The sequence below is a fragment of the Mirounga angustirostris genome, unplaced genomic scaffold (assembly GCF_029215605.1).
Source record: "Mirounga angustirostris isolate CCGP_5_RB_7025 unplaced genomic scaffold, mMirAng1.0.hap1 SCAF_14, whole genome shotgun sequence".
Taxonomy (NCBI): Eukaryota; Metazoa; Chordata; class Mammalia; order Carnivora; family Phocidae; genus Mirounga; species Mirounga angustirostris.
Genome location: NW_026991722.1, coordinates 94,148,778 through 94,204,668, shown reverse-complemented (window position 1 = coordinate 94,204,668; position 55,891 = coordinate 94,148,778). Strand labels below are relative to the sequence as shown.

At 47.0% G+C, this 55,891-nt stretch overlaps 1 protein-coding gene and 1 pseudogene across 1 annotated transcript; both read left to right on the top strand.

Annotated features, from left to right (window-relative positions):
* Nucleotides 1–21,669: 21,669 nt before the first annotated feature.
* LOC135362479 (uncharacterized) lies at nucleotides 21,670–23,457 on the top strand. Its single transcript, XM_064577710.1, has one exon. The coding sequence runs from the start codon at nucleotides 21,670–21,672 to the stop codon at nucleotides 23,455–23,457; it is 1,788 nt and encodes a 595-aa protein (XP_064433780.1).
* A 15,964-nt stretch (nucleotides 23,458–39,421) lies between these two features.
* LOC135362478 (immunoglobulin lambda variable 3-9-like) lies at nucleotides 39,422–42,651 on the top strand (annotated as a pseudogene).
* The last annotated feature ends 13,240 nt before the right edge of the window (nucleotides 42,652–55,891 follow it).

Here is a 55,891-nt window from a genome sequence, read left to right as displayed (position 1 = left end):
TGTATTGTTGTCGATGTGTTTATTTGCTTTTGTTATTAATTGCCTTATATAATTGGCTGCTCCCATGTTAGGGGCATAGATATTTACAATTGTTAGATCTTCTTGTTGGTTAGACCCTTTAAATAGGATATAGTGTCCTTCCTCATCTCTTATTACTATCTTTGGTTTAAAATCTAATTTGTCTGATATAGGGATTACCACCCCAGCTTACTTTTGGTGTCCATTAGCATGGCAAATGGTTTTCCACCCCCTCGCTTTCAATCTGGGGGTGTCTTTGGGTCTAAAATGAGTCTCTTTCAGACACTATATCGATGGGTCTTGTTTTTTAATCCAATCTGATAGACTGTGTCTTTTGATTGGGCCATTTAGCCCATTTACATTCAGGGTAACTATTGGACGGTATGAATTTAGTGCCATTGTTATTGCCTGTAAGGTGACTGTTACTGTATATTGTCTGTGTTCCTTTCTGGTCTATGTTGCTTTTAGGCTCTCTCTTTGCTTAGAGGACCCCTTTCAAGATTTCTTGTAGGGCTGGTTTTGTGTTTGCAAATTCCTTTAGTTTTTTTGTTTCTCCTGGAAGCTTTTTATCTCTCCTTCTATTTACAGTTATTGCTTAGCGGGATATAGTGTTCTTGGCTGCATATTTTTCTCGTTTAGTGCTCTGAATATATCCTGCCAGTCCTTTCTGGCCTGCCAGGTCTTTGGGGATAGGTCTGTTGCCAATCTAATGTTTCTACCATTGTAGGTTACATATCTCTTCTCCCGAGCTGCTTTCAGGATTTTCTCTTTTTTTCTGAGACTCGTAAATTTTACTATTAGATGTCAGGGTGTTGACCTATTTTTATTGATTTTGAGAGGGGTTCTCTGTGACTCCTGGATTTTGATGTCTGTCTCCTTCCCCAAATTAGGGAAGTTCTCTGCTATAATTTGCTCCAGTATACCTTCAGCCCCTCTCTCTCTTTCTTCTTCTTCTGGGATCTCAATTATTCTAATGTTCTTTCGTCTTATTGTATCGCTTATCTCTCGAATTCTGCCCTCGTGACCCAGTACTTGTTTATCTCTCTTTTTCTCAGCTTCTTTATTTTCCATCATTTGGTCTTCTATATCACTGATTCTGTCTTCTGCCTCATTTATCATAGCAGTGAGCGCCCCCATTTTTTATTGCACCTCATCAATAGCCTTTTTGATTTTGACTTGGTTAGATTTTAGTTCTTTTACTGCTCCAGAAAGGATTTCTCTAATAACTTCCATGCTTTTTTCAAGCCCAGCTAGTATCCTTAAAGTCATGTTTCTAATCTCTCGATCCAACATCGTACTAATGTCCATATTGATTAGGTCCCTGGCAGTCGGTACTACCTCTTGTTCTTTTTGTTGAGGTGATTTTTTCCATCTTGTCATTTCATCAGAGACTAGGTGTCAGTAGAATTGGTGAATGAGAGAACAAAATGCCAACAGGGTAACAACGTCCCCAGAAAGTATACTCTAAACAAATCAGAAAAGCCCTAAGCTGGGGGAAAAGAAAGGGAAAAAAAGAAAGAAGAAAAAGAAAAAGATAAAAACAAACAAAAACAGAACAAAACAAAAAAAAAATAAAAACCAGAATATGATCAAATATGATCAGGCTGTGCATAGATCAATATCACACACTAGATTATGGGTGTATTTTGTTTTGTTAGAAGAAAGTGCTTCCCAAATTTTAAAGAAAGAAAAACTTATATATGCACAAAAATAAGGGTTGATATAATGAAGGGATGGAATATGACTGTAAAGATGAAAATTATAAAAATTTTATAAAAGGAATTGATAAGAAGTTGTTTGAAAAAAGAAAGAAGAGGATTAAAAAAAGAAAAGAAAAGGGAGAGAATGTGATCAAGCAGGAGACTAGAACAAAGCCATACACTAGAGATTTAGGGTATATTTTGATCTGTTAGAAAAAACGATCTCAAAAATTTAAAGAGAGAACAACTTATATATATATGCCAAAAATAAGGGTAACTACTATGAAGGGATAGAATATGACTCTAAATGAAAAATAAAAATGTTTTTTAAAAGAGGGATTGATAAGATGTTGGTTGAAAAAGGGAAAAAGAAAAATACAAAAAAAAAAAAAAAAGACAGTTAAAAAATTAACTTTGAAAGACTAAAGAATCATGGTAAAAAAGCCATGGATTCTATGTACATATTCCCCTAGCGCTGGAGTTCTGCCGTTCTCATTGTTCCGAAAACTTGGTCTTGGCTGGCTGTTCTTGCTGATCTTCTGGGGGAGGGGCCTGTTGCCGTGGTTCCCAAATGTCTTTGCCGGGGGCAGAATTGCCCCGCCCTTGCCCGGTCCGGGCTAAGTAATCTGCTTGGGTTTGCTCTCGGGAGCTTTTGTTCCCTGCAAGCCTTCCGTACAGCTTTGGAGGACGAGAGATAAAATGGTGGCCTCCCAATCTGCGCCACAGAGGAGCCAAGACCTTGGGGCACCTCTCCTCCGTGCGCCCCCAGAGAAAAGCAGTCAATCACTCCCATCTCCCTGGTCTCCTGCCACGCTCCATGCTCACCCAGCCTGTGACCGAGCATTTCTATCCCTGGCACCCGACCCCGTGTGGAGTCTCCAGACCCAGCAGATCCCTGTGGTGCGCTCCCACGCCACTCCTCCCAGGGAGGAAGGGGAGTCTCCCTGGATCTGCCGCTTGTTGGGTCCCTGTTGGAGGAGCAGTGTCCCGACTGTGCCACGGATCACGGTTTATGGCAACCCCGAGCTGAGAGCCCTCACCTCGGCTCCGTCTCTGCAGCCGGCTTCCCCACTCCTACACCTGGGAGCTCTGCCGCACTCAGGCACCCCCGGTCTTTCTGTGACCCTGAGGGTCCTGGGACCACACTGTCCTGCGAGGGTTCCACCCCCTGCTTAGCCACTGGAGCAACATCCCTCAGTGGAGCCGACTTCTAAAAGTTCCGATTTTGTGCTCCGGGGCTCTATCACTTGCCAGAAGCGGCCAATGGAGGCCCCCTCCCCCACTGTCTATCCTCCCGAATATCGCCTCGGATTCACTTCTCCACACGTCCTACTTTCCAGAAAGTGGTCGCTTCTCTGTTCAGAGAGTTGTTGCTATTCTTTTCTTTGATCTCCTGTTGAGTTTGTAGGTGTCTAGAATGGTTTGATCCCCATCCACCTGAATTCCTGAGACCAGACGAAATCCAGGTCTCCTACTCCTCTGCCATCTTGCTTTGCCCCCCCATAATAATAGTTGAATAGTAGGAGACCTCAACATTCCACTCAGCATTAGACTGTCTAAGCAGAAGATCAACAAAGGAACAAGAAATTTGAATGACACACTTGACCAGATGGACTTCAGGGATACATACAAACATTCCATCCTAAAACAATAGACTACTCCTTTTTCTCCAACACACATGAACTTTCCCAGAACAGACCACATACAGGGTCACAAATCAGGTCTCAAATGATACCAAGAGACTGAGAATTATTCCCTGCATATTGTCAGACCACAATGCTTTGAAAATGAAACTCAATCACAAGAAAAAAATGAGATGAAATTCAAACACATGGAAGCTAAAGACCACCCTGCTTAAGAATGTTTGGGTCAACCAGGAAATTAAAGAAGAACTTAAACAATTCATGAAAACCAAAGAGAAAGAAAACACATCAGTCCAAAACCTATGGGATACTACTAAGGTAATCCTAAGGGAAAATACTTTGCCACCCAAGCCTCACTCAAAAAAGCAGAAAAATCGTGAATGCACAAGCTAACCTTACACCTAAAGGAACTGGAGAAAGAACAGCAAATAAAATCTAAACCAAGCAGGAGAAGGGAAATCAAGATTAGAGCAGAGATCATTGAAATAGAAACCAGAAAAACAGTAGAGCACATCAGTGAAACTGCTTCCCAGGTTGTCTACATAGTCAAGAAATTGATATCAAAATCCCAGCTGCCTTTTTTTTTTTATTCCCAGAAATTCACATAATCATCCTAAAATGCACATGGACATTAATGGGGCCCAGAAGAGCAAAACAGTCTTGAAAAAGAAGAAAAAATGAGTACTAACAATTTCTCATTTGAAAGCTTACAACAAAGCCACAGTAATCAAGATAATGTTGTAGTGGCGTAAGGATTGACAGCTGGATCAACGAATCCATTCGAATTCAGAGTCCAGAAATAAACCTTATATTTATATGGTCGATTGCTTTAGAAAAGGCTGCCAAGACAACTCGGGGGAAACAATAGTCTTTTCAGGAAATGATGCTGAAACAAGTAAACAACCACATGGAAAGGAACAAAGTGGACCCCTTCCTCACATGATCTACAGGTATTAATTCAAAGGGATTTAAACCTAAGAGAATTACAACCACAACTAGAAGAAAACACAGAAGCAGATCTTCATGACCTTGGATTAGCCAAGGGGTCCGCCAAAAGCAAAAGCAAGAAAAAAAGAGATAAATCTGACTTCATCAAAATTAAAAACTATGGAGCTTTAAATGAAAACATCAAAGGGACAAGACAACCCAAAGACTGGGACAAAATGTTGGCAGATTTGTATCTGAGAAGGAACATAAAACCTTTTTACAACTCAATAATAATTGATTTTTAAGAAATAACGCAATTTGAAAAATGAGGGTAAAGGATCTGAGCAGATACTTCTCTGAAAAAGATATGCAAATGGCCAAAAAGCAGACAAAAAGATGCCTAACATCATAACCGTTAGGGAAATGGGAATCAGAAACTTCACAGGAAACCACACCCAACCCTCCAAGATGGCTGTGGGCACCAAGACAGAGGACACCCAGTGTTGGCAAAGACTGGGAGAAATCAGAACCTTCGTGCAGTGTTGGTAGAAGCGTGGGATGGATCAGCCACTTTGGAAAGCATTCTGGCAGTTCCTCAAAACGCTAGACACAGAGTTATCATCTAGCCTGGAAGTTCTGCTCCTGGGTTTCTACCCAACAGAAATGAAAACACAGAATTACCAGAAAAAGAAACTAGGAAGATGATCCCACCTGAAGTTGCATCAAAAAGAACAAAATAACCCAGGAAGAAACTTCACCAAGAGGTGAAACCCTATATACTGAAAACTACAAGACATTAAGGAAAGAAACTGAAGACAAGACACGTAAACGGAAAGACATTCCATGCTCAAAGATTAGTGTGAAAATGCCACACTTCCCCAAAACATCTACAGATTTGATGTAATTCCTATCAAAATTCCAATTTCATTTTTCACAAAAATAGAACAAAGGATCCAAAAATTTGTATGAAGCCACAAAAGACTCTGAATAGCCAGAGCACTCTAGGGAAAGAAGAACAATGATAAAGGCATCACACTCGCTGATTTCAGACTATTACAAAGCTAGAGTACTCAAAACAATCTAGTATTGGCATAAAAGCAGACACACAGAGCACCAGAACAGAAGAGAGAGCCCAGAAGATAACCCACACATCTGTGGCCCAGTAACTTCTGACTAAGGAGCCAAGAATATACAAGGGAGAAAGAACAGTTTCTTTAATAAACGGTGCTGGGAAAACTGGACAGCCACATGCAGAAGAATGAAACTGCACCACTATCTTACACCATACAAAAGAATTAACTCAAAAGAATATAAGACTTGAAACCATAAAACTCTTAGCAGAAAACACAGGGAAAGGCTACCTGACATAGGTCTTTGTAATTATTTATTTAACCTGATACCAAAAGTAAAAACCAAAAAAAAAAAAAAAAAAGTGGGACTACATCGAACTAAAAAGCTTCCAAACAGCAAAGGAAACTTCAACAAAATAAGGCAACCTACTGTATGGGAAAACATTTGCAAATCATATACGGGATAAGGGATTATTTATCCAAAATATAAAGAACTCGTGCAACTCAAAAGCAAAACAACAAAACAAAACCACAAAACAAAACAACAAAAAAACCCACAAACAATCTAATTTAAAAATGGGCACATCCAAATAGACATTTTTCTAAAGAAGACATACAGATAGGTCAACATGAACATGAAAAGTTGCTCAACATCATTAATCATCAGGGAAATGCAAATCAAAACCACAGTGAGATACCACTTCACACCTGTTAGAATGGCCATTATTAAACAGACAAGAATGAACAAGTTTTGGTGAAGATGTGAAGAAGACGAAAACTCTTGGGCATTGTTACTGGGAGTATAAATTGGTGCGGCCACTATGGAAAACAGTACAGAAGACAGTCAAAAAAATTAAAAATAGAACTACCATATGGTCCAGCAATTCCCCTTCTGAGTATTTATCCGAGGAAACTGAACACACTAACTGAAACAGGTATGTGCACCCGTGTTCACTGCAGGCTTATCAACAACAATGAAAATATAGAGACAACCTAAGTGCCCATGAGTGGATGAATGGATAAAGAAATTGTCGTAGGTAAACACAATGGAATACTACTCAGCCAGAATAAAGAATGAAATCTTTCCAGCTGCCAAATGGATGGACCTTTAAGGCATTCTGTGAAGTAAAACAGGCCAGAGAAAGACAAATACTATCCATCACTTACTTATGGAACTTCAAACAAAACAAAAACAAAAAACTGACCTCCTAGATAGAACAAATGGGTGAATGGCAGAGGTAGGGTGTTGGAGGTGGGAGAAATGGGTGAAGAGGTTAAAAGGAAAAAGAAAACAAGCCCAATTACAACATCTTTCTATTGTAAGTAAGCTGAACCCACAATGTGGTTTAAACTCATAACTGTGAGATCAAGAGTCTCATACTACACTGACCGAGCCAGCCAGGTAACCCAAATTATAGCATCATCCAAAGCGCAATGATTTGAGAAAGGCTAAAGTCATTTAATCTACAATATTTTGAGGGTTATGTATATATTTGGTAAACTTAAAAAAGAAAGAACACAGACTTCAGAGTCCCACACTCAGGTCTGTATCTGGTTCTAATATTTACTATGACATTGAGCAAGTCACTTAACTTCTTCTTTTTATTATTTTCTTTATTTATCTGTGAGAGAGACACATACAGAGAGCGAGCAAAAGCAGGGGGAGAGAGAGAGGGAGAAGCAGACTCCCCACCGAGCAGGGAACCCGACACCGGGCTCAATCTCAGGACCCTGGGATTATGACCTGACCCAAAAGCAGAAGCTTAACCAAATGAGCCACCCAGGTGCCCCTACTTAACCTCTCTTGTGCCTGTGTTTCCCCAGCTCTGAGGATAATATGAAAATTTACTTTTAGGATAGCTTTTGTTTTTAATTTTCTTTAAGAAAAAATTGTTTTTCGAATTAAATGAGATACAGGTCACATAGAATACTCCTACAACAGGAAGCCCTCAATAAATATTATTATTTTTTTAAAATCTTATTCTGGGGGTGCCTGGGTGGCACAGTCAGTTAAGCAACTGACTCTTGATTTTGGCTCAGGTCATGATCTCAAGGTCCTGGGACAAAGCCCCACATCGGACTCTGCACTCAGCAGAGAGTCGGCCTGAGGATTCACTCTCTCCCTCTGCCCCTGACCCTCCCCTCTCGAATACATGCCTGTGCATGCTCTCTCTCCCTAAAGTAAATACATGTGTCAAAAAAAAAATCTTATCCTGAACATTTGGCTGTGGTATAATCAAAAGCAGTATAACTTTTCATATTTGGGCGTTATCTATAGTTTACAAAGCACTTTTATACACATTCTCTTATTTGAGTCATGAGATGGTCCTCGGAGAAGAATTTCTTGTTTTTATTTTATAGAGGAAAAAAAAACAGACTAAGAGAAGGGGTATGTTTTGTTCAAGGCTGCAGATGTAACGCATGATCTTCTGATTCTCAGTCTAACCAAGGAGAAAAAAAATCCAAACATTGTAACAAGAGCCAAAGAAGGGAATTACATAATGATAAAGGAATCAATCCAAACAGAGGATGCAACATTTGTAAATATTTACCCACCCAACAGAGGAGCAACTAAATATGTAGAGCATATATGAACACACCTCAAAGGAGAAATCAGCAGCAATACCGTGGGGGACTGTCACACCTCACTTGTATCAATGGATAGACCATCCAGACAGAAGATCAATAAGGAAACATCAGCCTCAGACAACTAGGTAATTAGATGGAGTTAAGAGATATATACAGAAGCCTCCGTCCAAATGCAGCACATGGGATACACTCCTCTCAAGTGCACATAGAACATTCTCCAAGCTAGACCATATGTTAGGCCACACAAGTCCATAAATTCAAGAAGCCTAGAATTTTCCAAAATGATGACTGAAATCAAATCAAGCATCTTTTCCAACCACAGTGGTATGGAATGAGAAATCAATTACAAGAAGAAAACTGGAATTTCACAAACATGCAGATTAAACAACATGCTACTGAATAACCAGTGGGTCTGTGAGCAAACCACAAGAGAAACCAAGAAATACTTGGAGACAAATGAAGATGGAATACAACATAGCAAAATTTATGGAATGCAGCAAAATGGGTTCCAAGAATGCTGCACTTGGCTGGCCTAGACGGCGGAGCGTTGGGACTCTTGATCTTGTGGTTGCGAGTTTGAGTGCCACATTGGGCATGGAGTTCAATATATTTGTTTTTAAATGTTTCATTTACTACTGGACCACGAGGGCAGAATTCGAGATAAGCGATACCGTAAGACGAAACAACATTAGGATTATTGGGATCCCAGAAGAAGAAGAAAGAGAGAGAGGGGCAGAAGGTATACTGGACCAAATTACACCAGAGAACCTCCCTAATTTGAGGAAGGAAACAGGCATCAAAATCCAGGAGGCACAGAGAACCCCTCTCAAAATCAATAAAAATAGGTCTACACGCCAACATCTAATAGTAAAATTTACGAGTCTCAGAGACAAAGAGAAAATCCTGAAAGCAGCTCGGGGGAAGAGATATGTAAACTACAATGGCAGAAACGTTAGAATGGCAACAGACCTATCGACAGAGACCTGGCAGGCGAGAAAGGACTGGCAGGATATATACAGAGCACTAAATGAGAAAAATATGCAGTCAAGAATACTCTATCCAGCTGGGCTGTCATTGAAAATTGAAGGAGAGAGAAAAAGCTTCCAGGACAAACAAAAACTAAAGGAATTTGCAAACACAAAACCAGCCCTACAGGAAATCTTGAAAGGGGTCCTCTAAGCAAAGAGAGAGCCTAAAAGCAACATAGACCAGAAAGGAACACAGACAATATACAGTAACAGTCACCTTACAGGCAATAACAATGGCACTAAATTCCTATCTTTCAATAGTTACCCTGAATGGAAATGGGCTCAATGCCCCAATCAAAAGACACAGTCTATCAGATTGGATTAAAAAACAAGACCCATCGATATGGTGTCTGCAAGAGACTCATTTTAGACCCAAAGACACCCCCCAGATTGAAAGTGAGGGGGTGGAAAACCATTTACCATGCTAATGGACACCAAAAGAAAGCTGGGGTGGCAATCCTTATATCAGACAAATTAGATTTTAAACCAAAGACTGTAATAAGAGATAGGGAAGGACACTATATCCTACTTAAAGGGTCTATCCAATAAGAACATCTAACAATTGTAAATATCTATGCCCCTAACATGGGAGCAGCCAATTATATAAGGCAATTAATAACAAAAGCAAAGAAACACATCGACAACAATACAATAATAGTGGGGGACTTTAACACCCCCCTCACTAAAATGGACAGAATATCTAAGCAAAAGACAACAAGGAAATAAAGACTTTAAATGACACACTGGACAAAAGGGACTTCACAGACATATTCAGAATATTCCATGCCAAAGCAAAGGAATACACATTCTTCTCTAGTGTCCATGGAACATTCTCCAGAATAGATCCCATCCTAGGTCATAAATCAGGTCTCAACTGGTACCAAAAGATTGGGATCATTCCCTGCCTATTTACAGACCACAATGCTTTGAAACTAGAACTCAATCACAAGAGGAAAGTCGGAAAGAACTCAAATACATGGAGGCTAAAGAGCATCCTACTAAAGAATGAGTGGGTCAACCAGGAAAATAAAGAAGATTTTAAAAAATTCGTAGAAACCAATGAAAATGAAAACACAACTATTCAAAATCATTGGGATGCAGCAAAGGCAGCTCTAAGAGGAAAGTACATAGCAATACAAGCCTTTTTCAAGAAACAAGGAAGTGGCTCAGTTGGTTAAGTGACTGCCTTCAGCTCAGGTCATGATCCTGGAGTCCCAGGATCGAGTCCCGCATCGGGCTCCCTGCTCAGCAGGGAGCCTGCTCCTCCCTCTGACCCTCCCGCCGTCTCATGTGCTCTCTGTCTCTCTCATTCTCTCTGTCTCAAATAAATAAATAAAATCTTAAAAAAAAAAAGAAAGAAACAAGAATGGTCTCAAATACACAACCTAACACTACACCTGAAGGAGCTGGAGAAAGAATAGCAAATAAAGCCTAAGCCCAGTAGGAGAAGAGAAATAAAAAATATCAGAGCAGAAATCAATGAAATAGAAACTAAAAGAACAGTAGAAAAGATCAACGAAACTAGGAGCTGGTTCTTTGAAAGAATTAACAAAACTGATAATCCCCTGGCCAGACTTATCAAAAAGAAAAGAGAAATGACCCAAATAAATAAAATCATGAATGAAAGGGGGAGATCACAACCAACACCAAAGAAATACAAACAATTATAAGAACATATTATGAGCAACTCTATGCCAGCAAATTCGATAACCTGGAAGAAATGGATACATTCCTAGAGATGTATCAACTACCAAAACTGAACCAGGATGAAACAGAAAACCTGAACAGACCTATAAACACTAAGGAAATTGAAGCAGTCATCAAATTATCCCCACAAACAAAAGCCCAGGGCCAGATGGCTTCCCACGGGAATTCTACCAAACATTTCCAGAAGAATTAATACCTATTCTTCTGAAACTGTTCCAAAAAATAGAAATGGAAGGAAAACGTCCAAACTCATTGTATGAGGCCAGCATTACCTTGATCCCAAAACCAGGCAAAGACCCCATCAAAAAGGAGAATTACAGACCAATATCCCTGATGAACAAGGATGCAAAAATTCTCACCAAACTACTAGCCAATAGGATCCAACAGTACATTACAAGGATTATTCACCACAACCAAGTGGGATTTATCCCTGGGCTGCAAGGTTGGTTCAACATCCGCAAATCAATCAACGTGATACAATACATTAACAAAAGAAAGAACAAGAATCATATGATCTTCTCAATAGATGCACAAAAAGCATTTGACAAAGTACAGCATCCTTTCTTGATCAAAACTCTTAAGAGTATAGGGATAGAGGGTACATACTTCTGTATCATAAAAGCCATCTATGAAAAACCTATAGCGAATATCATTCTCAATGGGGAAAAACTGAGAGCTTTCTCCCTAAGGTCAGGAATGCGGCAGGGATGTCCACTACTATGATTGCTATTCAACATAGTATTCGAAGTCCTAGCCACAGCAATCAGACAACGAAAAGAAATCAAAGGCATCCAAATCGGCAAAGAAGAAGTCAAACTCTCACTCTTTGCAGATGATATGATACCTTATGTGGAAAACCCAAAAGACTCCACCCCGAAACTCCTAGAACTCATACAGGAATTCAGTTAAGTCGCAGGATATAAAATCAATGCACAGAAGTCAGTGGCATTCCTATACACCAACAAGACAGAAGAAAGAAATGAAGGAGTCAATCCCATTTACAATTGCGCCCAAAACCATAAGATACCTAGGAATCAATCTAACCAAAGAGACAAAGGATCTCTATTCAGAAAACTATAAAATACTCATGAAAGGAACTGAGGTAGACACAAAGAAATGGAAAAACGTTCCATGCTCATGGATTGGAAGAACAAATATTGTAAAGATGTCAATGCTACCTAGAGCAATCTACACATTCAATGCAATCCCCATCAAAATACCATCCACTTTTCTCAAAGAAATGGAACAAATAATCCTAAAACTTGTATGGAACTAGAAAAGACCCGAATAGCCAGAGGAAGGTTGAAAAAGAAAAGCAAAGCCGGCAGCATCACAATTCCAGACTTCCAGCTCTATTACAAAGCTGTCATCATCAAGACAGTATGGTACTGGCACAAAAACAGACACATCGATCAATGGAACAGAATAGAGAGCCCAGAAATAGACCCTCAACTCTATGGTCAACTCATCTTCGACAAAGCAGGAAAGAATGTCCAATGGCAAAAAGACAGTCTCTTCAACAAATGGTGTTGGGAAAATTGGACAGCCACATGCAGAAGAATGAAATTGGACCATTTCCTTACACCACACACAAAAATAGACTCCAAATGGTTGAAAGACCTCAATGTGAGACAGGAGTCCATCCAAATCCTAAAGGAGAACACAGGCAGCAACCTCTTCGACCTCAGCCTCAGCAACTTCTTCCTAGAAACATTGCCAAAGGCAAGGGAAGCAAGGGCAAAAATGAACTATTGGGTCTTCATCAAGATATAAAGCTTTTGAACAGCAAAAGAAACAGTCAACAAAACCAAAAGACAACCGACAGAGCGGGAGAAGATATTTGCAAATGACATATCAGATAAAGGGCTAGTATCCAAAATTATCAAACCCAACACCCAAAGAACAAAGAATCCAATCAAGAAATGGGCAGAAGACATGAACAGACATTTTCCAAAGAAGACATCCAAATGGCCAACAGACACATGAAAAAGTGCTCAACATCGCTCGGCATCAGGGAAATCCAAATCAAAACCTCAATGAGATACCACCTCACACCAGTCAGAATGGCTAAAATTAACAAGTCAGGAAAGGACAGATGTTGGCAGGGATCCAGAGAAAGGGGAACCCTCCTCCACTGTCGGTGGAAATGCAAGCTGGTGCAGCCACTCTGGAAAACAGTATGGAGGTTCTTCCAGAAGTTGAAAATAGATCTAGCATATGATCCAGCAACTGCACTGCTGGGTATTTATCCCAAATATACAAATGTAGGGGCCCGAAGGGGTACATGCACCCCGATGTTTATAGCAGCAATGTCCACAATAGCCAAACTGTGGATAGAGCCAAGATGTCCATCGACAGACAAATGGATAAGGAAGAAATGGTATATATATACAATGGAATATTATGTAGCCATCAAAAGGAATGAGATCTTGCCATTTGCAACGAGGTGGATGGAATTGGAGGGCATTATGCTGAGCGATATAAGTCAAACAGAGAAAGACATGTATCAAATGACCTCACTGATAATGAGGAATTCTTAATCTCAGGAAACAAACTGAGGGTTGCTGGAGTGGGGGGTGGGATGGGATGACTGGGTGACAGACATTGGGGAGGATATGTGCTCTGGTAAACCTTGTGAATTGTGCAAGACGGTTGAATCTCAGATCTGTACCTCTGAAACGAATAATGCAATATATGTTAAGAAACAAAAAAAAAAAGAAGAAGATATCAGGAGTGGAAGAATGAAGGGGGGAAAATTGGAGGGGGAGATGAACCATGAGAGATGATGGACTCTGAAAAACAAACTGAGGGTTCTAGAGGGGAGGGGGGTGGGAGGATGGTTTACCCTGGTGATGGGTATTAAATAGGGCACATTCTGAATGGAGCACGGGGTGTTATGCACAAACAATGAATCATGGAACACTACATCTAAAACTAATGATGTATGGTGATTAACATAACAATAAAATTTTTTTAAAAATTTAAAAAAATTTAAAAAACAGTGGTTCTAAGACGGAAGTTTATAGTGATACAGGTGTAAATCAAGAAACAAGAATCGTCTCAAATAAGCGGCCTAACTTTCCACCACAAGGAACCAGAAAAAGAAAACGGAAGCCCAAATTTAATAGAAGAAAGGAAGTAACATCTCAAACAAATAAATCAAATACAGACTATGAAGGCAATAGAAAGATCAACAAAAGAGCTGGTTCTTTGAAAAGAAAAAAGCTGAGGGCGCCTGGGTGGCTCAGTTGGTTAAGTGACTGCCTTCGGGTCAGGTCATGATCCTGGAGTCCCGGGATCGAGTCCCGCATCGGGCTCCCTGCTCAGCAGGGAGCCTGCTTCTCCCTCTGACCCTCCCGCCCTCTCATGTGCTCTCTGTCTCTCTCAATCTCTCTGTCTCAAATAAATAAATAAAATCTAAAAAAAAAAAAAAAGAAAAGAAAAAAGCTGACAAATTTTCAGCTAGCCTCAAGGTAAAAAAAAAGAATGAGTACACATAATCAGAAATGAAAGAGATGTTTCCATTGATACCATAGACAAAGGCTCATAAGAGACTACTGTGAACAATTACACCCCGACAAGTTTGACCGTCCAAAAGAAAAGGATAAATTCCAAGAAACACACAACCTTCCAAGAATGAATCATGAAGAGACAAAAATTCTGAACAGACCAATTACCAGTAGGGAAACAAAATGAGTAATTAAAAACCTCTCAACAGTCAGGAGTCCAGATGGCTTCCTGCTGAATTCTACCAAATTTTCAAAGAAAAATGAATACCAATCCTTTTCAAACTTTTCCACAAATACAAGAGGAAGGAATGCTTCTCAACTCCTTTTAGGAGGCCAGCATTGCCCTTATCAAACCCTACCAAAATACCACAAGAAAAGAAAATTACAGATCCGTATCTGTGATGAACATAGATATAAAAATCCTCAACAAAATAACAGCAAACGAAATTCAACAATACAGGAAGAAGTATGAACAAGTCAGATTTATTTCAGGGATGCAAGGGGGGTTCAACATCCACAAATCAATCAAAGAAATAGGCCACATTAACAAAACAAAGGGTAAAAATCCTATGATCTTCTCCACCAATGCAGAAAAAGCATCTGACAAAACGCAACACCCATTTTGATAAAAGCTCTCAACAAAGCAGGTATACAGAGAATGTAACTCAACCTAATAAAGGCCATACCTGAGAAGCCACGTCCTATGCAAGAGTGAAAGCCGAAAGCTTCTCCTCTAAGATCAGGAACAAGACAAGGATGCACACTCTCGCCACTTTTATTCAACATACAGTTGGCCCTTGAACAATGCAGGGATTAGGGTTGCCAACCCCTGTGCAGTTGAAAATCTGAGAATACTTTTGCGTCACCCAAAACTGAACTACTAATATCCTACTGTTGACCAGAAAAGTTATCAGGAACACAAAGATTTGATTCAGACACATTTTGAATGTTATATGTATTATAGACTGCATTCTTACAAGAAAGTAAGCTAGAGAAAAAGAGTGTGATTAAGAAAATCCTGATGGAGCTTGGGGCTCAGTTATTAAGCGTCTGCCTTCGGCTCAGGTCATGATCCCAGGGTCCTGGAATCGAGCCCCGCATTGGATCCAAAGACTGTGGGGAGCCTCCTTCTTCCTTTCCAACTCCCCCTGCTTGTGTTCCCTCCCTTGCTGTGTCCCTCTCTGTCAAAAAATAATAGTGTGGAGGTTCCTTAAAAATTTAAAAATAGAGGTACCCTATGACCCAGCAATTGCACTACTGGGTATTTGCCCCAAAGACACAGATGTAGTGAAAAGAAGGGCCATGTGCACCCCAATGTTCATAGCAGCAATGTCCGCAATAGCCAAACTGTGGAAAGAGCCGAGATGCCCTTCAACAGATGAATGGATAAAGAAGATGTGGTCCATATATACAATGGAATATTACTCAGCCATCAGAAAGGATGAATACCCACCTTTTACATCAACATCGATGGGGCTGGAGAAGATTATGCTAAGTGAAGTAAGTCAAGCAGAGAAAGTCAATTATCACATGGTTTCACTTATTTGTGGAACATAAGGAATAACATGGAGGACATTAGGAGAAGGAAGGGAAAAATGGGGGGGGGGGATTGGATGAGAGATGAACCATGAAAGACTATGGACCTGAGAAACACACAGGGTTTTAGAGGGGGGTTGTGGGGATGGGTGAGCCCAGTGATGGGTATTAAGGAGGGCACGTACTGCATGGAGCACTGGGTGTTATACGAAAACAATGGACCGTGGATCACTACATCAAAAAGTAATGATGTATTGTATGGTGACTAACATAACATAATAAAATTAAAAAAAAAAAGAAAAAGAAATAAATAAATTCTTTAAAAAAAAAATCCTGATGAAGCTAGAGTGTATTATGCTAAGCAAAATAAGTGACTCAGAGAAAGACGAATACCATGAGATTTCACTCCTATGGATTTAAGAAACAAAACAGATCAACAAATGGGAGGGGGGATACAAAGAACGGAGAGGGAAACAAACTGTAAGAAACTCTTGATGCTGGAAAACAGAGATTTGACAGAGGGGAGGTGTTTGGGGGATGGTCTAGCTGGGTGATGGGATTAAGGAGGGCACTGTTATGATGAGTAGTAGGGGTTGTAAGCAAGTCATGAATCACGGAATTCTCCTGAAACCAATATTGCTAAGTAAGTAGAATATAAATAATCATTTTAAAAGAAAAAAAAAATTCAAAAGGACAATACCTTTACAAGCAATGCCTGTATTTACTGAATAAAAAATGTATTAAGTGGACCACACAATTCAAACCGACGATGGACAACGGTCAACTATACTACTGGAAATCCCAGCCAGAGCAATTACACAAGAAAAATAAAGAAATAAAATACATCCAAATTGGAAAGGAAGAAGTAAAGGTCACTATATTCAAATGACATTTTATATGTAAAAAAAACCCTAAAAACAACATGAAAAAAACTATTAAACAGATTCAATAAAGTTGCAGGATAAAAAGTACATAAAAATATGTTCCATTTTTATATACGAATAATGAACAGGAAAATAAATTTTAAAAATCATATTTAAAATTGCATTAAAAAAAACCAAAAAACACTTAAAGATAAATTTAACCAAGGAGGTGAAAGCCTATATACTGAAAACTGTAAGACACTAAGGAAAGAAACGGAAGACAACACAAGTAAATCGACATTCCATGCTCATGGATTAGAAGAATTAAGTGTTAAAATGTCTATACTACCCAAAACCGTCTAGAGATTGAATGCAATTCTTAACCAAAATTCGAAACACGTTTTATAGACATAAGGCAAAGAATCTTTAAAATTTGTATGGAGGGGCGCCTGGGTGGCTCAGTTGTTAAGCGACTGCCTTCGGCTTAGGTCATGATCCCAGAGTCCCGGGATCGAGTCCCAAGTCAGGCTCCCTGCTCAGCAGGGAGTCTGCTTCTCCCTCTGACCCTCCACCCTCTCATGCTCTCTATCTCATTCTCTCTCTCAAATAAATAAATAAATAAATCTTTAAAAAAAAAAAAAAAAGATTAGTATCCAGTACATATAAAGCACTCCTACACTCAATAACTACAGCAAAAAACAAAGTGGTTAAAAAGTGGGAGGGTTATCCAAATGGACATTATCCAGAGAAGACATCCAGAGAGCCAACAGGGACGTGAAAAGATGCTCAACATCATGAATCATCAGGGAAATGCAAATCAAAACAATGGGATAGCACCTCACACTGGTTAGAAAATTTAGTATCAAAAAGATGAGAAATAACATATGTTAGCAAGGATGTGGCCGAAAGGGAACCCCAGTGAGCTGTTGGTGGGAACGTAGGTAGGTGCATCCACTGTGGAAAAGAGTATGCAGGCTCCTCAAAACATTAAAACTAGAACGAGCCTACAATCCAGCAATTTTTCTCCTGGCCATTTAGCCAAAGAAAACAAAAACACCCATTTGAAAAGATATCTGAACCCCCATGTTCACTGCAGCATTATTCGTAACAGCTAAGATAGGAGGACAACCTACATGTCCACGGAGGGATGAATCGATAAGGAAGATGTGGTGTATGTAGACACTGCAATACTCTTTAGCCATAACAAAAAACGAAATCGTTCTTTTTACAACAACATGGATGGACCATGAGGGCACGATGCTAACTGAAAGAAGTCAGAAACAAATACTCTAAGACAACACTTTTATATGGAATCTAAAACCACCAAAAAACTGAGCTTAAAGATACAGCAGTCAGATTGGTGGTTGACAGGCACGGGGATGGGTGTGAAATGGGTGACAGGGGTCAAAGGTTCAAACTTACAGGTATAAAGTCAGTCAGTCACAGGATGTAACGTACAACATGGCGGCTATAGTTAATAACACTGTATTACAAGCTTCGAAGTTGTAAAGAAAGTGATCTTACAAGTTATCCTAAGGAAAAGGTCTTGTAAAACACTCCAAGACAAAACTGGATTTAAACAGGTAAGCCGTACACCATTGTTCAGGGGACTCAGAAAGTGCAGGGACCTGCCCAAATCTGTGCGGGAAACTGCCCTCCTGTTCCTCACAGAGACTAAAGGAGAGCTTTGTACACTGGTGAGTGCGTGCACAGAACAGCATGTAAAGTGCTGGGCTCCTCTCTACCCAGAGCAGTGGGCACTGCATCCCGCTTAGGGGTACAGGAAGAAGCAGGGAGTTCCTGGGAGATACTGAAGAAGTTGAGGAAGAACAATGCAGGGTGTATGGAAAGTGCCTTACCGGTTTTCCAAATCCCTGGGCATGTTCCATCGTGTAGGTGTCTTTTGAGATGCTACCAAAGGTCGCCGCTGCTGTCTACTCGGGCTCTTGCGGCTGGGCAGCCAACTTCTTTAACTCACTGGCAACCTCTGAGTCATCACTGTCTCTTGACCGTCATTCTAGGGGGAGAGGAGCACATAAAATGGGTCTCATTTCTCTCAGTTGGGATGGTCTGTCAGCTCTTGATCTGAATCAGTAACCACCGCCGTTACATCTGTGCCCATAAAGCACTGCGAGTGAATAAAGACTACGACGGTAACAGAAATAGAGAATACTTATCCCTCTGTATTCCTCTGGGTTAGGCCCTATTCTAAGCTGTAAGGTGCAGAGTCAAGCAGAGAGGCAGGAGGGTTTCGGATACGCCCCAGTCATGGAGAGGTTGGAAGCACAGGTTTTGGAGCTGCAATGACAAGGGCTTGAAATCTGGTTCCAAGCACTATCTGCGTCTCTAAGACTCAGAGGCCTATCAGGATCCTAGCCCATGGAGATGTGCAAACTGATAAAGGGTGTAGAATGCTTAGCCAGCGCCAGGCACAGAGCAGCTCCTCAATTAACTCACGATGATAATCATGAGGATGGCAATCACGGTGTTCCTTCCCCAGTGCTAGCAATAACAATAACTAATACTTCTGTGATATTAATCCCAAAGACTCGTACTGCACTTATCTCGTGCCAGGACCCATGATTTACATGGACTTTGGAAATGGGTTCTGTGTACTACTTCACTAAATCCCCAAAACAAGCCTATATAGGTCCTCTTTGCAGGCCCATCTCTCAGATGAGAATTCTGAGGCCTGGCCATTACCTATCTTGCTCAAGGTCACACAGCTGGAAGTGGAATAAGAGGAATGACAACCTGGACTCTGAACCAGTCTAGAGGAAACCCATTACCTACATTAAATCTGCACCATAACCCTAAGGTTTTGCTGTTCTGCCCACTTTACAGATGGAGAGACTGAAGCTCAAGCCCAGGGCAGAGGCCGAACTCACCTGGCCTCCCCAATGGGAGGAAGCAGGACTTGGCACTCCGCCTCAGGCTTGGCCTCTGGGTCCTGGGTGGCCCCCTGTGTCCCCTGCAGATACCAGGCTGAGGGGCACCTCTTCCTCGGAACCGCAGCATGCTAGGGTTCCAAGGACGCCGCTGCCCCCGGCTCCCTGTGCTCCCAGCCATACCTCCACTGCCCCCAGCTACCGCCACTGCCCCCAGCTACCGCCACTGACACCCGCTGCCCATCGCAGACGCTGCTGCTGACCGCCGACACGGCTGGCCCACTCTGCCGCCCTCTGCCGCCTGCTGCTTGCTGGCGCTGGCTGCCCAGCGCTGACCCTGCCCCTACCGCCACCGGGCCGCTGCCCCCACCAGCTGCTGCCAGTTACCGCTGCCTACCGCCCCAGCCACCTGCCCACCACCGCTTCCTGCCGCTGCCGCCTGCCACCCTTGCCTGTATCCCCTTGCCTCCGCCTGCCTGCCCACACCCCCTGATGCCGTTTACCGCTTCTACCGCCGCCACCTGCAGCCTGCCACCTGCCACCTCCTCTGCTGCCACCAGCCTCCGCTGCCTAAACTCGACGATGCCTGCCAACGCTGCCAATCTACCGCCGCCACCCCCTGCAGCCCGCTTGCCTCCACTGCCTGTGGCCACTGCCGCCTGCTGCCCTCACTGCCTGCCCTCACTGTGGCCCGCCTCCCCCTGCCACCTGCCCCCGCCTGCCGCCGCTTTCTGCCACCCCTTATGGCTGGCTAGGATTATCAGCCGCCGCTTCCTGCCTGGCCCCTGCTGCCTGCAGCCCGCCACGGCCTGCTGCTGCTTACCTACCACCGCCGCCTACCCCCGCCTGCTGCCACTTACCACTACCCGCCACGGCAGCCCACCGCCACCACATGCCTACCGCTGCCGCCTACCTAACGCTGCTGCCTGGCCCTGCCGCCTGCCGCCGCTTCCTCCCGCCGCTTACCACTGCCTGCCACCGTCTGCCACCTCTTGCCGCCGCCGCCCCCTGCCTGCCCCTAGCCGGGGCCTGCCAGCCGCCACCACCTGGCCCCACCACCTGCCCGCCGCCGCTTCCTGCCGCCACCACCTCTTGCCACCTGCGGCTACTGCCTACCCCCAATGCTGCAGTCTGCCTGCAACTGCCTGCCACCTGCCTGCCGCAGCCTGCCTGCCCCCGCCCCCTGCCGACGCCGCCGCCTGCTACCTCCTTCCACCGCCCGCCGCCCTTGCCTGCCTGCCGCCGCCGCCTGCCTGCCTGCCGCTTCTTTCCACAGCCTGCCACCGCTTCCTGCCGCCGCCTGCAATCGCCTACCGCCGCCGCCCACCACACTTGCCTGCCGCTACCTGCCTCCCTGCCCCCACCGCTTACTGCCGCCCCCTGCCTCCCCTGCCTCCACCGCCTCCCGCTGCCACATACTGACCCCACTAACCCGGCACCTACCGCTGCCGCCGCCCGCTGCTGATACGCCTGCTGCTGCCTCTGGTGCCCGGAGCTTCCGCTGCTGCACAACGCTGAAGCCACATGACGCCAGCACTACTCCTGACGCCGCGGACGCCGCGGACGCGGCTAACGCCACTGACGCTGCCGCGTAACCCGCAGATGCCCGCCGGCGTTCCCGCGCCCCTCCCCACGCTGACCCACGCTGCCAACGCTGACCCGCCTGCTGCTGACCGCGCCCCTATCGCGGAGCCTGCTTCCGCCACCGGTGACTCCGGCTGAAGCCAATGGCACCTGCTGTTGAGGCCGCCACACACCGCCGCCCAATGACCTGGGGCTGCCCAAAGCGGGCGCCCCTGTAGCCCTTGCCGCCCCTGCAGCCGCTGCAGCCGCAGACGCCACCCGCTGCTGCTGTCACCGCTGCCACCTCTGCTACTGCCTGCTGCCGCCTGCCACCGCCTGCCACCGCCTGCCTGCCGCTGCCTGCCGCCGCTTCCCACCACTGCTGCCACCGCCGCCTGCCACCGCCTTGCTGCTGCCGCCACCAGTCAGTACTACCACTGCCGTCTGGCACTGCCGCCCCTGCTGCCACTTACCTCTGCCTGCCGCCGCCACCTGCCCTCTGCCACCCACCGCCCTTGCCTGCGCCTGCAGCCTGCTGCCCGCCGGCATCCGTAGCCATCGGCCTGCCACCGCCGTCTGCTGCCGCAGCCTGGCTCCACCGGGCCCAGCTACCTAACACCAAGAATGCATGCCAACGCTGCCTGCCTACCCCCACCGCTGCCGGCACCACCGGCCTACCGCTGCCACCTCCCTAATGCTGCTCTCTGCCACCTGCCTGCCCCCGCCGCCTGCCTGCTGCCGCCGCCTGCTATATCCTTGCACCACCCGCGGCCCTTACCTGCCGTGGCCTGCCTGCCAGCCGCTGCTTACTGCAGCCTGCACCTGCTACCTCTTACCTGCCGCCACTGCCTGCCTCCGCTGCAGCCTGCCTCCTCCTGCCACCTTCCCCCGCCACCTGCCTCCGCTGTCTCCCGTGGCTTCCTGCCACTGCCGCCTGACACCGCTGCCGCCGCTTCCTGTTGCCTCCTGCCTGCCGCTTGCCAGGGCTTGCCTGCCTGCCGCCCCAGCTGCCTGCGTCCCACCGCTTCCTGCCGCCGCCGCCTGCTACCTCCTCGCACCGCGCGCCTCCCTTGCCTGTGGCTGCCTGACTGCCAGCCACGGCTTACCACAGCCTGCCCGCGCTGCCGCCTGCTGCCACTGCCGCCTGCCTTCGCTTCCTGCCGGGGCTGCCTGCTACTACCTACCACCACCGCCTGTCTGCCAACCCTGCCTGCCGCCGCCCGCCGTCCTTGCCTGTGTCCCCCTGCCTCCGCCTGCCTGCCCGCACCCCCTGCCGCCGCTTACCGGTGCCTACCGCCGCCACCTGCCACCACCACCACCACCTGCCTACCGCGGCCGCCTGCAGCCCGCTGCTGACGTTGCCTGCCACCGCCTGCCTGCCCCCACTGCCCGCTGCCCGCCACGGCCCGCTGCCGCTTCCTTACCACCGCCGCCTGCTGCCGCTTACCACTGCCCGCCACCGCAGCCCGCCACCACCGCATGCCTACTACTGCCGCCTCCCAACAGCTGCAATTCCCGCCTTCCTACGACTGCTGCCTGCGGCCACCACCTGTCCCCGCCACCTGCCTGCCACTGCTTGCTGCCACCACCGCCTGTTGCCATCTGCGGCTACTGCCACCAGCCTCCGCGGCCTAACCTCGAAGATGCCTGCCAACGTTGCCTGCCTACCGCCGCCACCTGCTGCTGCTGCCCCCTGCAGCCCGCTTGGTCCCACCGCCTGCCGCTGCCGCCTGACGCTGCTGCCGTCTGCTGCCCTCACTGCCTGCCGCCGTTGCGGCCCGCCTCCCCCTGCCACCTGCCCCTGCCGCCTGCCGCCGCTTTCTGCCACCGCTTACGGCCGGCTACGACTGTCAGCCGCCACTTCCTGCCTGGCCCCTGCTGCCTGCAGCCCGCCACGGCCTGCTGCTGCTTCCCTACCACCGCCGCCTACCCCCGCCTGCTGCCACTTACCACTACCCGCCACGGCAGCCCACCGCCACCACATGCCTACCGCTGCCACCTACCTAACGCTGCTGCCTGGCCCTGGCACCTGCCGCCGCTTCCTCCCGCCGCTTACCACTGCCTGCCCCCGTCTGCCACCTTTGCCGCCGCCGCCCCCTGCCTGCCCCTAGCCGGGGCCTGCCGGCCGCCACTACCTGCCCCCACCACCTGCCCGCCGCCGCTTCCTGCCGCCACTGCCTGTTGCCGCCTGCGGCTACTGCGTACCCCCAGTGCTGCAGCCTGCCTGCAACTGTCTGCCACCTGCCTGCCGCAGCCTGCCTGCCCCCGCCCCCTGCCGCCGCCGCCGCTTGCTACCTACTTCCACCGCCCGCCGCCCTTGCCTGCCTCCCTGCCCCCACCGCTTACTGCCGCCCCCTGCCTCCACTGCCGCCCCCTGCCTCCACTGCCTCCACCGCCTCCCGCTGCCACATTCTGACCCCCACTAACCCGGCACCTACCGCTGCCGCCGCCCGCTGCTGATACTCCTGCTGCTGCCTCTGCTGCCCGGAGCTTCCGCTGCTGCCCAACGCTGAAGCCGACTGACGCCAGCACTACTGCTGACGCCGCTGATGCCGCTGACGCCCCTGACGCCACTGACGCCGCAGACGCCGCCGCGTAACTCGCAGACGCCCGCCGGCGTTCCCGCGCCCCTCCCCACGCTGACCCTCGCTGCCGCCGCTGACCCGCCTGCTGCTGACCCCGCCCCTATTGGGGCGCCTGCTTCCCCCGCCGGTGACTCCGGCTGAAGCCAATGGCACCTGCTGCTGAGGCTGCCACACACCGCCGCCCAATGACCCTGGGCTGCCCAAAGCTGGCGCCCCTGCAGCCCTTGCCGCCCCTGCAGCCGCTGCAGCCATAGACGTCACCCGCTGGTGCTGTCACCGCCGCCACCTCTGCTGCTGCCCGCTGCCACCTGTCAGCGACTGCCACCACCTCCCTGCCGCTGCCTGCCACCGCCGCCTGCCACCGCCTGCCTGCTGCCGCCACCAGGCAGTACTACCACTGCCGTCTGCCACTGCCGCCCCCTGCTGCCGCTTACCTCTGCCTGCCGCCGCCACCTGCCTTCTGCCACCCACCGCCCTTGCCTGCGCCTGCAGCCTGCTGCCCGCCGTCATCCGTGGCCGCCTGCCTGCCTCCGCATCCTGCCGCCGCCTGCCACCGCCGTCTGCTTCCGCAATGACATTTTACAAAATGCTGGAACAAACAATCCTAAAATTTGTATGGAATCCGAAAAGACCCCGAATCGCCAAGGAGATGTTGAAAAAGAAAAACAAAGCTGGGGGCATCACGTTGCCGGATTTCAAGCTCTATTACAAAGCAGTGATCACCAAGACAGCATGGTACTGGCACAAAAACAGACATACAGACCAATGGAACAGAATAGAGAACCCAGATATGGACCCTCAACTCTATAGTCAAATAATCTTTGACAAAGCAGGAAAAAGCATGCAATGGAAAAAGACAGGCTCTTCAATAAATGCTGCTGGGAAAATTGGACAGCCGCAGGCAGAATGAAACTCAACCATTCTCTAACACCATTCACAAAGATAAACTCAAAGTGGATGAAAGACCTCAATGTGAGACAGGAATCCATCAAAATCCTCGAGGAGAACATAGGCAGTGACCTCTTTGACATTGGCCACAGCAACTTCTTTCAAGATACATCTCCAAAAGCTAGTGAAACAAAAGCAAAAATGAAGTTTTGGGACTTCATCAGGATAAAAAGCTTCTGCACAGCAAAGGAAACAGTCAACAAAACAAAGAGGCAACCCACAGAATGGGAGAAGATATTTGCAAATGACGTTACAGATAAAGGACTGGTATCCAAAATCTATAAAGAACTTCTGAAACTCAACACCCAAAAAACAAATAATCAAGTCAAAAAGTGGGCAGAAGAGATGAAAAGACACGTCTCTGAAGAAGACATACAAATGGCTAAGAGACACATGAAATAATGTTCATCATCATTAGCCATCCGGGAAATCCAAATCAAAACCGCATTGAGATACCACCTTACACCAGTTAGAATGGCCAAAATGGACAGGGAAAGAAATAACAAATGTTGGAGAGGTTGTGGAGAAAAGGGAACCCTCTTACCCTGTTGGTGGGAATGCAAGTTGGTACAGCCACTTTGGAAAACAGTGTGGAGGTGCCTCAAAAATTTTAAAATAGAGCTACCCTATGACCCAGCAATTGCACTACTGGGTATTTACCCCAAAGATACAGATGTAGTGAAAAGAAGGGCCATATGCACCCCAATGTTCATAGCAGCAATGTCCGCAATAGCCAAACTGTGGAAAGAGCCGAGATGCCCTTCAACAGATGAATGGATAAAGAAGATGTGGTCCATATATACAATGGAATATTACTCAGCCATCAGAAAAGATGAATACCCAACTTTTACATCAACATGGATGGGACTGCAGGAGATTCTGCTAAGTGAAATAAGTCAAGCATAGAAAGACAATTATCGGGGGGCGGAGCAAGATGGCGGAGGAGTAGGAGCCCTGGATTTCGTCTCCTCTCAGGAATTCAGCTGGATAGGGATCAAACCATTCTGAACACCAACAAACTCAACAGGAGATTGAAGAAAAGAAGAGCAACAACTCTCTCATCAGAAAAGCGACCACTTTCTGGAAGGTAGGACGTGCGGAGAAGTGAATCCGAGGCGATATTCGGGAGGATAGACGGCGGGGGAGGGGCCTCCGTCGGCCGCTTCTGGCAAGTGATAGAACCACGGAGCACAAAATCGGAACTTTTGAAAGTCTGCTCCGCTGAGGGACGTCACTCTGGTGGCTAAGCGGAGGGTGGAACCCTCCGGGACAGTGTGGTCTCAGGACCTTCGGGGTCACAGAAAGACCGGGGGTGCCTGAGTGTGGCAGAGCTCCCAGGTAACGGAGCAGGGAAGCCGGCTGCAGAGGCGGCGGCCAGGCGCGGGCTCTCAGCCCGGGGTGGCCATAAACCGTGATCCACAGCACAGTCGGGCCACTGCTCCTCCAGCAGGGACCCAACAAGCGGCAGATCCGGGGAGACTCACCTTCCTCCCCCGGGAGGAGGTGCGCGGGAGTGCACCGCAGGGATCTGCTGGGTTTGGAGACTCCACCCGGGGTCAGTTGCCAGAGATAGAGGTGCGCGGATGCAGGCCGGGTGAGCACGGAGTGCAGCCGGAGACCGGGGAGACAGGAGTGACTGACGGCTTTTCTCTGGGGGCGCACTGAGAAGCGGGCCCGAGTTCTCGGATCCTCCAGGGTGGAGATTGGGAGGCCGCCATTTTCCCTCTCCGCCTCCAAAGCTGTACGGAAAGCTCGCAGGGAACAAAAGCCCCGGAGAGCAACCCCGAGCAGATTACTTAGCTGGGAGGGGGCAAGGGCGGGGCAATTCCGCCTCCGGCAGAGACATTTGGGAACCACGGCAACAGGCCCCTGCCCAGATCAGGGAGAACAGCCGGCCAAGACCAAGTTTACCGATCAATGAGAACGGCAGAACTCCAGCGCTAGGGGAATACTGCACATAGAATTCACGGCTTTTTTACCATGATTCTTTAGTCTTGTAAAGTTAATTTTTTTTAACTGTCTTTTTTGTCTTTTTATTTCTTTTTGAATTTTTCTTTTTCCATTTTTCAACCAACATCTTATCAATCCCTTTAAAAAAAAAAAAACATTTTTATTTTTCATTTTTAGAGTCATATTCTATCCCTTCATAGTAGTTACCCATATTTTTAGCTTATATATATAAGTTGTTCTCTCTTTAAAATTTTGAGATAGTTTCTTCTAACAGATTAAAATATACCCTAAATCTCTAGTATATGGTGTTTTCTATTCCCCTGCCTGATCACATCCTCTCCCTTTTTTTTTCTCTTTTTCTTTTTTCTTTTTTAAATCCTCTTCTTTCTTTTTTCAAACAACTTCTTACCAATTCCTTTTATAAAATTTTTTATAATTTCCATTTTTACAGTCATATTCCATCCCTTCATCATATCAATCCTTATTTTTGTACATATATAAGTTTTTCTTTCTTTAAAATTTTGGGAGGCACTTTCTTCTAAAAGACCAAAATACACCCCAAATCTAGTGTGTGGCACTGATCTATATACCATATAGATCATATTTGATCACATTCTGGTTTTTCTTTTGTTGTTGTTGTTTTGTTTTGTTTGTTTTTGTTTTTATCTTTATCTTTTTCTTTTTTTTTTCTTTTTCTCTTTTCTCTCTTTCCCTTTCTTATCCCACTGCTTCAGGTCTTTTCTGATTTGTTTGAAGTATATTTTCTGGGGACGTGGTTACTCTGCTAGCCTTTTGTTCTCTCATTAATCTATTATCCTCTGCACAAAATGACGAGATGGAAAAAATCACCTCAACAAAAAGAACAAGAGGTAGTACCGACTGCCAGGGACCTACTCAATACGGACATTAGTACGATGTCAGATCTAGAGTTCAGAATCATCACTTTAAAGATACTAGCTGGGCTTGAAAAAAATATGGAAGTTATTAGAGAAACCCTTTCTGGAGAAGTAAAAGAGCTAAAATCCAACCAAGTAGAAATCAAAAAGGCTATTAATGAGGTGCAAAAAAATGGGGGCGCTAAGTGCTAGAATAAATGAGGCAGAAGAGAGAATCAGTACTATAGAAGATGAAATGATGGAAAATAAAGAAGCTGAGAAAAAGAGAGATAAACAACTACTGGATCACGAGGGCAGAATTTGAGACATAAGTGATACCATAAGACGAAACAATATTAGAATAATTGGGATCCCAGAAGAAGAAGAAAGAGAGAGAGGGCCAGAAGGTATAATGGAGCAAATTATAGCAGAGAACTTCCCTAATTTGGGGAAAGAAACAGGCATGAAATCCAGGAAGCACAGAGACCCCCCTCAAAATCAATAAAAATAGGTCAACTCCCCGACATCTAATAGTAAAACTTACGAGTCTCATAGACAAAGAGAAAATCCTGAAAGCAGCTCAGGAGAAGAGATATGTAACCTACAAGGGTAGAAACATTAGATTGGCAACAGACCTATCCACAGAGACGTGGCAGGCCAGAAAGGACTGGCAGGATATATTCAGAGCACTAAATGAGAAAAATATGCAGCCAAGAATACTCTATCCAGCTAGGCTGTCATTGAAAATTGAAGGAGAGAGAAAAAGCTTCCAGGACAAACAAACCTAAAGGAATTTGCAAACACAAAACCAGCCCTACAGGAAATCTTGAAAGGGGTCCTCTAAGCAAAGAGAGAGCCTAAAAGCAACATAGGCCAGAAAGGAACACAGACAATATACGGTAACAGTCACCTTACAGGCAATACAATGGCACCAAATTCCTATCTTTCAATAGTTACCCGGAATGTAAATGGGCTCAATGCCCCAATCAAAAGACACAGGCTAACAGACTGGATTAAAAAACAAGACCCATCGATATGCTGTCTGCAAGAGACTCATTTTAGACCCAAAGACACCCCCAGATTGAAAGTGAGGGGGTGGAAAACCATTTACCATGCTAATGGACACCAAAAGAAAGCTGGGGTGGCAATCCTTATATCAGACAAATTAGATTTTAAACCAAAGACCGTAATAAGAGATGAGGAAGGACACTATATCATACTTAAAGGATCTATCCAACAAGAAGATTTAACAATTGTCAATATCTATGCCCCTAACATGAGGGCAGCCCGTTATATAAGGCAATTAATAACAAAAGCAAAGAAACACATCGACAACAATACAATAATAGTGGGGGACTTTAACACCCCCCTCACTGAAATGGACAGATCGTCTAAGCAAAAGATCAACAAGGAAATAAAGACTTTAAATGACACACTGGACCAAATGGACTTCACAGACATATTCAGAACATTCCACCCCAAAGCAACGCAATACACATTCTCCTCTAGTGCCCATGGAACATTCTCCAAAATAGATCCCATCCTAGGTCATAAATCAGGTCTCAACTGGTACCAAAAGATTGGGATCATTCCCTGCCTATTTTCAGACCACAATGCTTTGAAACTAGAACTCAACCACAAGAGGAAAGTTGGAAAGAACTCATATACGTGGAGGCTAAAGAGCATCCTACTGAAGAATGAATGGGTCAACCAGGAAATTAAAGAAGAATTAAAAAAAAATACATGGAAACCAATGAAAATGAAAACACAACTGTTCAAAATCTTTGGGATGCAGCAAAGGCAGTCCTAAGAGGAAAGTATATAGCAATACAAGCCTTTCTCAAGAAACAAGAAAGGTCTCAAGTACACAACCTAACCCTACACCTAAAGGAGCTGGAGAAAGAACAGCAAATAAAGCCTAAACCCAGCAGGAGAAGAGAAATAATAAAGATCAGAGCAGAAATCAATGAAATAGAAACTAAAAGAACAGTAGAACAGATCAACGAAACTAGGAGCTGGTTCTTTGAAAGAATTAACAAGATTGATAAACCCCTGGCCAGACTTATCAAAAAGAGAAGAGAAATGACCCAAATCAACAAAATGATGAATGAAAGAGGAGAGATCACAACCAATACCAAAGAAATACAAACAATTATAAGAACATATTATGAGCAACTCTATGGCAGCAAATTAGATAACCTGGAAGAGATGGATGCATTCCTAGAGATGTATCAACTACCAAAACTGAACCAGGATGAAATAGAAAACCTGAACAGACCTATAACCACTAAGGAAATTGAAGCAGTCATCAAAATCTCCCTACAAACAAAAGCCCAGGGCCAGATGGCTTCCCACGGGAATTCTACCAAACATTTCCAGAAGAATTAATACCTATTCTTCTGAAACTGTTCCAAAAAATAGAAATGGAAGGAAAACTTCCAAACTCATTGTATGAGGCCACCATTACCTTGATCCCAAAACCAGACAAAGACCCCATCAAAAAGGAGAATTACAGACCAATATCCCTGATGAACAAGGATGCAAAAATTCTCACCAAAATACTAGCCAATAGGATCCAAGAGTACATTAAAAGGATTATTCACCACAACCAAGTGGGATTTATCCCTGGGCTGCAAGGTTGGTTCAACATCCGCAAATCAATCAATGTGATACAATACATTAACAAAAGAAAGAACAAGAATCATATGATCCTCTCAATAGATGCAGAAAAAGCTTTTGACAAAGTACAGCATCCTTTCTTGATCAAAACTCTTCAGAGAATAGGGATTGAGGGTACATACCTCAATATCATAAAAGCCATCTATGAAAAACCTGCAGCAAATATTATTCTCAATGGGGAAAAACTGAGAGCTTTCCCCCTAAGGTCAGGAACGCGGCAGGGATGTCCACTATCACCACTGCTATTCAACATAGTATTGGAAGTCCTAGCCACAGCAATCAGACAACAAAATAAATCAAAGGCATCCAAATTGGCAAAGAAGAAGTCAAACTCTCACTCTTTGCAGATGATATGATACTTTATGTGGAAAACCCAAAAGACTCCACCCCGAAACTGCTAGAACTCATACAGGAATTCAGTAAAGTGGCAGGATATAAAATCAATGCACAGAAGTCAGTGGCATTCCTATACAGCAACAACAAGACAGAAGAAAGAGAAATTAAGGAGTCGATCCCATTTACAATTGCACCCAAAACCATAAGATACCTAGGAATAAATCTAACCAAAGAGACAAAGGATCTGTACTCAGAAAACTATAAAATACTCATGAAAGAAATTGAGGAAGACACAAAGAAATGGAAAAACGTTCCATGCTCATGGATTGGAAGAACAAATATTGTGAAGATGGCCATGCTACCTAGAGCAATCTACACATTCAATGCAATCCCCATCAAAATACCATCCACTTTTTTCAAAGAAATGGAACAAATCATACTAAAATTTGTATGGAACCAGAAAAGACCCGAATAGCCAGAGGAATGTTGAAAAAGAAAAGCAAAGCTGGCGGCATCACAATTCCAGACTTCCAGCTCTATTACAAAGCTGTCATCATCAAGACAGTATGGTACTGGCACAAAAACAGACACATCGATCAATGGAACAGAATAGAGAGCCCAGAAATGGACCCTCAACTCTATGGTCAACTCATCTTCGACAAAGCAGGAAAGAATGTCCAATGGAACAAAGACAGTCTCTTCAACAAATGGTGTTGGGAAAATTGGATAGCCACATGCAGAAGAATGAAACTGGACCATTTCCTTACACCACACACAAAAATAGACTCCAAATGGTTGAAAGACCTCAATGTGAGACAGGAGTGCATCCAAATTCTAAAGGAGAACACAGGCAGCAACCTCTTTGACCTCAGCCGAAGCAACTTCTTCCTAGAAACATCGCCAAAGGCAAGGGCAGCAAGGGCAAAAATGAACTATTGGGACTTCATCAAGATAAAAAGCTTTTGCAAAGCAAAGGAAACAGTCAACAAAACCAAAAGGCAACCGACAGAATGGGAGAAGATATTTGCAAACGACATATCAGATAATGGGCTAGTATCCAAAATCTATAAAGAACTCATCAAACTCAACACCCAAAGAACAAAGAATCCAATCAAGAAATGGGCAGAAGACATGAACAGACATTTTTCCAAAGAAGACATCCAAATGGCCAACAGACACATGAAAAAGTGCTCAATATCGCTCAGCATCAGGGAAATCCAAATCAAAACCTCAATGAGATACCACTTCACACCAGTCAGAATGGCCAAAATTAACAAGTCAGGAAATGACAGATGTTGGCGGGGATGCAAAGAAAGGGGAACCCTCCTCCACTGTTGGTGGGAATGCAAGCTGGTGCAGCCACTCTGGAAAACTGTATGGAGGTTCCTCGAAAAGTTGAAAATAGAGCTACCATATGATCCAGCAATTGCACTACTGGGTATTTACCCCAAAGATACAAAAGTAGGGATCCGAAGGGCTACGTGCACCCCGATGTTTATAGCAGCAATGTCCACAATAGCCAAACTGTGGAAAGAGCCAAGATGTCCATCGACAGATGAATGGATAAAGAAGAGGTGGTATATATATACAATGGAATATTATGCAGCCATCAAAAGGAATGAGATCTTGCCATTTGCAACCACGTGGATGGAACTGGAGGGTATTATGTTGAGTGAAATAAGTCAAACAGAGAAAGACATGTATCATATGTTCTCACTGATATGAGGAATTCTTAATCTCAGGAAACAAACTGAGTCTTGTTGTAGTGGGGGGTGGGGTGGGACGGATGGGGTGACTGGGTGATGGACACTGGGGAGGGTGTGTGCTCTGGTAAGCGCTGTGAATTGTGCAAGACTGTTGAATCTCAGATCTGTACCTCTGAAACAAATAATGCAATATATGTTAAGAAAAAATCAAAACAAAACAAAACAAAACAAAACAAAACTTCTAGCCCTGGAAGCAAGCAAATATCTTTGTTTAAAGCCTAGCTCTATCACTTATAGGATAACCTTGAACCAGCCACATAACCTCCCTGTGCATCAGTTTCCTCACCTGTAAAATGGATGAGGTTACAGTATCAGTATTTATAATTATATAATTATACTATATACATATATATGTTACATATTATATATAGGACTATGGTTATAATAAATATATAAGTATAAATACATAGTAAAAAAAAAAAAAAGAAAAAGAAAAAAAAAGAAGGCTGGAGATCCCAGGAAGAACCATGTTGCAGACTTGGGTCCAAATTTAGTCTGACTGATTGAACACATTAAGAGGAGAAGAAAATTAAAGTATACAACTCAAACTTCTTTTTTTTTTAAATTTTATTATGTTATGTTAGTCACCATACAATACATCATTAGTTTTGGGGTTTTTTTTAATTTGTTTATTCTTATATTATCCCCATACATTGCATAATTAGTTTTAGATGTAGTGATCCACGATCCATTGTTTGTGCATAACACCCAGTGCTCCATGCAGTACGTGCCCTCCTTAACCCATCACTGGGCTAACCAATTCCCCCTCCCCCCTCCCCTCTAAAACACTGTTTTTTTTTTTTTAATTTTTTATTGTAATGTTAATCACCATGCATTACATCTTTAGTTTTTGATGTAGTGTTCCATGATTCATTGTTTATGCATAACACCCAGTGCTCCATGCAGAATGTGCCCTCTTTAATACCCATCACCAGGCTAACCCATCCTCCCAACACCCTACCCTCTAGAACCCTCAGTTTGTTTTTCAGACTCCATCGTCTCTCATGTAAAACCCTGTTTGTTTCTCAGAGTCCATACTCTCTCATGGCTCATCTCTCACTCCAATTCCCCCCACCCCCATTTTTCCCTTCCTTCTCCTAATGTCCTCCATGCTATTCCTTATTTTCCACAAATAAGTGAAATCATATGATAATTGACTTTCTCTGCTTGACTTATTTCACTTAGCATAATCTCCTCCAGTCCCATCCATGTTGATGGAAAAGTCGGGTATTCATCCTTTCTGATGGCTGAGTAATATTCCATTGTATATATGGACCACATCTTCTTTTTCCATTCATCTGTTGAAGGGCGTCTCGGCTCTTTCCACACTTTGGCTATTGCGGACATTGCTCCTATGAACATTGGGGTCCATGTGGCCCTTCTTTTCACCACATCTGTGTCCTTCAGGTAAATACCCAGTAGTGCAATTGCTGCGTCATAGGGTAGCTCTATTTGTAAATTTTTGAGGAACCTCCACACTGTTTTCCAAAGTGGCTTACCAACTTCCATTCCCACCAACAGCGGAAGAGGGTTCCCCTTTCTCCACAACCTCTCCAACATTTGATGTTTCTCTCCCCAACTCAAACTTCTACAGACGAAATCTACATTGTCTCAGATCACAAATACCAGCGTTGAGATGAGCAACAGACACCACAAGAAGAACACGTGAGGGAATCTGAAGACACAGCACGGACACTGCAAAGGGAAAGACAGAACAAACACTCTAAAAATGAACAGAGCATCACTGAACATGGGACAACCCGAGCAATGTAAGAGGCTGTGACTGTGTCCCCAAAGGAGGGGCAGGGAGCTTGAAAAATACTTAATGAAATATTGCTCAAAATTGTTCTAAATTTCATGAAAACCTAAAACCCACAGATCCAAAAAGTTCAACAGCTCAAGCACAATAAGTATATGTTTTTAAAAGCCAAATCCAACACCCATCAATATCAAATTGTTTCAGGCAGATGAAAAGAAACAGTATTAAAAGCATCCAGAGGGGAAAGATACACTATGTTTCGGGGAACAAACGGGATTCTAGCAGATTTCTCATTGGCAGAAATGCAGAGGGAGATGGTGGATTAGCATTTCTCATACATGAAAAAAGGAAAAAGAACTTCAATCCTTACCCAGGGAATACATCTTCCAAAAATACAGAATAAATAACATTTTTTCAGATATACAGAAAGTGACAGAAGTCATCATCAGCTGACTCATAAGACATAACAATGCACATCCCTCAGGCAGGAGGAAGTGATTCGAGAATGAACTGAATCTACAAAATGAAAGAAAGACATGCAAAGGTCTCCTACTGGGATAGATATTAATGCTGTTGATTATACAACTCTCTTTAAAGGTAACTGACTGTCTAAAGCAACTATAACTTGTACCTAAGTTGGAATTGATAGTACAGCTAAAAGTAATATGCAGGAAAATGACAGGAAAAACCCGGAGCGCAAACACAGAAGTATGCTCTCAGGTTCTTACTCTGGATGTGACAGTGCTGTAACATCCCCTGGACGGAGACTTGAAGGATGGGGGGAAGGTTGGGGGGATGGGGGGTAATGAGGTCATAAGGAGTTAGAGCCAATGAGTCCAAACGTTGCGAAGAAATGGAATCACTTGACAATGCTCACTTAGATTTTAAAAAAAGAGAGATACATGGAACCAGGAAACAAAGAACACATGGGACAAAGAGAAAATAAAAGCAAGAAGCTGTATTGAAACGATAGTACTAATCACATTCGGGAAATGGTCTACACAGCGCGACTGTAAGACAGGATGTCGGATTGAGTTTCACAGCGACACCCACCTGGATGCTGCCTATCAGAAACCTCCAGTAAAGAAAAGGATGAACAAAATTTAAACAGAAATTTAAGACAAGTTACACCCAATCTGCTCCACAACGTGGGTCATGAAACATTCACGGAACAGGCAGAGAATCTGTGAAGATAATGTGGACACTTAAAAACAGTGTGGAAATTTGGGTACATATTTTACCCACACGGAGAAGTATCCCCAGGGCACATTTCATGAGAACAGCCACAGAAATGTCCTCACATGCCCCTTGGCACTCGAGCCTTGACGATTTTCAAACCCACAGTGACGAGAGCTCCTGTGTGGAGCCCAGACGTGAGCACAGCTCCACATGAACCGGATCCATGAAGCTCAACCAGAGGCAGAGATTCTCCCCACAAGCCTGAGAAGGAGCATTTCCACAGGAACCATTGGTAGTATGAGGGAGACTTGGTGCATTCAGGCTCAACTGTGGGCTCAAGAAACAGAATCTGGGGTGCCCACCATGGCCTGGAATCTCCAGCTACCCTCATTACTCTCTGCCCAGGAGCTGCTCCGCGCCCTGCCCACAGGCTCAGCCCCCACAGGACCCTGAGCATGACCCTGACCCTGAGCTCAACCCACGGGGTGCTGCAGGCAGTGGGACCCAGAGAATGAGCCCCACGGTGTCCAGAACCTGCAGGCCTTGTGTCCACTGCAAGACTCATTGACCCCAGCGGTGGGTCCAGGAGACCCCTGTCATTCCCTCCAACTTGGAGGACAGAGAGGACCAAGCAAGAGTACAGAGCAGAGCCAGAAAGAGCCAGGCCAGGCCCCTGCACAGCCAGTCTCCACTGTCCCTACAGATCCTCCAGCTCTAAGAGGGGATACACCCCTGCTGACCCTCCCCGCCTGCAGGCTGAGGAGGCTCCTTCATAGACCAGGCCAGGATGGGGACAGCAGTGAGCTGAGGGATAGAAGGCTTGCTGCCCAGCCTGGCCTCATCCTCCCTCTCGCCCGACCTGCTCAAGCTCAGCCCTGACGAGCCCAGGATCGGAACGCAGCACACCTGGCTCCATCCTCAACTCGTCCCACTTTCCTCTGCTTTCCTCGGAACCTAGTCTCCTTGGACCTCAACTTTATGTGATATGAAATAGGGAAGATTATACTGATGTTAGAACAATTATTTCCAAATTCAATGATAGAAACACATGCACAGAATCTTATGAATGAAACAGAGACTACAGGGTCTCAGTGAGGGGCGCTGGGCTGAGAGTCTCTTGTCCCACCTCTGCAGAAATCCAAGGAAACGGGCTCAGCAAAAGTATGACATGTGTGAAGTGAAATTGCACAACCAGGCCTGAATTCCCAACTTCCCTGTTTCCTCCAAATCACCCTAGAGGCTCATGTAGAAACCATCCTCCCCCAGACTGCGAGTGCTGTGGGTTGTGATAGAAACGGCAGGGGCAGAGATGACAGGAATAATGCTAATCAACAGTTTGGTGCACATGTGAACGTTAGTGCTAGAAGCATCCCCTGTTCCCCTGTGACCCAGCGACACTCACTGACATGCAGACGCTAACAGACTCGACTCCTAAATGGAGAAAGAGGGGTGGGTGCTGATAGGATCTCACAAAGGTTTTGTCCCTAGCCTGAGAACCTAGAAATGTACTACAATTTACCCTGTACTCTCCCTGAGGTATGAAGAAAAGTGGGCAGCCCAGGGCATTTTAAAGCTTGGACAAGTACAGGAATCTCACCTGCTCTCCCTCCTGCACCAAGTATGTGACCTTCTGTGCTGGGCTGGGCTTGGCAGAGGGTGGAAGCTGCCTGTGGGAGGCAGGACTCCCAGGTCCACCCCCCTCCTCAGGTGACAGGTGCTGTGGAGGGACCTGCAGGAGGGAAGCTCCTGGTCTGAGCCTCCTCCACCAGCAGGGGGCAGCAGGGCTGCATCACGAGCCCCAGGACAGAGGCTGGGGCTGCCCAGGGCGAGCCTTACAGGGACACCAGGCCTGGGGGTCAGCAGGGGTCCAGGGCTCAGTCCTCAGAAGGAAGTAGGGATGATCCATCCCTATGTCTTCAACTCCAGGGACCTTGTTCTGAGGGTGAGACTCACACACTGTTACCCAGGACATTGAGAGGAGTCCTGACACACTGAACACCTCACATGGGAAATTCCAGTCCCTGTCTCTCCACCTGAGGTCCCAGGGAGCTGAGACTTCTGTGCTGGGCACGTCACACAGGGCTCCTCTCGTGATTCAACTTTCCTGGAAACATACAGCATGAGGATTCTAACACATCACTCCTGCCACTGAGTTTTTACCTGATGAGAAAATGTCACATTGGAGCTCAATTAGTTTGGAATCACACACTCTAAGGTCCTCACGGTCCCTGCATCCCACACAAACCAGACTCTTCCCCACAGGGACTGACTCCAAACACACTTCAGTTTGTCCCTGCTTCCCATCCTGACAGAAAACCCACAGTCCCCTCCGCAGAGAAGCCTCCTCCAACCTCTCCCCACACACTCCCTGCCTGTCATTTTGCCTGATGTCACTTCATTTCTCTGCACGTCAACCAATGCTGCACAGGCTCTTCCAACATTATTTAAGTAATTGTATTAGTTATTATCCCAACTGGGCAGGAAGTGTGTAATGCATTGCATGCCCATCTAATCAGAAGCATGAACATTCAAGCAGCTGTTTTTCCCCAGGCAGAAGTCAGTCTGAAGTCAGTTGGCAGTTCTCCAGGTACTACCAATTCCGTGAGGTCCCAAATCCTCTCACTATCTCTACCATCATCACTACTATGGAGGCTTGGCTTTGCCTTGTTGTTGACAACAGACTTCAGGATGGCTGCCGCAGCTCCAGCCATCACACCCAAGTACAAGAGAAAGAGCACTGCATAAATCTAGTCTGCTTCGTTCATTCATAGACAAAACTCCCCAGAAAGATCCCTAGCTGAATGACACGTCGATGGCCTAGCTCCGGGCCACAGGGTCAATGCTGACCTAGACAGACCTGAGAATAGCAATAGTGTGGCTTCTCAATGATCCTAGAAGACAAGATGCAGGCAGACGGGGTTGGGGACTGTGTGCTGTCTCACCAAAGGAACTGTGCCCCCTATGCTGCTCCGCCCAAGGCAGGAAGCCAAGAAAGACTTGTGTCTTGTTCACACTGACTTCCCAGGATGGAAGCTATGGAAGACCCAGCTTGCTGGGTCTGAACACGTTTTTGTTGGTTGGGCGTTTCCTCCTGTCTCTGTCCTTGGCAGGAGTCATCATCACACTATGTGGTGCGCCAGCAGCCAGAATAAGTGAGAGGCCGGCCCTGAGTCCTGTGTCCCCAGGTGCCCAGCCCCAAAACCAAACCCACGACCACCCACCACCCCAGAGACATGAGCCCTGATACCTCAGATGGGCCCTGCCTTCTCTTCACAGGAGCCTCTTCCTATTTTCGGGGATAATCTGACTCCTCCGGCCTGGTCCTGAGGCCGGCTGGGGCCCCTCAGAGAAGAGCAAATCCTCCCCTGGGGCCAGCAGTGCAGGGTCAGGGGCAATCAGGATGTGAGCAGTGGTTCTGAATCTCCACCTGGACAGAGGATTTCCCTGCGCCTCCAGCCGCCAGTGTGCAGCGGCCCCTGGGGGGCAGCAGAGATCACCTGGCAAAGCCTCAGGGGTTCTAACAGGGAGGGTTGGGTACCAGGACCAGAGACCAGAAGCTGAAGGTCTAGGTTTTCTACACAATCACCTTTGCTCTCATGTAAAATTCTGACTCGGGGTCTCTTATCTCTCTCCTGTGCAATTTGTCTCTGTCTCTAGCACGGGTCCAGTGCTTCATGACACTCCACGCCACCCCATTCCTGCTACACTCAGGCACTGTCGAGCCTTGTTCAAGCACTGGGTCTGGCCCTGGCATGCAGTGCACCCTGGAGATACTGAGGCACAGCATCCACGAACAGTCCATGGAGCTCTCCCTTGGCAAAGAATCCTCCAGCACCTCAATGATTCCCTAAAACTGCACGTGCACCTGGCAAGGGAGGAATTTTGTTCATGTTCTGATGTTCAGCAACATAGACCAAGGGTAGGACACACACTGACCTATGATCCTCTCGTACCTAGAGAGTAAACATTCTATGATGGGTTCAGAAAATGCAGACAGACTCCACCTCACAGCTCAGGAGCCAGGTCAGGACAGGGAGAGGGATAGAGCTTGGACCCCAGACTATGGGAACACAGGGTGAATGAGAATTACCTGGGCGGGAGGATGGGTTTGCAGGGCTGCTCCTCCCATCTCTAAGTCCCTTGGAGCTGAGCCCATTTCTAAACCACAAGGGTCCACAGCAGCTGCCCTGAAATCTGGCTGCTTTGCATAACCAGCGGTGTCTCCAGCAAGGGGATAAGAGACGCCTGGGAGGACATCTGCCCAGCTTTGAGCCTCAGGGAGCAAAATCGAGGCACCTGCACCATGGCCTGGACCCCTCTCCTCCTCGCATTCCTGGCTCACTGCACAGGTGCTGAGCCCAGGCTCACACCCACCCCAGCCCTGGGTTCTGGGACAACCCTGCCCTGACTCTGAGCTCAAGAGTGGACTCTAGGGGGTGCGGGGGGTGGAGGATGCTCAAGACCCTGCTGTGGGATGAGGGGCTGGGGTGGTGATATCCCCCCACTTAGCTCATCGGCTCTGTGTGATCCTTGAAGGGCTGTGCCTGCCCAGAAGGGGGGGGGGGGTGTTTCTCATCTGTTCAAAGGCTCCATCCACCAGGCAGTCCCAGGGGACCCAGGAACAAAGATGACAGCAGGGTGGAATCAGGCCTAGAGAACCACTGGAACTTAAGCCAGGGGTGGGAGTGTCCAGGGGAGGACACCCCGGCTGGAAGCTGACCTCTCATCTTCTCTCTTGCAGGCTCCATGGCCTCCTATGTGCTGACTCAGCCCCGCTCGAAGTCGGTGAACCTGGAACAGACAGCCAGGATCACCTGTGGGGGCGACAATATTGGAAGGAAATATGCTTACTGGTACCAACAGAAGCCAGGCCAGGCCCACGTGACAATTATCGATGAGGATAGCAAGCGGCCCTCAGGGATTCCTGACCGATTCTCAGGCAGAACGCGGGGAACATGGCCATGCTGACCATCAGCGGGGCCCGGGCCGAGGACGAGGCTGACTATTACTGTCAGGTGTGGGACAGCAGTACTAAAGCTCACGGTGACACAGGCAGATGGGGAAGTGAGACACAAACCCCTTCCCCGTGTGTGTCGCACTCTCCTCCAGCCCCACGAGGCCTGTGCACAGAGCATGAGCAGCTCTGACCCCGGTCCCCTCGTCTGACATCCCCAGGCCTCCCTCCGCACCCAGCCCTCCAGGCAGCTCTGCACAGGGAGGGTCGGGAGAGCATTTACAGCTGACCACATTAGCCTGCCCTGGTTCTCTGGCCTCGGGTGTGAACTGGGGACAGACGGCCCGGGTGGAAAAAAGACACAAGGAGACTTTTGTCCACTGGTCAATGTCTCATCATTTCCATGTGGTGGTCGTGGGCTAATGTTCTCCCAACTGACCAGGAGTAGAGCTCAAATCGTCCCAGCTCAGCTGAGCTCCTGAAGCCCTGGGGACATGAGAGGAGCCTCCTCTACCAGAGTGGAACAGGCGGGTACAGTAGACACTGAGGGGTCACCCACATCCCCTCTTCTGGGCTCACACACCCACCCACTGCTGCCCGGAGCCCCTGACAGCTCACACGGGTGCTCCTCGCTGGAAAGCGCTGTTGCTTCAGCAATCTGCCTCCCCAGGTTTCTGTCCCTTCTCAGAGAGGTTCAGGAGAATGATCTCCGGAGGCCTAGATCCCAGGGCCCTGCCTCAGGTTCCGATGTCCTGAAAGGTCCCAGCTGTAGAGGGGAGGCCTGCAGGAAGGAGGCCTCAACTGATGGCTCACTCTCTGTGGGTCGCTCTCTTTCTGCCCAGCCTGATATCCTTTCTCCTTCCAGGTTTTTACACATGCGCTTCTTTGTCTCAGCATCTGCTTCCAGGAACCCATCTGGGATGGCCAGCATTCTGGAGACGGTCCCCAGGGAACAAAGGGGGCCACTATATATAGTCACAAAGCTGGGGGCTCTCCCCCACATCCTCAAGGTGCATATCCAATCGCCAGACAGAGGAGATCCTTTCTTCTATTTGTATACGAGGAGAAAATATCCAGACACACTAGGTGCTCTGGGTTCTGACAGACTGTTGGAGAGTCACGTCCATCCTGATGGTGAATGAGGGACATTGGGACAGTTGCCCCCTCCTACAGAGTGGCCAGAAGATACTCAACCATGGGCGTGAGACACACAAGGAAGGGGTGCTGCCTTACTCCCATCTCCACATCTTGCACAAGAATCCTTCCTTACACCCACCCTGCCCGGAAATAGGGACAGAAAACAGTTTGATGAAACGCCGCAGTCCAGTCTGTCAATGCTGACACGTATGGAGCCGCCAGAGTCCCACGTTGCCCACATGAAAACCATTAGACCCACGCAAACCACAGTCTGCAAAGAAAGGGAATAGCGGTAACCTTGCTTCCACTTGATAATAGGCAACTATCCCACGACTAGGGATATTTATTTTGGTCCCACATGATTTGCTATCCTAAAGGTCAATATTGAGATAGACAGTTTCGTACCATTAACACACCTGGTCTTAGATGATAATGGGATGACAGAGGTGGAGAAAACAGAAGCATATGATTGCTATGTATCCCAACACATTCCTACAACATAAGGAGAAACATGTGTGACTTCTAGCATGTTCATTTCTGCCACTACCCTGTGCTCAGAAGGGGCATCTAGAACTACTCTCTTCATCACCCACCGCTTGATCCCCTCTCTTCAGAAAATACCTGTGCAAGTCCTCATCCCAGCCAGTTGGCAGGATAAACCATCCTTCTGGAAGGCTGGTCCATCAGACCTGCTGCATGGAGTCGTGGCACATTCCTGACTGTAATCACAAATCCAGGCAGTACTAGGGGATCTCCTGAATCCATACATACCCCTGCTTGCCCCACTTGTGTAATAGACACCCAGCTCCCCCGTGACAGTCACCATGAATCACCCCAGCCAGTGCCCTCACTTTTCCTCATGATTCACTCCCAGGACGAGACAAACGGAGACAAGGCTCATTCTCTGCCACCAGAGCAGTGCAGTCAATATTCCCCGGGGGATCACCATCCTCAGCACACTCTCCAGTTGACCAGTGACAGAGTCCATTCTGAAACAATTTTTCAGATCATACAGGGTCTCAAATCTAACACAAGCTCCCTTGAGCAGAGCAGGCCAGTTAAGCCCCATGTCCCAGGTGGCGGGCAGGACCAAGGGAGATAAGCAGAGGAAGCGAGATTTGCCACGGTGCCTGGACCCCACCCTGTGAAGCTCAGTGAGCACAGGGTCCCGGCGTGGGGGGGAAGGGGATGCAGCTGCAGGTGCAGCTGGGGACAGCTCCCAGTTCAGCCTGTGGCGCTGGTTCTCCGAGGACCGCACTCTGAGTGGCTCCACCCCTGCTCTCCCGCTGCTCCCAGCTCAGGTGAGACGCCCACAGGGAGGCACAGTGTGAGGCCCAGGTGCTCTGTTCTCCCTCCCACTCCGGGGCCATGGGGTCAGGGCCCTGCCCTCCCTGTGTCCACATTGCCCCCTCCCCTCACAGGGCTGTGACCGTCGCTTCTGACTCAGCCTGTCTTCCTCCAGGACCCTTTCCTCTCCTCTCTCCCAGGCTCCGTGCCTCCCCTGCCCTGAGCCTGACTCCCTCCATGTCCTGGCCCTGATCAGGCCCAGGATCCCCTGCCCTGGGGATGAGCTCAGGCGTGAACATGTCTCTAGGTCCCAGCAGAAGGCACGCCAGGTCCCCGAGCTGGTTATGTATACAGATGTGAGTGACCATCTGGGGCTGATTCTGAGGATGGAACTTAGGTAAATGGCCCCCTGAGCGTGACCAGGATTGAAGCCAGGACAAGGCTGACCAGTGCTGAGCCACCTAATGTGGCATTCGGAGTGCCCGGTAGTGATCCAGGTGACACAGAAGGATGGGGGACGGGACACAAACTATCCCCGGTGGTCTGGCTCTCACTCTCAACTGCCCTCTGAGCAGCTGCTACTCAGGCTTTGGGATCAGGTGTCTCCCTGGTCCTGGCCTGGCCCGTGAACTGGGGGAGACTCTAGCAGGTTCTCTGGCCTCCACTCTGTGTGTACCCTACTGAACAATGGCAGACTGGGGTCTCTACTGACTATGAGGACTCTAGTCAAGTTTTACAGAACATAGTACAGATTTAGGATGTCATTGCACATCACTTGGACCCCGGATGTAATCACGCATCACTCGGGAGGGGAGACAGCTGCCTCAGGCAGCACAGTCCTGCGGGAATTCCTCTTCTCCTTGGGTCCAGGCAGCCTAGGTGGGCCCCAGGGGCTGTGTCTCCTCTGCTTCCTGGATGAGTTGTCCTCACATGTAGAAGGGCTGCCTGAGGCTTCCTGAAGAGGGGACCAGGCCCCTGCTGCCCTAGGCCCTGCCCTCAGATTTTACAAAACTCTGGAGGAAGTGCAGACACCACCTTGGGGTCCACAGGGGACTTTCTCCTGGCACCACTGTCCTCCCACTGCCCCAAGTCACCTGCACCAGGCAGGTCTGACCCTTAGCTCAGGTCCAACCCACATGGACTCACGCCCAAACCCATGTGACCCCGTGTGGTGGCCACGGCTGCATTCGGGCCTCACCTATAGTTCCAAGGGGAGAGACCTTTTCCAAGATGTGAATAAAATTGTATCATAACTTGAATTTCTCTCCATGAATCTTTCACTTGCAGTTTTGAATTTGATTTGTAGAGCATAGCATGAGGTCCAAATGACAGAGGAGGAATTTATTAAGAAGGAAAAGCAGAAGCTTCCCCTATTTCCACCCTGGCTTCTGTCAGAGCGATATCTTCAAAGGAGTTGCGAGAAGAAAACCATGTTCTCCTCACAAAAACTTATCAAGTGCCATTGGAATCTTTCATCTAAAATTTACTTATTGGGGCGCCTGGGTGGCTCAGTTGGTTAAGCGACTGCCTTCGGCTCAGGTCATGATCCTGGAGTCCCGGGATCGAGTCCCACAGCGGGCTCCCTGCTCAGCGGGGAGTCTGCTCCCTCTGACCCTCCTCCCTCTCATGATCTCTCATTCTCTCTCTCTCTCAAATAAATAAATGAATAAAATCTTAAAATAAATAAAAGTTACTTATTGACCTATTGAAACAGAACAACAAAAAAAAAGAATGATGATTTTTTTTATGGGTATCCCTATGACTAAAATAAGATGTCAAGGGATTTTTCGGGTTAAAGGATCATGACAATGTCCCTCTAGGGAATTATAATCTGGAGATTCCCACCAGAGGCTTTCTCATCATCATGACCAAGAATGGGCGGGCGGGCACCTCCCTGGTCAGCAGGAGTCACTGTGGCCAAGTGCAGCAGCGCCCCCAACAGGCAGCGGGCAGAACTGAGAGGAAGGAGCGGTCTCCTTCGGGACCTGGAACGTTCTGGCTGAGGCTGGCCCACCTCCCCTCTTGGCCTGGGGCAGGGGACAGCTGCTGCCTTGCACCTGCTGGCTTCTGCTCTTTTCTCTCCCTCTCCGGGGACCTGGACTCCTCTCCCGGCTCCCTTCCCTGTCAGGTGCACCCCTCCCTCATGTTCCAGCTCAGCTCGGCCAGTCTATGGATGCTGGGGAAAGCAGTGCAGGTCATCGACAGGGGACAAGACGGGGGGACAATATCAGGGCACGTGGAGACCCTGGTCTCCCTGTGGCTTAGGTGTGTATTGGGGGGAGGGGAGGGATGATAACCACTGCCCTGAGCGACCTCAGCCCCCAGGTGACCTAGGGAGATCCCAGGCACTGAGCACCGCTGTGCCAAACCTGTTCCTACCTCAGCAGCTTCCTCCTGGAGGCCCTTCAATGTTCCCAGCAGCTGCGCAGAGGACCTGACTTATTACCTGGAAATTGCCCCTTACACACCGGACACATCCTTCTGTGCCCCAAGGGCTAACCTAAGAGAAATCTCCACACAGGCCTGGAACTGGAATTGAATCTCAGACCTCTCAGGTTTGTCCTGTTCTTCCCCACGACTATCCCTCCCAACCTCAGCACCTACCTGAAGTCAGGACAGGGCTTTCTTCACATGTCTCACTGCTTGTTTCTCTTGCTGACCTGACCAGTGCCAGAGTTCCCTCTTCAGTAGGCACTGTGTCTTGTTCATGCAGAATGCCCAGGATGGAATGTGGGCCAGACCAATGTGGGTCTGAATAAATGTGTGCTGGGTGGATGCTCTCCTCTCTCTATCTTTGGGACATTAGGCCCTGGTCACACACACACACACACACACACACACACACACACACACACACACCAGCCCTGCATCCACAGTTGGCACCAGAAAGAGCCATCCCCTAAGTACTGGGTTCCCCAATGCTAACGCATGGGCAGGGAAGCCTCAGTGAAACCAGTCCTCTTTCCTCCAAATGAGCCTGTTCATGTTTTCATGAGTAATCTGGGCCCCTCATGTCAGAATATGAGGCAGACAGAAGCCATGCATAGAAAAGTCATTCCTCACTGGATCAGGACTCAGAAACTGAGCTGTGGTTTATCAATCTACACCTTTATGCCTGCCCTTCCAGCAGGCAGTGTGGATCGGCCACCAGGGGTCAGCAGGGATCACCTGGCAAAACCACCTGCAGATGCAGAGGGCTTGGGCTTCAGGGCTTCTGACACGCAGCCCGGGGTCCTAACCAGTACCTGAGGCCTTCAGGTCATTTGGCTTTGGCCATTTATCTACAGTGTCATCCCTCATTCTCAAGTACAAATTCCTCAGGGTACCTGCGTGTACGGTCTTGCCCATGGAGACATTGCCTATTTCTCCAATACAGGTGCAGCCAAAAAGTCCCCCACCAACCCAAGCCCTAGCCCAACCTAATGAAACAAAATGCTGTCACTGTCCACAAACACTCACCCTTCCTGTGACCACATGTTTCCTTTCCCCCTCCTTTCCCTGTGCTGAGAGTCCCCTGTCCTGCCGGACACAGCTCTTCCTCCTTCTTAGAAGGTCCTCCTACAGGGGACTGGAAAATTCTGTTCTTCCTTTTCTCAGTTTCTACAACACAGTTATTTTCTCGGTAAGCTTTTCTTGACTTAACTTCTAGATTAAGATGTTTCTTATATATTTTTCCCCAAATGTGAAGACAAGTTACTTATGACAACCCTTCCCTCTAAGAGTTACTAAACTTTGAGGTCCTCTCTCATTCTCTTATATGACAATATTTCTTTTTGCACCTGATCTGTTCCTGACCCTGACTGCAAAAGAGGGATACTGAGGCACAACCCCTATGAACTGCTGCAGGGACTCACAGCTGAGAGCAGGCACTTACAGCACCGTGATGGCTTTGGAAACGCCATGTGCTCTTGAGGGAAGATGAATTTTATTTGGTCTCTGGCCCACAAGCTGAGATCTAGGTTGGACCCTGAACCTGTACAAAGCCTCATAGTGCCAGTTATAGAATGGGATCAGAAAATAAAGACTACTCCACCTCTCAGGTCTCAGTGGCCAGCCCAGCCAACGAGTGAGACACCAACCCCTTCCCTGTATGTGTCCCACCCTCCTCCAGCTCCAGGAGGCCTGTGCACAAAGCAATGAGCCGCTCTGACCCAGGTCCCCAGGTCTGAGGTCCCCAATCTGTCCCCTTCCTTCCAACCCTCCAGGGTGGATCGGCAGGGGATTTGTAAACAGTTTTCAGAACTCCATCTCCTCTGAATGTTTAGGAGCAGATATGGAAGATATTTTTCAAAGTCCAAATCTTTTAAATCTTCGCTAAATTAAATGGTCCGAAATTAAGAAATACACAGGAGAGACTGACAACGGATATGAGGCCGCCAAAGAAGAGATTATAGAATTTGATATCTAAGTGATGGAAACTATTCAAAATGATATACAGAGCAAAAACCCTAAAGACATTATAAAGGCTCGGTGCCTGGAAGACACCTTCACACGACCCAGACAGTGTGCAAGTGTAAGGATTGTGGGAGGGAAGATAAGAACTGAAGGTGAATCAAAAAAATCTGTGAAGATCTAATTTACAGAAAGGCTTCAAATTTGGAGAAACCCAGGAACCAATGTATCCACGAAGCTCAGCGAAGCTCAGGCACAGGGAACATGAGAGACAGCCCAGCGCACATCGTATGAAATTTCTACAAACCAGCGATGCAGATACTCTCACAGCCAGAGAGGAGAGTCGTGTTCCCTACAGAGAACCAGCGTCGTGCTGGGAGCACCTTTCTCATTACAAGCCATGTGAGCAAGAATATAGGGAAGCAATGGTTTCAAAATCTTAATAGAAAGCACTGTTAACTTTGTTCCTTACCCAGGGAAAATGGCATTGAAAATTGAAGACAACTAAGCCTTTCTCAGACTGCAAACCACCCAGACTGATCACCCACAGACCCTCAGCACAAGCGACAGTGAAGGACGGCCCTCGGATGGAAGGAAAGGGTGACAGAAGGAAATGTGAGCCTACACAAAGAAATAAAAAGCATCTGGTGTCATAACTACAAAGATAAATATACAAACAATGTTAATGGTTAATGTCTATAAATGTCAACTGCTTAAAGCAAAAAAATATATATATAGCAATGTGTTTGATTCATAATGGATTACAAATAATACACGTGACAATGAGAGCACAAATGATGAGGAAGATGAGACCATGTTATGAGGTCCTCATCCTGCACGTGAGTGATGTCATATCACTGGGAGGAACTTTCTTAAGGTAGGAGGTGAGAACTGTAAACTCTAAAGAAAGCATTAAAATAAAACCATTTTAGCAAAGAGTGAGAGCTAAAGAGGTGCATGACTTAGGAATGTCTAGAGGGTGCAGATCCAATAGGACATGGATGTCATGTTCATGTATATATGTATTTATCTGTGATGCACAGAGAGACAGAGACAGTGGGAGAGACACTCACGTTGTGAATGGGCCCAGGCGGTCCTGGGGCGGCAGGTCTGGAAGCTGCCGGACAGGACAGAGGGCTGTGCATGGAAAGCAGGACGATGTCGCAGACTTTCATCCAAATTTACTCTAATGATTGAAATGCAAAGAAGAGACAGAGAAGAAAATTAAAGGATTGCAATCAAACTGCTAGAGATGAAAACTGTAACATCTCAGATCACAGATACAAGGGCTGAGATTAGCACCAGACGTGACAAAATGAAGAACGTGAGGGAATCTGAAGACACAGCACAGACACCGCAGAGTGAAAGACACAAAAAGAGTTTATAGTTGAACAGACCAGCACTGAATATAGGAAAATGTTAGCAACGTCATGCGCATGTGCTTGTGAACCCAGGGAGTGAGGGTGGAGGGGTTGAAAAGAATATTTGATGAATCATTGGCCACAAATGTACTAAATTTCATGAAAATTCAGTACCTATAGTTTACAAATTCTTGATAAACCCCAAGCAAAGAAATATGGGGGTGGGGGGAACAACAGCCCAACACCCATCAGGTATCACATTGTTTAAGGCAGAGAGAAAGACACAGTGTGAAAAGCAACCAGAGAGGAAAGATACTTGTTTCAGGGGAACAGTGATAAGGATTCAGACTGATTTCTCATGAGCAGAAATGCACACAGATGGCAGTGGATTAGCATCTTCAAACTACTGAGAAAAACAAGAAGAAACCACTTATGTTTTTATCCAGGGAAAATATCCTTTAGTAATAAAGGCTAAATAAAATTTTTTTCAGATATACCAAACTGACAGAACTGATCATCAGCAGACCCCTAACACAGGAAATAATACTGGACTCCCCTCAGGCAGGAGGAAGTGATTCCAGAAAGAATCCAAATCTACAAAATGAATGTAAGAGTCAGAAAGGATAACTACAGGGATAAATATGAAGAATTTTTGATCTAATCTCTGCGTATGTTGGAATTTATCACGTAGCTAACAGTAATGGATATGACATTCCTACCACAGCTCTGAGAAGACAGAGTGGGAAGTGGGTTCTAATGGCTGATGCTCTCTGTCACGTGGAGTGGCATCACCTAAATGTAGCCTGTGACAAGTCACAGATGACAGGACAGCAAGGAGTTACAGCTAAATAGCCAAAACAGAAATAAAATAGATTGTAAGAAATATTCTGTTACTCAAAAACAAGAAATAAATGGAAAAGGAGAATAGAGAAAACATGGAACATAAAGAAAATAAAAAGCAAGACGTGATCTAATAAACTATGTTACCACTCACAGTCAGGAAACCGCCTAAACGCCACAATTAAAAGATAGACATTGTCAATTTGAATTTGATAGCAACAACCAAGGATAAGAAACCTACACTAAATGAACTTATACTAAGTGCAAGATCAGGACAATATTCCCACTCGATTCTGTTCCATAATTCAGGATATAAAAAAAAAAAAAACAGAACAGAGAATCTGGGAAGATGAATCGAACTTTTACAAATGGTTAGGATGGAATATTTCATGTCATGTGAAACACACAAAAATGGAAGTAAATGATCACAAGGGACATTGCATGAGAACATCAACAGAAATGCCCTCACCTCTCCCTCCCCCAATTTTTATGGTAGCAAACACAGAGTGACCAGAGCTCCCCTATGGAGCTGAGAGGTGAGGGAAGCTCCATGTAAGCCAAATGTATGAAGCTCGCCCAGAAGCACAGAGATTCTCTCCACCAGCGTGAGAAGGAGCATTTTTCGCAAGAACCAGTGAGAGGGCATGAGGGAGACTTTGGGAGGCCAGGCTCAGCAGTGGACTCAAGAAACAGAATCTGGGGTCCCCACCATTGCCTGGACCCTCCTCTGCTCCCCCTCGTCACTCTCTACCCAGGTGCTGCACAGGTCCTGCTCACAGACTCAGCCCCCACAGGACCCTGAGCATGACCTGGAGCCTGAGGTCAGCCCAGAGGGTGCTGGAGGGGTTATGACCCAGAGAATGAGCCCCACGGTGTCCTGAACCTACAGGACTTGGGTCCACTCCAAGACTCATCTGACCCCATTACTGTGGCCACGAGACCCCCGTCACTCCCTCAAACTTGGAGCCCAGAGAGCACAAAGCAATAACGCAGAGCAGAGCCAGCAGGACCCAGGCCAGGCCCCTGCACCCCCAAACAGCCTCCAAAGTCCCCACAGATCCTCCAGCTCAAACCTGGGGCATGACACCTCTGACCCTCCTCACTGGCATGTTACCCAGGCTCCCTTACAGGCCAGGCCACTAGGGGGAGAGCAGTGAGCTGAGGGACAGAAGCCCTGCTGCCCAGCCTGGCCTCACCCTCTCTCCCACCCGCCCTGGTCAAGCTCTGCCTTGATGAGCCCAGAGTCTGAATCCAACACATCTGGGCTCCATCCTGGACTCACCCTACTCTCCTCTGTTTTCCTGGGAAGCTAGCCTCTCTGGGCCTCAGCTTTACGTGCTGTGAAATGGGGAAGCTTACACTCATGTAAGACACAATTTTTTCATGTTAAATGATACAAAACATTGTAAGGGTCTTCCTAATTAGAGAAACTCCGTGTGATCTCGGTGAATTCACCTTGGACTTGGAGTCTCCCATCTTCTGTGGGTTGAAGGAAAAGTTGTCATCTACACTGTGACCTGCATCATATGCAATTGGATCCAAGTCTGAATGCGCAGTTTGCCAGTTCCACAAAACCACACACTAGGCTACTTTACAAATCCTCCTGCTCCAAACTCCAGGAGGTGTGGGTTAGAATAATAAAAAAGGTAGTAAAAATAAGAGTAATAACAATAAAATTAAATCTTTGCTTACTCAACTGAACTTAGCACCAGAATAATCACCTATTGCTCTGATGACCCAACTACACTGATGGGGATGCAGGAATCATCGGTCCTGATCCCTAAGTACACGAGAATCTGCTGGCTGTCGGATACCACACAGGTTTGTCTGGACATTGACCTTTTCAAATACAATACACTTGACCCTGAACTCTCCTTTTTGTAAGAAGCCAGCAGGTGAGGCCAAGGCATTTACCCTGGGACAAGCGTGGGAATTGAACCTACCCTGCCTCCTGAATAGTGTATGTGACCTTGTGTGCTGGGCTGGGCAGGGCGGGGGGGGGGGGGCAGCTGCCTGTGGGAGGCAGGACTCCCAGGTCCACACCCCTCCTCAGGTGACAGGGGCTGTGGAGGGACCTGCAGGAGGGAAGCTCCTGGTCTGAGCCTCCTCCACCAGCAGGGGGCAGCAGGGCTGCATCAGGAGCTACAGGATGAGGCTGGGGCTGCCCAGGGGGAGCCTCACAGGGACACCAGGCCCAGGGGTCAGCAGGGATCCAGGACTCAGTCCTCAGAGACTGTGAGGATGATCCATCCTTATCTCCTCAGGCTGCAGGGACCATGTTCTGAGGGTCAGACACACAGTGTCACCCAGAACACTGATGGGAGTGACACAGTGAGCACCTCACATGGGAAACTTGGGTCCCCTCTCTGTCCACCAGTGCTCCCAGGGTCTGACTCCTCTGTGCTGGGCACATCCAGAGACGCCCCGATTACTCAAACTCTGCCTCTCCTTCCCACCTCCACCCCAACTCAAATCCGGGGCTGCAGCTTCCTTGCTCATGAGTGCCTCAGGGGATGGGAGGTGGGGCACTCGGGACCCCTGGTCCCCGGAAGGAGCATCCGCAGCCTCCCTGTGAGACTGTCTCCAGGGTGACGTGATTTTCACGGCCTCAGGCCACATCTCTGGTCCCTGTGCTGTCCTTGCTTCAGGGACAGAACCCAGTTCCCAGGAGAGACCACTCACTATCCAGTCTCCAGAGCTCACGCTGTGTGCAAAGATGTGACCCGGGGGACCCTCACAGAGACCCAGAGCTTGAAGTGACTCCCTCAGTCAGGGGTGGGTTCTGACACTATTCACAAGTTTCCATGAAACATGGATGGAAAAAATGAAAGGGATCAAAGTGTTGACAATGCCAGTCTCTGGTCCGCTGTGGGATGGGGGTTGTTACAGAGACAGAAGCACCACGTGGAAATAGACTAGAAGTTGTGATGAATCTCCAACAGCAGGTGGTTGTGTAACAAGGAAGTTCCCACATGCACCATGATGAGCACGTGTCAGAATGAGAGGGTTTCCTATTCGGATGACATGTCGAGGATGGGACCAGACTTCAGCTGGAGAATACAAAGGGGACATGGCATAGGAGGGGTAGGGGATGAGACCACAGGACCACCTTTCCCTGAAACAGGTGTTGTCTGTAGCTCTGCAAGGCCCAGCTCAGCCCCATGGCCAGGCTCCTGAGAGGTCTCCCGGGTGCTGACCCAGCTGCCCTGTGCTCAGTGACCCTGGGACAGATGGCCATGATCACCTGTCCGGGAGACAATATAGAAATCCGATATACAGTGGTACCAGCAGAAGCCAGGTCAGGACCCCGTGCTGGTCACATAGGACAATAGCAAGCTTCCCTCAGGGATACCCAAATGATTCTCCAGCTCCAACTTGGAAGACAGGGCCACCCTATACACCAGTAGGACCAGGGCCAAGGATGAGGCTGACTACTACTGTCAAGTGTGGGACGGTAGTCGTAATGCTCACAGTGACATCGATAGCCGGAGATGTGAGACACAAACCCCTTCCCAACTGTGTCAGCCTCCTTAAGCCTAGGAGGACTGTGGACAAAGCACAGTAGGTCTGACCCAGGTCCCCGGATCTGAGATTCCCAGATCTCTCCCCCAACCCAGTCCTCGAGGCAGCCTCTGCACCATGTGGATCAGGAGTGCATATACAGGACGCAGGATGGGGCTGTCACGTTCTCTTGACTGCTGTTTGTGGTGGATGGAATTTCAGGCTGGAAGGACACACAGAGAGACGTCCATGGAGACATGACAAGCTCAAAATGACAAGGGGACATTTCAGCTTTCAGTTGATAGAATCATGCTCTGTCACTCGGTGGACATATTCTCCTCTAGAACTAAGACCTCTTGGCAGCAGAGTGTAAGGTCATGTGACAAGGACTGAACATTTTGCAGTGGGTCACCCGGACTGTCAGCGAGTGGGGACATTCCCAATTCCACCTCTGGATTCCTGGACCCATGAATGCTGGCTATGGGAGAAAGAGCATCACATATTGGACACAGACCCAGTGCAAATATCACCTCATGCCAAATCTTGCCCCAGTCCCACAAGGTGTTGCCATGTGACTGGACAGTACACAAGTCTGCGAGAGGCCAGTGGTTCATCATTCAAGCCAGCTGTTTCAAATGGTGGGGAACATGGTACAACGAGTGCGTTCCATGGGCACGGCACACTGCAGCCCTTTTCTGATGTGAACTGTGAGCCTGGGATGGAAGCCACACTGAATACTAGAACAGTGGGTGAGGCATTCAGTAAGTGCAAGGGTTACAGTTTGGGAAGAAGCACTGCAGACAAAGAAAGCAAGTCCCTATCCAGAGTAAAGGTCTATTCCAAAAAGGACAGAGCTTTTCCTTCCATGATGGATGAGATCTAATGTAATTCATCGGCCACCAGGCTCCTGGCTGATTCCAAAGGGAATGGCCTCACCCTAGGAACTTAAGATTGGTCTCTGCTGTTGGCAGAGTAGATCTGAGAAGCGGCCATAGCCATGTCAGCTATGAGTGGACCTCCCTAGGGATTATCCTATGAATAACCTCCCGACTGGCAACATGGCCACTTTGTTATGGAGCCCATCAGACAAGTTCAAGTGTGGATGGACAAGAAGGCTGACCACCGTCCCCAGTCATGTTACATTATCCACCTGATTATTAACACCATTCCCCTTTGAGAACTCACTCGTGCGGGCATTTTCATGGAACACAAATAGCTCTGTATTCCTTTGGGGGTGGGTTCCACTCACATATCTCTTCCTCAAACATCTTCCACCACTTTCCTTATTGTGTTTCTTCCAAGTCTCTGACCGTCTAGCCATAACTGAGTCAGAGACCATAGGTTACAATAAAGCCACTTCTGTCCTTCTCTCCATCCAGGTAAAATAAATCAAGCCCTCTGCTCAAAGTCGCCTTATTGAATCCCCACCCACATTATGCAGGAGTGTCCCAGATGAGGGCTGCAAAACTAACACTGTTGACTAGCAGAGTGGGCTGCACATCATACAGGAACCTCTGTAAACCAGCCCTATGGTTTTTGCTCTATATCAGCTGTTCATAGGCTTGTTCCTGCTGGGGCATAATTGTGCCAGATAGAGCACAATGCAGTATGGGTTGGGGTCATGGGCATCGGGCCTCTTCCTCATGCAACTCACCTGTGCTTTCAGGATCTGGTGAAGCCCGATCTCGAATTATCTCTTCTGTTTGATGATGGAGAGCTGCTATAAGTGCCCAGTGCTGTGGCATGGTTGGTCCGATAACACCCAGTTCAGGCAGGCAGCTCAATTACATAGAAACTCAGTGGCTAATAAGGAGCATAGAGTCTCTGGTAAGGTTCCGTAGCAAGCCAAAACATGTGCCAATTGGAGCTTTCTATTTATACAAATGTAAAACAATTGGTAAGCTGCCCATCTATTTCAGTTCTAGGAACAGCATCATTGACTGATACCCATGTCCTCTGTCATATGACTCTCATTACTAACTTGGTCCTGCTATTCATAATGGTAACCATACCCACCTTATCATTGGTGATAAAATGGAACTGCGTGTCTCCTAAAAATGCAAAGATCCGCAAAACTACAAAGTTGGCACCCAATTCAAATCTGGGTACTGTGGCCCAGCCAAGTTGGCACATGAAATTAACCATCACACCATGCCAGAGACTGTGGCATAATTGGTTAAGGCGCAATGTGGGCCTCAAGATTGCTAAAGCTCCCCAAGTTTCCTAAGTTACATTCAAAGGTGAGAACTATGCTCTAGAAACGCAGATTTTTGAAATGTTAACACTGATTTTTGAACCCTTCAGTTAAGGGCTCTTTGATTCACTGAAAACCAATGTGAGGACCATAGGGAAATCATCCCCAGAAGCCAGATTTCCCAGACCTTTGCAATTCCACAAGAAGCAACAGAAGCAAGTCACTATGTCACAGGACTTAAAATGTGTAGTCATAAGATTTGGGAGCAACCACACCACTGGACAAAGCCAACCCTCAAAGCAGCCTAAGGGACATTAAACACAAGCCTCATAGGGGAAATGCAAAGATAAGAAAGAAAAGCTGCCACCACCCCAAATTTTATGCTATGGAAGAAAATAGCATTGTCCCAAATGTGTCTCCAAAATGCCTCCTCCGTAGGTTAAACACTGCCACAATTGACCTCTCGTTGGTGCCAATAGCATCCTGCAAAGATGAAGCCATCGATGCTGTTTTTTCTCTGTCCACCAAACTGCTCTCAGATTCCATGGAGCTTCCACTTCATATTTGATATCAGTAATACAGGTCAAGATTGAACCAAGTGTGATGTCCTGAGAGCCACATTTCACTTGGGGTATCTCCCTAGGACTTGAGGTTAGTTAGTGACATAAAGTCAGTGCTGTGATAATTCTGTGGGTCCCACAACCACCTTATACTCTTTAAAGTGGGGAATGAGAAATGCAACTAACTCAACTTCGAAGCCCAATGGCATTAAGCCCATCTTGATAATGGTGACCTGGTTCACACGTGATTGTTGGAAAATCCCAGACTCTAATGAACACAAAAAGAAATCCAAGAGGGCCTTAATTTCATTGAACATTAATTTAAAATTAGGAATTATGTGTAGACTTTGGACTTGACTTCCACAGGGCAAGAATATTTAAATTTGGATTTTGTTACTTCAGACACAAAATGAGTTGAACTTTATCTTACAAGAATATTTAATATTTGTGGCTTTTAATTTCTTCCTGAAGAAAGAAAAAGCTGGTCCTTAGAGCTGTTTATACTATTCTGGCTCTTGTCCTCCAGGCACGTGGGAGCATTGGGCTT

What these genes read in the sequence shown, in the direction of transcription:
- LOC135362479 (XM_064577710.1), top strand. Translation starts at nt 21,670, where the DNA reads ATGCCAACGCTGCCTGCCTACCCCCACCGCTGCCGGCACCACCGGCCT.